The sequence below is a fragment of the Rhineura floridana genome, chromosome 6 (assembly GCF_030035675.1).
Source record: "Rhineura floridana isolate rRhiFlo1 chromosome 6, rRhiFlo1.hap2, whole genome shotgun sequence".
Lineage (NCBI taxonomy): Eukaryota > Metazoa > Chordata > Lepidosauria > Squamata > Rhineuridae > Rhineura > Rhineura floridana.
Genome location: NC_084485.1, coordinates 85,746,217 through 85,818,305, shown reverse-complemented (window position 1 = coordinate 85,818,305; position 72,089 = coordinate 85,746,217). Strand labels below are relative to the sequence as shown.

At 43.1% G+C, this 72,089-nt stretch overlaps 1 protein-coding gene across 1 annotated transcript; it reads left to right on the top strand.

Moving 5' to 3' along the window:
• Window positions 1–20,843: 20,843 nt before the first annotated feature.
• On the top strand, window positions 20,844–70,388 carry DMBX1 (diencephalon/mesencephalon homeobox 1). Its single transcript, XM_061630442.1, has 5 exons — window positions 20,844–21,011; window positions 58,947–59,113; window positions 60,712–60,890; window positions 67,549–67,903; window positions 69,933–70,388. The coding sequence occupies exons 2-5, from the start codon at window positions 58,960–58,962 to the stop codon at window positions 70,331–70,333; spliced, it is 1,089 nt and encodes a 362-aa protein (XP_061486426.1). The 5' UTR covers window positions 20,844–21,011; window positions 58,947–58,959; the 3' UTR covers window positions 70,334–70,388.
• Window positions 70,389–72,089: the final 1,701 nt, after the last annotated feature.

The window sequence follows — 72,089 nt, the reverse complement described above, 5'->3', positions numbered from 1 at the left end:
ATCATTTTAGTGTGAATATCTCATAACCTGTACATTTTTGTATGCAATTTTGCCTAATATACACATTTGTGCTAAGCAGTTTTTGTGTGTTATTTTCACAAATATATGAATTTATATGCATGCTTCCCCCTAAAATACATATTTTTGTAAAAAAACAAATTGGTTGGAGAATACACTGCAAAATTTGGAGAAATGTTTATTTCCAAGAATGGTTATGTTTTGGTTCACGTATTGTTTTGTAAAGTGCTAATTAAGTAGGTTTGGACTGAAATGTGAACTGCATCAAATTTCTCCCCCATCCTTACCTAGGAGTAACTCCCATTGAACTCAGGGGCTCACGTCTAAGAAGATGTGTATAGGATTGCACTTTAAACCAGTCAGCCTCCAAGGTATTACAGTACTTCTTTGTCTGCTGCTCATAAAGGTTGGGAGATGCATATGAAATGCAGGATCAAGGGGACCACATGGGGGAAAGGATCAAGGGGACCACGTGAGGGCCACCTTGCCACCACATCCACAGTTCAAGTTCACAGTGCAAAAGAGATAAGTGGCTTATACCCCTCACTTCAGGTGTACCCAGGCCTCCTCAAGAAGGTGCAGTATGAGATTTGCCTCCCTGGTGGATATTTCACCTGTAGTTTCAAAGCATAATAGAATTATGGCCCCCAAATTATGGAATGATCTCCCTGATGAGGTGCGCCTGGTGCCAACACTGTTATCTTTTTGGCACCAGGTCAAGACTTTCCTCTTCTCCCAGGCATTTTAGCATGTGTTTTTAAATTGCTTTTTAAAAATATGTTTTTAAATTTGTATATTTGTTTTTAATGTTTTTAATTGTTGTAAACTGCCCAGAGAGCTTCAGCTATGGGGCAGTATACAAATGCAATAAACAAACAAACAAATAAATAATCTGAGCATGCAGAGATGGGCAAAGCTCCATTCCTCCATTCCTGAAACCATAGCATTTATTTTATGGCAGGAATGGAGAACCTGTGGCCTTCCAGGTGTTGTTGGATTCCAACTCCCATTAGCCCTAATCAGCATGGCCAGCAGTCAGGGATTATGGGAAATGTAGTGCAACAACAACTGCAGGGCCACAGGTTCCTCATGTATATTTTATAGGCTCCTTGCCCTAAAAGGATGCCTCACAGTAGTTCACCCTTCAACAGCTGACCCATATTCTTTCTCCTCAACTACAGTTGCTTCTTGAAATATTGCCAAAAGCTCCATTAAGCTACAGGACTATTCAGGTTCTGAGGCAGTTTCTAATTCATTGCAGTGGCAGACCTCAGTCAAATGATCCAATGAGAACAACTCTTTTCCTTATTGATTCTTGCTGGGGATTTTTAGAAATAAAACCTTGGTAGTTTTAATCCTTCGTATGTCTGTTTAGAAGCAGGTTCCATTAGGTTCAATGGGGCTTGCTCCCAGGTCAGTGGTTATAGGACTGAAGTCCTAGAGACCATGGCATACATTGGATCTCCCTCTCTGTGTTTGGAGATAAGAGAAAGCTTGAATTCGAAGGATCCAATGTCTTCCCAGCTCTCCAATATGTCCTCAACCCAAGAGAAATATACACCAACTCAGGAGCTGGCATAAATCAATCCCTTTTATTTCCCTCCCCTTGTTCCCAAGCATTTTTTTAAATGTCTCTGTGTTCCTCCACACTCACTTCAGCCCTGCCATCAAGAATCGGGCAGATCTTTGGATGAGGCAGAGGAACCATATTTAGATTTTCACCATAGGAGCTTCAACCTGTTTCTTTCAGAACACATGATATGAAAAGTTACTGAATGTACCATTTTGGAAGGTGACACGTGGGTCTCTCTCTATATTATGGGAATCTGCAACTTAACACTTCTGTTTTTCTGTCTGAGTTGGTTTGGTTCTTTTTAATTCATCCTTTGCCTACTTCCTAAATGTAGAAAAACCTTTGGTCCACCTTCAGTGTATCTGCAATAATATGGCAAATACTTCTGAATCTTTACATTAAAAAAAGGGTGAAAGTCTGAAGAAGAAAAAATAGGTATGTGATGTCATAGAACATTCTCAAACATAGTAATCTCTCAAGTAAAGTCACCAATAGAATGTGTGCAGATAATGCAAGCATTATGTTACATCCTATAATATAGTCCCAGGGCATGTTATAAAGGCACATGATCTGGTCAGTGCCTGGATGGAAGTCTACCTGGGAACTCCATGTAGACTGCCTTGGGCTCCCATGATGGAATACAGGTGGGGCATAAATGTAACAAACACATTACAAGCTATGTGTGCTATTTATAGCTCATCATTGTTTCCATCTTAATGAAATATATAAGTTTAAGATAAACCTAGCCTGAAATTTCATTTTATTTCTTACCATCTAAATTAAATAAACTTGACAAGAGCAAGTTTAACTAGAATTTTCACCCTAATATCCCAACTTGAAGCTGATGTAGAGATTAACTTCTACGTGAGTGTATCGTGCTGGGGGGGACCTTACTGCATCCATTTTAACATTACAAAACACACATGTTTTCATATAAGGGCTTGAGTGAGCATGAACAAAAACATAACAGGAAGATATAAGGAAATGTCATATGAAGAAGTGGTCAATAGTACTTTAACTGAGATGTACCAGTTTCTGCATCAGTGTAATGTCACAGACTGCTTCAGACTGGCAAGATATGGAAGTTACACTGGTATAACATATATACCAGCAAAACAAGTTGTAGATCAGTAGCTTACAGACCCCTGCTAGGTTTGATTCAGGGGTTGTTAATGTTGGAATTCACACACATGTCTGTGTCATAAACCAGTCATATAGTCCTACATCGTGCTGCACTCCCTCTGCGGCAGCAAGTCTGTGGAACAAAGGGACAAGGTCAAATGTAACTCTCAGCTGTCTTAATGCGCACTATATAAAAAGACTAATCATTTTTTCCCAGAGAAGGGACCAGAGAGCCATGAAACAGAGGGAAAAAGGCAGAAGACTCCCCAGCCACATTCTTGTAAAATAAAACAGCACCTTGTTTTGAAGGAAAGGATTGATGTGTCAACTTGCCCAACATTTATGCATTGGTAAGTAAATGTACAGAAAATGTTGACAGTTCTGTGGCAAAGATCTCAGTTCTCCATGGCCATTGTTTTTGGCAGGGACTAAGTACAGGTTTTTGGTTCTGACTTTCTCAGCATTTCAGGCTTCTTTAAGATTCTTTCTTTGAGGCAGTCCCAAGAACCAATTTTTAAAAATCCAAAAGGTTGTTCTTTTCTCAGGTCTTAACTACACTTTATATGCAAATGCAGGCAATAGAATCCTAGGTCCTCCTTGTGTTTCCTTTTTGAGGGAAAGGTGCCTTAGAAGGGAGTTTCTGTGAAGCAAAAAAGTGATGGAGAAAAGGTGTTTCTTTCCCAGCCAGGTGCTTCTCCTCTCCGAATCACCCCCACCAAAAGCACAAACTTTTCACCCTGTGGGATGTGCATCTTCACAACTCCCTCAGGGTTATAGAGCTACAGTCTTCAGAATTCATGTGCCTCTCAACAGAAAATCTTGATGGCATCCTTCAGCATCCACTTAAATGTCATTCTCAGCAATAGCAAGCTTTAAGCTATAATGACATTTGCCCACAATTTTTCCCCTCTCCCTCTGTTTCTTGATTCCCCCCTGTCTTTTAGATAAGCCCGTATTTAGCAAGTCATGTGGTGGCCATAGGCTACCAGGAATTCCATGAGCGAGTGGGCTAGTGGAAGAGGGATGGGTTGCTACATCCTTCCTTGCCAAACATTTTGCTGGTCCATTTGGTAGAAGTCATTTCTTTTTACTAATATTGTAAGAAGTTAGTAGCCTGCTTTTCCATGCTGGCTGTACAGAAGTATGCTGCCCTTCTTCTGAAGCCAGAGTGGAAATGCAGGCTACTAATTTTCAGGGGGGGGTCTGGTGGGGTTTTTTTTAAGCTAGTAATGTTTGTGGGCTTATTTTCAAGGTTAAATTTAGATAGCAAGTTCTTTGGAAGCAACATAGATGGGTTTATGTTGCCTAAGATGTCATGTATAGTGATGGCTCAATGCATTTTACAGATGGGAAACACGAGGCTGAGCAGGTGTGAGGATACACAATGAATCCGTGGCAGAGGTGCACCATGATGCCTGACGCCCTATCCTCAAGCCCCCATGAAGGACCTGAATAAGTGCTAAGCTGAAACTGATTTAGCGTGTGGCTGTCCTGCTAATTCCATATCGTCTGATACAGTCAGTGCTTTATATCATTGCATCATTTCATATTACTGTTGAGAGCTAAACTGGCTCCTCCTATCTGCTAAGGATGGAAAGATCTGTCAGTGTCAGCTCTCTCCGTTTCTCATGTTTTCCAAACTTAAATTCAGTTCTCCACATTTCTGCAGCAATTTGCAATTTAAAAAAAAAATCCTCATGAAAATTCCCCAGCATTTTAGTGCAAATTTCTCCTAATAAACACATTTTTGTAGGCAGTTCTGACTAATTTATGTTTTTGCAAGCCATTTCTCATCATACAATGCATTCACTCATGTATTCATCTTTGTACACACTTTCCCCTAATATATATATATATTTGTAAACATTGTTTGATTAGCAAACTGCATCTCAAAATTCAAATAAGTGCAAATTTCAAAGGATGGCTGTATTTCTGTTCTCATATTGTTTCAGAAAGTGCAAATTTGATAAATTCAGCTTGAAATGTAAACTGAATCAAAATTCTCACCCATCCCTACTATCTGCATAGCTCTACTCTGTTTCCTATAGCGATGGGGGACAAATTTGGTTCAGTTAGCATTTTAATGCAGACATATATAATGCACATTTCCCAAAACAGTGCACAAACCAAAATGCAGCTATCCTGCAAAATTCACACTTCTTCAAATTTTGCAGTGCAGTTCTCCAATCCAAAAATGTGTAAGGGCATGCATACATTAGAGGAAATTAGGCATAAAAATACGCATATATAAACATACAAAAATTATTAGGGAAACCGTATATATTAGGAGAAATGTGCACTAAAATGCTGGCAGAGTTTTGTGAGGTTTTTTTTAAAAAAATACACTAACTGATGTGGAAATGTGGCAAACAGAACTTAAGGCTGGAAAAATGAGAAACAAACTTTTATTAACAGATTCATCCATCCCTAGTGTTCCATTTCTTGCTAAGGTTTAATTGAACCCTGGAAACTGGCTTATAGATATAAACTAAAGGAAATAAAGATCAAATCAAATACAGGAATTAAATTATCATTAGATATCAAAAACAAATTTGGACTTCAAAATTCTAAAAGAATTTTGTTGAGTAAATCTATGCAAACAGATTTTGGAAAAGCTTTAGATAGAAAAGTGATTTTTACAACACTGAGATAAGCAGAGGTGGTTCATCATCAGGGCCGGTTCTAAAGGGCGGCCAGGTTGGGCACTGGCCCGAGGGCCCTGGAGCTACAGGGGCCCCTCAGCCGCCCCTCCACTCGCCTTCCACGATCCGTGCCCCCCATGCCCCCCACTTACCTGTCAGCTGGCTTTTTAGCATTGCCCTTAATGAAGATGGCGGCCGCAGCTTCCCTAAGGTACTGAAGCCGCTGCCGCCATCTTAGTTGATGGCAGAGATGTGTGCGCATAGCACGCATGTGTGCCATCAACAAAGATGGCGGCAGAGGCTTTATTCCCCTTAGGGAAACCGCGGCCGCCATCTTCATTAAGGGCAATGGTAAAGACTAGACAGGTAGGGGGGCCAGGGGGGTGGGGGGGTGCATGTACATGCACGTGCGCACATCCACCCACCCACTGGGGGGGCAGGGCAAGCTGATGCTTGAGGGCCCCCACATGCCTGGAGCCAGCCCTGTTCATCATAAGTGAGCTCTGACAGCCCTCTGAAGACAGAGTCGATGGGAGCAATTTCTGGTGATATTTCTATTGGACCAGGACTGGACCTGGAGTAAGGGCTCAGCATCTGCATGAAAGACTGAGTTGTGCCCTCATTCTGCCACTAGTACTCTGCTGCCCAATTGTATAGTATTAATTCCTTAGACTGGAGACAGTTCAGAGCTGGGATGGCCAACATAGTGTCCTCCAGATGTTGCAAACTACAATTCCCATCACCCCTGACCATTGGCCATACTGGCTGGGGCTGATGGAAGGACACCACATTGGCAATCCCTGGTTCAGAGGCTTAAATATTATTTGAAAAAGAGATTATGGTTTGTGATGTGCCCACCATTTGGCTTTTGCCTTTAGTCAACAGGTTTAGCAGAACTTTGTATTGCTTCCACATACACACCGCAAATATCTGTTTGATCAGCAGGGCAAAAGAAATATATCTATGCACCGTGGGGAGCAGTGCCTCTTTCAACCATCTTTAAATCTATTGTCTGATTCCAGCCTAAGATACATGAGTTACTATATAAATAAAGGAATCACACATGCAACATTACCGTGGTACAGACCCTAAGCAGCCACTTGATTGATACTGATTCTGGGGGAATAGATGTTCGTGCTTAGTTCTTAAAGAACTGGCATTAAAAGTAGCAGAATTAAGTCCAGCAGCCTGGTGTCCTTTCTGCTAGCAATGAACATTGTCAAACAGCTGAAATGTTTTTAACTGACCTTTGCTTTTGCCTTCATCCACAAAATACTCCATAATACTTGTATTTTGTCTGCTTTAAGATTATCTCTGATTGATTAAGCTTTGTATCAACCACAGCTATAGCTGAAAGACTTATCAAATCCCAGAGAGCAGATTCATCCTGATTTCAAAAGGGAACAGTTCTTCTATCCTGTATAAGTCTTGGTGGCATTTTAGATTTTGCATAGAATGAAGTATGCAAACAGGAGATGTCAAGCTTTGTGTTTTTTTTTTTTTTAAAAAAAACCTCAATTTAAACAGGAGACAAAAGCAAAAAGTATACAACAGGAATATCCATAGGCAAGGGAAAGTACAAAAGGAAAAGAAGAAGTTGATGCAAAATAGAACTAAATTGCTATATGGTCACACCTGCTGTCAGAAAAATAAGTACAATGAAGCCAAGTCAAAGAAAAGCTGTTCAGATCCATTTTGATTCTAGTGATTGGTTTGACCACCACACAGGAGTACATTTAACCAGGTACACATCAGAGGTTCTTTAAGCCTCCAGTGCAGGGCTATGTGACACCTGTCAACAACAAATAAATGAACTATCAAACCTGCATATGTCGAGCTCCCAGAGCAAACCTGAACTCCAGTAATAATTCAGTACCACCTAATATCAGCCTCTCCACTACAATATGCTTACAAAGGCCACCAGATAATGGACAACCACACTTTACAGACAGGTTGTGCCACTGCGGAAAATATGTTTACAACAGGAATGTCCCCCTCCCCAAACATTATAAAAAACACAGAAAGGAAAACTACACCAGTAAATAATCATTTTTGACTTCATGAAGAATTCACGAAGAAGACTTCATGACCTCATGGAGCTTGTGTGTAGCTCCAGCTTTAAAAAGCAAGTGATTCTGAGCCTGCTGTACAGCACAATCTGATTTTAAAACTTATTCTTTTAAATCAACTAACAAAACACCAGAAAGCACATGCATGGTTGATGTACATGCTCAGTAGTACAGTATTGCAAATGAGACTTGTGATTAATAACTATGCTACCAGGGCAATGTGGGAGCCACAACAGAACTGTGCCTTCTACTGCACAATGATGTGAACAATCCTGGACCATGAGGGAGGAGCCCATTCTGCCGGTTGTTTGAGTTAACAACAGTGTGTGACCACACCTGCATGGATTTAGGTTTCTCTCAACATTTTGGCAGCATATAAGAAGCCATGCTTCTGTGGCTCCTGTACTGCTGCAGACAGACAGCTCAATCCAATTTACAGGTAGCCCGTGGGAGGGAGGCCAGCGGGGAAGGAGCTGGCGGGCAACTTCTCTGCATCCACTTGCCACTTGAGAGCCATCGGCCCGGCTGAACAGAGGCTCCATCACGAGCCATCTGTAGGAGCCGGACAAGAAGAGCTGGTTCCCATGAATAGGCTTACCTACCAGGGAGTAAGTGCTCCTTGTAGACAGCCACTGTAATTGTATCATTCAGCCAGCCTTTTTTGCCAGTAGAATTCTTGTGTGGAGAGGGATAGAGGGGAGCACTCTGAGCAGGACTTGGATCTCACATAAGTCCCACCCCAGTTAAGAACATAAGAACATAAGAAGATCCTGTTGGATCAGGCCAGTGGCCCATCTAGTCCAGCATCCTGTTCTCACAGTGGCCAACCAGGTGCCTGGGGGAAGCCCACAAGCAGGACCTGAGTGCAAGAACACTCTCCCCTCCTGAGGCTTCCGGCAACTGGTTTTCAGAAGCATGCTGCCTCTGACTAGGGTGGCAGAGCACAGCCATCATAGCTAGTAGCCATTGATAGCCCTGTCCTCCATGAATTTGTCTAATCTTCTTTTAAAGCCATCCAAGCTGGTGGCCATTACTGCGTCTTGTGAGAGCAAATTCCATAGTTTAACCATGCCCCCAGAATGCCCCATTATCGGGGCTACCTCTGGCTTTCACCGGCTCTCTGTCCACTGGGCTGGCTGTCCCTGGCAGACCCGTAGCAGTGCAGTGCCTCAGCCAGGACAGGGTCTTCTGCTGGTGGAGCCCAGCAACACCAGGAGCCTGCCAGCTCAGCCAGGGGTCTGCCTCATCCAACTCCCCCCAGCCCAGTGCAAAATCAAGTTGGATTGTGCCCTAAAAGGCTGAAGTCATAGAAGGTGCTTTATGTGAACCTGGCCTTGGAAAAGTGTTTGGAATCCATATCTGGTCTACAATGTTATCAGCCTGAACTGGCCACACCATTTAAGCACACTAGTGCTTAAATAACTTCAGGCTTAAATAACTTCTGTTGCCTTCTGAGTACAATTCTGATTGTTCACGTGGACCTTTAAACGCTAAACCAGGCATGAGGAATATGTAGCCCTTCAGATGTTGTTCAACTACAGCTCTCATCATCCATGGCCATTGGCTATGCTGGCTGATGCTGTTGGGAGTCAGAATCCAAAAGCATCCGAAGGGTCACAGGTTTCCTACCCCTGCCCTAAATCATTTGGACTAAGGAGCATACAACGCTGCCCACTCCCATATGACTCTGTCACTGTGTCTGGCGAGTAGCAAGCAGACAGGGCCTTTTTTTGGTGGCACCTAGACTCTGTAAATATCCTGCCAAAAGAAGTCTGCCTGTCCCCTTCCTCTGTTTCACACAGCAAGGGAAAACAAATGTGTTTGAGTGTGCCTTTTGAGCGGGGAAATAAATGGCTTTAGGAGGTTGCTCATTTTTACTCTGTAGCAACAGTAACTTTATTGTTTTTGTTCTTGTATGTGTGTCTGAGTTTGGATCTGATTTTATTAGTCTTGAATACTTGTTTTTAATGGAAAGACTGTCTGTCTGTCTATTTTAACAACACTCTCATATGCTTCTTCACAATACTTAATGGAATTCTGACACTTTTGTTTTTAACAGCAGACCTTTGAAACTATCTAAACAGCAGCTGATATCCTTTAAACAGTGTTTGCTCAAGATAATATATTTGACAGATTAAACATTTACTTAGGGTAAGTCCCATTGAAATAAGTGGGGATTACTTCTGAGTAGACATGTATAGGATTGCACTGAGTGGTATATGTGTTGTCTGGTCGTATTCAATCTAAGCAGTGGACAGGATTGGATACCAAATGTCAAATTCTGTCACAACATTTAGATCAGAATAAAACTTATTGTGAATTTTTGTCACTCAGTATTTATTTCTCTCTGCCACAATTTCTTGGATTTTCCTTGTTTCAATATTTCTTGATTATCTTTATTCTTCAGTATTGTGTTTCTTTATTGTATTTCTGTTCTTTGAATATCATAATCTTTTGGGAAGACCGCAGTAATAGATGCCCCCCCTTTAAGCTTTGATTCAAAGATACATGTGTCCTTCTGTTGTTGGGATCCTCATTCATTTAAGTTGAAGAAGCCCTTCCTTTATGTGTATATGGATCAGCTCCCAGCTTTGAAATTAATTTGGAGACCATTCTGAGATGGGAAAGCTCCATGTGTGTGACTGGAACCTCCATGTTTTCGCACCGACACCTCCTCACCTCCTCCTTGATTTAAATGGGACTTGGGGAGGATTGGGCCTGTGGCCTTTACAGTGAAAGGAATCAGCCCAAATGTGAGCCATAGACATAGCCATTTCTAGCATGTTGATCCTTCACTGCTTCACTGGCACATGTTAAAATAATTGTCTTCCCCCAAAATAATACAAAACCAGCTAAGTGATGCACTAGACTGTGTTTGAAAATCCACACATATTTAATTCCATAAATAGCTTGGAAGCAGGGAGGGAGACTAAGCCAGAGCACCATAATTCTTCATTGTAGCTTTGCAGGCTTAGCGGCAGCCCCACTGCTGAAAAATGCTTCAAAAAACAAAATAAATGATCTTTTGGTTACAGAAGTATTGATTTTGCCCATATCCAGTAATAAAGAGCAAGTCACCTGTAGGTAAAACTCTTGTAAAATATATTTTATACTCTATTAGTTCTAAAGATAGAGTTATATGCAGCTGAGAGAGGGGAAAGATGACAAATATTTTCTGATTAAGTGTTTTAGGCATGTGTTTCCTGGCACTTGTTAAGTTATCTAAAGTGGTATTTTCTTCTTTCACTGCTGGAAACTTTTATCTTCTTTATTTTGGGGGATCATTGTTCTAGAGCTTTACAGAGTATCAACTGGCTGTGAATATATATATCTACAGGGACCTGATCCATGGTGTACTGAAGCCAGGAACTCCAAAAATGCTGAAAGGTGAATCAGAAGCAGAGACTTTTAACCCACTACAGTAAATGTCAGGAACGCAGGATAACAAGATTCTTGCTGATATGCTACAGGATAAATAGCACATGGCTTCTACCTTGTAGATGTTTAGAATCCACAAACAGACCTTAACTAAGTAAATGCATCATTATGTGAATTCCTCGTGTCCACTTCGTCATTATGTCCTCTGCCTTTTACATGACCAAAGTCAAGGTCATGCCTGTATGCTATCAGGGCCAATTCAGTGTGTTGGTACTGGTGTAGAAAGCCCTAAACAAACTGAGGCCTAAGTACTTTAAAGCCAGTAGTGAATGGCATGGTGAGCTGGAAGTGCTCACCTGACTCCCCAACATGTGAATTACTGCTTCTTACTGGGAATGAGAGGGGTTTGGTTGGCATGGTGAAAACACCAGCAGGAGCAACAGATCGGCTCAGCTAGCGCATTTGCACCGCATCAACCTCACTGCCATCTTGCCCCTTACCTTCCCAGTAAGCAGCAGTGACTCACCTGCTGGGAGGTCAGGTAAGCTCCTCTGTCCCACTATACTGTCCACTACTATTTAAGGTTTACCTCTCCTTATTAAGTACTGGCCACCCCATGTTCTTAGAGCAGGACAGGAGACACTGCTATTAACAGGTACGGCCCATGAAGCAGTGATGTGAGACAAGGCCTTCTTTGTGATGGTGCTCCACTTGTAAAAAACCCTTCCTGGGAAAAGTTGGCTGTCCCCCCACATTGACAACTTTTAAGCATCAGTTGCAGACACATAAATTTATTCAGCTCTTTGGTTCAAAGCTGTGATGAGGAGTCCTTCAGCTCAAGTACTGCTATATTTGCTGCTGCTTTTTGAGTTTTGGTATAGGTTTTATTTACTGTTTTAACAATAATTTTATTATAACTGTAACTTGTGATTACTGTGTGCTGTCTTTGTCTCTTTATTATAATTATAATTATTATAATTATTATTATTATTATTATCAACAACAACAACAATAACAACCTGGTGCTGACTCTGCTGGGTTCTAGGTGCCAATTAAAAACATATCTATTCATTTAGGTGTTCATTTCCATTGATTGTGGATGGGGCTAGCCTGCCCTCATGGAATTTCTTGGTTTTTTGCATTTGCTGATGGCTCTTTACATTATATTGAGTTTTATATATAGGTTTTATTCTGTATTGTATTTGGTTTTTGTATTATGTTCTGTTTTTCATATTGTGTACCCCATTCTGGGATTACTTTTAATGAAGAACAGGCTAAAAATGCCCTAAAATCTTCTCCGACTGGCACAAACCACATGAGCACCCAGCCATGAGAACAGCTGTTGATATAAAGAGCTGCCGGAAAGATACAGGTCACAGTAACCCTGCCAAGGAAACACCCAAAAATGAAGGATGTCCCTGGCATGATCACTGTTGTCATGGTCCATGTTGGCAATTCTTCCTAGAGATGGACAACACACCAAGATAACAGCCCAAAAGGCTGATTTGTATCCCCCTCCATATATATTACAGCATATGGTACAGCCCTTCTGAATTATATCACTAGATAATGCAGTGATTGAACAGGACCTCTCACTTCCATCAAATTTTCCTACACATAGTAAATTAGGCTTGACATGCTACCTTTCCACAGGCAGGGAGGTTTTTATTTTTACAATTAAAAAACATTAGAATTTTGTTTTAACATAGCTCACTCAGTCAGTCAGTCAGTTTCCTGATATGCAGTTTGAAGTGGTACAACTCCAGAAGGACAGAGCCAGGTGCTTTCTTGAATACATATATCATATTTTAAGTAGTCCAAGAAATCAAGGTCAGATAAGTAAAATGGCAGGTTTTTCAGCCAAGCCTTTATCAGTACAATCCATTTGTGCAATGAATTTGATGGATTTAAGAAAGAAAGGCTTGTGTGTGTGTCTGTGTGTGTGTGTATGCACATGCATGGTTTTTTTGGGGGGGTATACACGATATGAGGGCTATAGAGATGCTTGTGGAAGCAGCCTATTGGCCAATGCATCAATAGTTTAAAACAGAAGATGTAGTCCCACAGGAACATCTCTCATCCTTTAGTGGCACTTTTAGTGACAAACTAACATGACTTGAAGAAATCATCTCATGAGGAAGGAACAAGGTGGCCTGAGAGAAACCTACACTGATTATATTGCTCCTTTGGTTATGTGGGCAATCTTGCCTATTCTGTCTAAGGCCACCTGCCATTGAACTTTGTCCGCATTTCGCATTTGACATAGGACCAGCCTGGGCTCAGTTCAGGATGTTTGTGGCACCAAATGAGCCCATCCAATGGCCACATCCCTTCCAGTGCCTAGAGGAGAGTTCCCTGTGCAGATGTGCCCAGGCAACAACCCTTTCCAGTTTAACATGGATATTCACAGTGCAACGTATTTCATGAGTTTTTCTTCATAAGTTCCAGCCTTTTAATTCCATATTAAGTACACCCCATTCTCAATTAACCAAAGACATTGTTTCAATGGTTGGCCAGAAGGTACATTCAACTTTCTATCCTACATTCATACATGGAGTGGTGCTTTCATTGTTCTGCTTATTGTTATATTTATATCCCACTTTTCCTTCAAGGAACTCAAGGTGGCATACATGGTTCCCCTCCTCACCACAATAACCCTGTGAGGCAGGTTAGGCTGAGAGACAGTGACTGGTCCAAGATCACCCAGGGAACTTTATGGCTGAGTAGGGCTTTGAACCCTGGTCTCCCAGGGCACTAGGACCTTTTCAAATGGGTATTCTTCCTTGGTTTACAGTGCAGTCCTAAGCATGTCTACTTTAGTAGTGTAGAAGCAAATTCAGAAGTGCAGGATCCCTTCATGATAGTCACGTTATGCCATGCCCACATGACAGCCACACCCCTTTTCCATTTTTCTGCATCTCCCTTGCTCTTCCTGTCATTTCACAAGTACACACTCCAATACAACAGATGCCCCTAGGAGCCAATCAGCATGAAAGGGGATGCTGTGTGTTAGCTATTGGGAAGAGTCTTCTCAGTGGCTGACTTACCTCCTTTCACTCTTAATAGCTCCCATCGCCAGGATAGGACAAGTACTCTTCTCAGTGGCTAACACACTCCCTTTTCATGCATAGGGACCTTGCTGGGACTCTGCTCCCCAAAAAGTAATGCATCTTTGACACCCCCATGACCCCAGAAGACCCCAGTTGACTACAGCACAATCCTAACCAAAATCTGCTCAGAAGTAAGTCCTATTGCATTCAGTGGGGCTTACTCCCAGGTAAGTAGGGCTAGGATTGCAGCCTGAATTTCAAAAAAGGGTTAGTGTTCTCTTATTCCTACAATGCAGCCAACATGTATAAAAGACAAGAAAGAGAGAAAACATGATTTTTCTCACACATGTGGCTTCAATAAACACCAATGAAATCTTCACTCAGAGATCTTTTGGTCCAGAAAGAGGAGGAGGGCAAAGCAACCCAGATGCCTTGGCAGAACCAACGCCTGCTTTGCCTTATGACGACTCTGGGATCACCTTGCATAGGAAACAGAAATCATAAAATGTGTGACATGACGGTCAAGGTGTCCACTTTATGTTCAAAAGAGGGTGATGGGTTGCTCATGTCATTTTTTTTTAAAAATGGGAAGTGAATGAATCAACCGAGGTGTAAAAACAAGCAAGTCAGAGAACAGGCTGGCCCCTTTAAAGCAGGTACCTTGAAAGAAAGAGTGGGGGGTGGGGGTGAGAGAGAGAACCTCTTTAAGATGAAGTCTGTGCTAATAACATGTCCAGAAGATGGCTTCTGGCAAATTGCTTTGTTATTCTTGTCAAAAAAAAGGGGGGGGGGAGAAAGTCCCTTGGAAGCAGTCAATTTTAAACCATATATCAAAATGATTAATTGCCCTTAAATGAGCAGATGCTGAAGTACCCTTGAATAGAGGCAAAGAGGCTAAAGCCTTTTTGGATTGCAAGCCTAATGTATTCATCGAGTTGGCAAAATATCATTAGGGCTATTAATTAGCTGAAAGAACCCAAGCTTTGGAGAGTCCAAGGTGTTCCTGTCTGGGTCCCTGCCCCCTTTTATTTCTTTCTGCCTTTTTTTTAAGGCCTGGGGGGAAATTGCCTTCCAGGGACAAGGCTAGCAGGTATTGTAGCCTGTGGAGAGGATGCTGGTTGCACAGGTTGCCTATTCTTCTCTCATCTACAGCAGGGCTGCAGCTTGGCCTCCCTGAGATTGGAAAGGATCCAGGAAAGCGATCCTAAAGACCCGCGGAAGGAAGGAAAGAAAAGACGCCAGGAAAGGAGCGGGACTCGCTTCCAAAGGGATGTTTTCAGGCAGAAGGGGGGCGGGACTGATCTCAAGGCAACCGTGGGGGCGGGGGTGGGGGGTCCTGCTATTATTTATCAGGCTTTTAATTAACTCCTCATTCGCACCACCCAACGTGTATAGTGGAAGCAGTTTCCGGCCCCTGCTAAAATGGCTGATTTTGTAAAATATATGCTGCTCTGTGGGCGTGTAAGAGGACTGTCTGTAGCGCCCTGATAAAAAGAAAGGGTTGATTGCAAGACTAACCCCTAGCGATAGATAGATAGGTAGGTAGATAGACAGATAGATAGATATTCCCTCTCCCACAGATCTGTGACCTTCCTCCTAACTTTCCAAAAGGAGGGGGGGAGCGGGAATCAAACCCTGAGCGAGATCAGCCAGACCCTCAGACTCTGGGTATGAGAAAATCCCTAAAACTCAGCCCGCTCAGCTTTCTTTTGAGCTACTGCATCATCTATGTTTTCAATGAATTCATGGAAAGGGGGTGGGGAGGCGAGAAACTTTTTAAATCTGTTTAAGTTTATAAACAAGATGAAAGAAACAATGTCAAGGGTCTTGTGGAAACGGTGATAGTGCCCCTTTAAATAACAGCAAGCGGAGATTTTCTATATCAGTGTGCAGTTTAAATCTGTCTTGATGGACTGGACATTAGTCCTCCTTAAATCCTTCAGAAAGCAGCTTTAAGGAAAAAGGCTGAGAGGAATTTCTTCTCGCTTTAATTGCTTAAGAAACGGTTCCCACAATGAGCGGTGGCCTAGATTCGCCTCTCATTTAAGGTCTGATTTTTAAAAGTTCACAAGTTAATCCCCTTTCAGTCTCACACGAATGCAGTTGGCACAGAGGACAAAGCAATGGACAAAGTGGGGGGACATTTCAAACCATTTTTAAGGGGGGAAATACAACCCCCCCCAAGCTTTAAAAAAAAAAACAGAGGGGAGGAATCCGGCATGGTGTTGATTTGGTTAAGCAGCTATTTTAAGACCTTGTTATCATTAGAATACGAGGTGACTTTATATATCATGGTGAACTATCTGATACAGGCAAAGAGATTGGGGGTCGCCCCCAACCCCATTCCCTTATACTGCGGACACTGTAAGGACGCGGAGAAGTTAAAAAGAAAAAAATGAAATCTACACAGAAATATACCAGCTGGGGGAAAAACACACGTTATTTACGCCACTGATTAGGATGCAAGAAACTTTTAAAAGGGTGTGTGTGTGTGTGTGTGTGTGTGTGTGTGTGTGTGTGTGTGTGTGTGTGTGTGTGTGTGTGTGTGTGTGTGTGTGTGTGTGTGTGTGTGTGTGTGTGTGTGTGTGTGTGTGTGTGTGTGTGTGTGTGTGTGTGAGAGAGAGAGAGAGAGAGAGAGAGAGAGAGAGAGAGAGAGGATTATTTTTTAAAAAAACTGTTTAAACTTAATAATAAGGTTCTCCTCCTTTTTTCTCCCCCCCCTTTTTTTAAAAAAATAGGAGCTTGAAGTTGTCAGTCACTCGAAAAATTACGGCGAGGTATGAAATAGTTGTTTTTACCGAGTATTGCACTGAAATAACTATTGGAGAAAATGAGAATAAAATGGGTCATAAATTAGTCTTGAATTTGACAAAGAAATATAAATTTGACTTGGAAATTGGGGAGACTGGTTTCATTCAAGTCTATACTCAAACCTGTGATGGTTCTCATTCACATACAGACAGACTCCTGGAAATCCGGAATCAGTCAGAAATAGGAAAGGTTTTGTTATATAAAAAGTCCACCTACAACTAGCCTGCTTTTTAAAAATCCAAACTCAAGTTGTTAATTCACGTATTACTATTAGAATAACGAAAACATTTTTTGTGGGGGGGGAGTGTATATGTTATTTGATAAAGATATATCCAGTGATATTCCATATAATTCATAATAAAATTAATAAAATAAAATTGGATTTTAAAACATTGTTGAATCAGAGGAAAAATGTTTCACGCATCTAAGAACGACAGAGCTGTTGACTTCCATTTTTCTGGAGAAACAAGTTTGGTCGAGCGAGTGTGCATTATTTCATCACACAGGTTTCGATCTAAAAAGAAGTGTAACAAAAACAATAATTTTAATAAACTTTATTGCGGGAGGAAAAGGACTTTTAACCAAATCAAGATTAAAGCCTCTGCTTTCTGTGGTATTCCGTCTAGCGTCTAGAATGTATTGACTAAATCGAAGCCTGCCTTTTTCCCTAATAGATTTGTGTGCGCCAGTCCACCGTATCTGCGTATTATACAATCAAATTATATTTGTTAGAGATCAGTTGGCCGGCTAAAATCACCACAGGATAATCTAACCAAGCGTTATATAAAATGTGTAAATAACACAGTTTGCCCCCCGCCCTCTGTTTTCTTTTTTAAACATAAGTGTCAACCCGAACTACAATTGCTAAGAAGACTGAAAGATGTGTTCCAGACCCCAAAGGTTTTCACCCTTGGCAAGTCCATCACACATACATCCCTCACACAGCGTACTCAGGCAGAGAAGGGACAAGACATACTGTCAACCAAAAGACGTGAAGAAGTTTTAAGGCAACTTTTGAAAGGCACTTCTTCGTCTTCTCCCCCCTCCCCTTCCCCGCTTCTGCCCAATCAAAAGGAGCGCCGGGTATTTGTTTTTGCAAGTGCCCTTCCTGCACAGATCCACCAATCACCGTCACAACAACTCCGAGTAGCTACAGGTTGGCGAGGGCAGAGCCGTGGCTAAAAGGAGAGCGTTGGAGAGGCTGCGTCGAGAAGGCGAGGGACGCGGGGATAGAGGCGATGGCGTCGCCAGACACCTGGGAAATAAATGCCCTTTCCGGGTACTTAGGAGGATAACCTGGGCTAAAAGTAGGAAAGGTCTCTTCTCTCTCCACGCTCCCCAGTTTTAAACGAGGGCTACGTTTACTGGCCGAGAGACCAAGAGCAAGGAAAGTTGCAGCAAAGCACTGAGCTCCTCCTGTCATGCTGTCTTGTTTAAACATCCTTGCTGCCATCGTGCCGCCTTGTCTTCCGATCAGTCTCGTTTTATTTTGAGCGATCCACTGTTCGGGTGAAAACTGTTGCCGTCCAAGTTAGCCAAAGAACGCGCCACGCATGTCCCTGCTTTTTGGTAAGCCTTCCAAAAAAAAAAAAGTTTGCACGAAACACGTGGGGCAGGGGACAGAAAGATGAAGCCGACAAGTTACTTTCTAGCCTTCTGACACGACCTTTCCTCATTTTCCTTTCACAGGCAAGCAGACGAGAAATATATGGCTCTGCGTGACAGCTGCAGGCCACGGAATCAAATTCTTTTGGATGAAGCAGAAGAGGAGATGGGGGGGGCGGCGAGGAAATAGCCCCAGAACCCCATCGCCCCCTCTGGAGAGTCCTTCAGCTGAATATTTTTTACTATTACTGTTATTTCCTCCCCATTTATTTTCACCCTTGCTCGTTTGAGAATACATTTACATAAATTTGCTCTTTCTGGGACAAGAGCGTAAAAAAAGAAATCATATTTCGAGTTTTCTTTTGTAAAGTAGTTGAGAGTTTATGATCTCCTTTTTTTGTCAGAACATATATAGGCTTAAATTAAAAGGTACTCCTGCTCTCCTCTCCCCCATCCCTTTCAGTCTTTCTTGTTCCCTTAATTCCTGCCTAAACGGTTTTGCTCTGGGAGAAGAAATCTTTTCTCGAAGGTGGGGGGGGGAGAGAGAGAGAGAAGCCCTCAAGAAGAGAAGGGTATTATTGTTTTAATCCTCTTATCCGCAGTCATTTTAAAACAGGGCGTTTTGGAACCCGAAATGGCGTCTTGTCCTCCCCAATCCCGTCCTAAATCCTTCTGGGACGGGAGAGACTCTAAAGGCAAAAGCCCTGGCATCTATTAGCGATCCCCGCCAAGGCTTTCAACAACTGCCCTTTTCGGCTGCAAAAGCATGACAAAGCCGAAAAGCAAATAAAACCAACGCCGTGCAGTTAGTCAACTCTGCCAAAAGGGAAGAAGAAGCGGGGGCGGGGAGCTATCCTTGGCTGCCTATGGCGGGAGAGAGGGGAAAAAAGGAGAGACCCGCAAGGGTGATACAGAAGAATGTGCCTGTGTCTCAGAGAGAGAGAAAGGTCTGAGGTTTGTGGGTCAGTGCGTGGATGAAAACATAGACATGAAAGGGGAAAACGAAACTGTTCTGTCCAACTCATTGTGTCACGTCTGCTTCCCCCTCCTCCGCATTTTAATCCCTTGGATTCAGAGCTTGGAAAAGTTACTTTTTTGAACTACAACTCCCATCAGGCCCAGCCAGCATGGCCACTGGATTGGGCTGGTGGGAGTTGTAGTTCAAAAAAGTTACTTTTCCAAGCTCTGCTTGGATTATGTAGGAATCCAATCTTAATCCCACCCGAAGCATACCCAGGGCTGTGGACGGGGAGGGGTGGTGGTGGGAGGTCACCTTCTGCCCACTGCATCGGAGTGGTCTGTCAAGTGCGCCAGTTACCCTTTCCGGCGCCTGGCCTCGGTTTGATTTTTGCCTCCAGATCCCTGTTCCCGGTTGGTTGGTTTGCTTTAAACTCTTGACATTCCTGCGCCAACCAGGTTAGCTTGGGAAAGGGGCTTAACTCCTATCAACAGGTATTTAAACTGGGGGAGTGCGTGGGATGGAGATCGTCATTAAAGAAGTCCGCATCTCCTACACCGCTTGGCACACGCTGGCGACGAATGGTTTGTATGTTGTAGTAATGGTGCTAAGGTCAATGGCAAGTTTCACCCAGCGCGAGCGGATCGGAAGGCACGCGAGACAACCTGAAAGCCTTTTTCTGGCTGATAAGATCGCCCTTCCCTTTAACGGAGGAAGAGGCGATCTTGACGGAAGCCTCTGCTTCCCGTCGCACTGCGGATCCAAGAGCGGGCGGGCTGCGCCCTTAGAAGTAGCAGAAAGAAGTTGGCCAAACAAAAGGGCGGGTTGGGCTAAAAAGAGGATAGGAAGCGAGCGCTCAGTGATTTGCCCTCTTGGAAAGCCGTCCAGACAGCAAGCGGAGCGGAGGCTTCGGTCTTGGCAGCTCCCGCGAAGTATCCCAAACTTTGAGATTTCCGGGGGAGACCCTGACCTGGGCTCTGACCTCATCCGCAAGGAAACGCGTCATAAACTGCGTACATCTGCTCCAAGTAGAGCGGCCGGATCAACCCCCTTCAGGGAGAAGCCAGGGGCTGCCATGCCGGCCCTGCGGTGGGGTGGGGCGGGGCGGGTGCGAAGGGGTGGTGGGTGGCGGCGCTTGGCGCTTAGGCCCGTTCACTCGAAAGAAGGCAAATCCTTTGAAATAAGATCTGGAAAGTCCGAGAGGCGTCTCCGCCTTGGCGACGCGTTTGGAAAGCTCCGGTCACCTTTGGCGCCCCTGCTCCGCCCCGCCTTGGCCCCATCACCCGGCCGCTAACGCTACGCCGCCCCTCCAATTCTGCCACGCCAGCCTGGCTTGCTATTATGATCTGCCAAGGATTCAGTTAGACTTTTACACCTGACTAGGCTTGGAGTAAATGACTGGAAGTCGAGGGGGCGGGGGGAACCAAAGCAACCCCCCTACGTTGTTCTTAGAAAGATAGGGAGGAGGAGGGAGATTTGGAGGGGGGGGAGATCAAGCAGCCTCTCTTTTGATTGACAGGTTGAAGGACCATTGACAATCTTGCAGGGGAGCTCCCGGGTCTGTGTGAAGCTCCTTTTAAAAATCCTTCCTGATTCCTCCTCCAGTAGATGGCAGCTTTGCAGGACCCAGAGAGAAGTGGGAAATCAGGAGCAAGAGGAGCCCGGAGTCAAGGGAGCGCTCCCCTGCCTCTCTCTCGAGTACCATTCTGGACGCCCCACGCTCCCGAGTGAAACCCCGAGAACCCCCCGGGCCGACTGCAGAGACGGAAGACCCTGCTCCCAAAGGTATGGCCCTCCTTCCCTCTGTTTGAGCTGACAACTACCCGGCGCTGGAAAGTTTGCCCAGAGGTTGGTTCTTCGGTAAGCGGGCGCGCGGCTCCTCATGCCAAGAGCCGTAGCCATCGAGCCGTAGGGAGGTAAGGCGCGTTTACACCGGGCAAGGGAACTCGGGGGAGGTTTGACGACCCTGGCTGGTTGCTGATCTTCTCGACAGGCGCGGGTGCTCGGCTGGGCTGTCGCGACTCAGTGCGTGGCCGCGCGCCGCAAAGTTTCTAAAGCCGAAGCTGTGCGCGTCCCGGGCCGGCCAAGCGCCAGCCCCGCCTGTAACTGACTAGCCGAGGCGTCCCATCTCCCACGGTTCCCTCCCATGTATCTATTTCTCGGCAGACGGCTGGACTGCTGTCCCTTCCACCCACTCTCCCCCCCCCGTCCTCCCCCTTCTCTTTCCTTTGAACAGGTCCGCTTTTCGTGTTTGTTCTGGCTTGGCTTCATTTGGAATATATTAGTTTGCCCGTAATTTTTTTTTTCCTTTCCCCTCGCTTTTCCTTTTACTCAATAGAGACAAATCTCTTGCCTCGCTTTTCAAATGTAATTTTTAGCAGATGGACAAAGAAGCAAAATTCAGGCGCACACATTCGTTTGGTTAAAAGCTTCGCCTGACAAGGCGGCGGGGGCGGCGGCGACTCTGCGCCACAAATGGTTTTAATCCTCCGCTTCGAATCTTCAGACTTGTCGAGTCTCTTTTGCGCTCCCCTTTGAATCAGCGAAGGAAGTCAAAGTTTTGTCCTGTTTGTGTGTGCGCTTTGAAAAGTGTCAATCTCCGACTCTCTCCCTGCATCCCATCCTTTTGCCTAAGGGCAATTAACGGCGCATCTCTTCATTTGTAGGCATCAAAGTGGTAGATTGCCAATTTCACCCCTATTTACATAATGATGTTTTAATAAGCTAAGCAGCCTAGTGAGATCCGAGGGAGAGAGAAATAGAAGCGAGGGGTGGGTATTCTGGAGCCGGAGAGATGAGATTCCAGGCAAAGCAAGTGCTGGCGGAGGAATATTTCGGTAGCAGGAGAACGCGAAGAGAACTGTCTGGATTTTGGGTTGCATGTGGCTGACAGCCCTGGGGGTAGAAAAAAGTTAAAATTGCTGGACATGGAGTGTCAGAGGAGGAGGCTGGATTAGATGGCCTTGAGATCCCCAACCGTTCTTCGTGCGAACCAACTTTAAGCTGAGGAGACCCAGTTCAGCCCCAAATTCAAGGCACTTGTGATTCATGGGTTATGCGCACGGAGTAGCCCGCATCTATGCAAATGTGTACTGAAGCAAGTCAAACGGAGTGCAACGCCTGTGCAAAGGATTTCAGATTCAGTGGGTCTTGAAGGCTGCAATCCTATACACCCTTTAAAAAGGTAAAGGTGTCCCCGCACTTATAGTGCGAGTCGTTTCCGACTCTTAGGGTAACGTCTTGCCACGTTTGCTAGGCAGACCGTATATGGGGTGGGAATGCCAGTTCCTTCCCGGCCTTTCCTTCCCCTACCTGGGCGTAGATCCCACCGAACTTAAAGGGGCTTCCTTCCGAGTAGACACGTATAGGACTGCACCGCAGGCGTGCAGAGTGGCGAGCTGAACTTCAAGTGGGGGCTCCGAAACTCTGCCTTCTCCGTAGTTACGGATCGCGCTGCCGTCTAGTTTTCTCTTGTGGCTTGCTGTTTCTCTGGTGAATCTAGCCAGTCCTCCTGACCCACGTCCCTCTTTCCCTCCGCCTCCCCAGTCCTTGCAAGGCCCCGGTCAAATATCTCTTTAAACCCACGCAATGAAAAGGACGAGGAGCTTTCCATTGGCGAGCCCTCTTGAGGAATTGGCGTCTGGGCAGTATAACCCATTTGTGCCTGAGAATTCAAACGGGAGATCAGCTTGCATGTTTTACACCCCGAGTCTTCCCTCGGATCGCGGGATAATGGATGGAGGCAGGGTGGAAGAAAAAAGGGAGGGACGTCGCGTCCATTCCCACGCCGCCACGAAAAGGGAATGCTTGCCCGAGGGCAACACCCCCCCCGGCGCGTTTAGGTCGACAGGCCACTCGCCTGAGAAGAAGCCCTCCAGTCCCCTTATCTGTGCGATCCTCTGCATATCTACTCAGAAGTGAAGCCCCCGAGAGTGCTGTGGTGGCTGAGGCTGGTGGAAATTGGGGTCTTGGGGGAGAGAGCGCCAGGTTGGGGAGGCTGGTGTAGAGCAGGGAGGGGGAACCAGCAGTTGCTGGACTCCCCATCAGCCCCAGGCAGCATAGCCAATAGTGAGAGATGATGGCAGTTGAAGTACAGAATGTCTGGAGGACGTCAGGTGCTGCTTCCCTTGGGCCGGCAGAATGCACCCTAACTCGGCCAAGTGTGCCTGTGTGTGTGGGTGTGGGTGTATTAGTCCCTGCTTAGATCCAGGCAGATGTCAATTTGCATATGGGGAAGGAGCAGCTCCAGGAAATCAGGAAATGGGTTTTCTTTCCTGGTGGACGAATCCAACATGCAGGTTTTATACCTTTAAGGCCCGTTGAACTTGGTCAGGCGTGCACGGGATCGGGCTGCACGCCTTTAAAAGTCAAATGCAATACTCCTGAGTCACCATCAAATACTGTACACCGAAGTCAGTCCCGATGTTTACAATACAACTCAACTTCCAAGTAAGCAAGCCTTAATCTTTCAGTAAATCCCCCCGAGGTCTCTTGGATTAACTCCTGAGTAACTTTGTTAGGGTCCGGCGTCGCCAGATCCTAAGAAGCCATTTAAGATCTGAAGAGAAACTGTGGGACTCCTTACAAAAGGAGTTTGAAAGACAAGAAAATAGTGTTAAACCACACTGACCGCATATTTTCTGATCCACACTGACTGATGGCACATTAAAAATTAGTTTTGGTTTTATGTTTGTTTCCCTCCTCCTGTGCAATGTTCTGGAGGGAGAGAGGGAGGGGAAGATGAGTGAAGCAAACTTTGAGAAATAGTTTTTAGAGGAAAATAGGGAGGGAAGCTGCAGACTTGGAAACCTGCTTTTTAAAAAATACACTTCGATATTAAAACACACTTGTCACCCTGGACGTTTCTGCCTTCGGATGGGTTTGTGTTGGGCTGCTTGTCTGTTAGAGAAGCTCAGCTGGTGTTTGCCATCGGGCGGTTAAACGAGAGAAGCCCACCGTTACTCAGGATTTCAGTTCGGATCCTCTGGCGGCAGCTCCGATTCTAAATCTGTTTAGCTGCGAGTAAACCCGATGGTTGCAATGGCACCGATATTGTTCGTAGTCCTCGAAATCCCAGGCCGCCATTTCAAGCAAAGGACTCCTAAAAACGAAACAAGTCCCGCGGACTTCACCGAAACTCTTTTAACTCCCAAATAAATCTGTCTTAGGGATCGCAGCCTTTTTTAAATGACGCGAATCGAGGCATAAAGGAAAGGGTCGTTGAAAGAACAGAATTAGCTGCTTGTTTTCTAGGGATCCACTCCTTACCAAGCAAGCAAGCAAGAATTGAACTCCAGATAGTTGACTTTTAAACTGATTGTGTAAAGTTTATACCCGCAAACGTGAAAGTCGGTCAACAGGATTGAATTTTCCAGTATACGTGCTGGGATATACATTATCTGGGTCCATAAGAAAGTTATCCCCGACTAGTTAAGCCGAAATATTTGGACGTAAACCGATTTGATTTCAGGAATGTACAAAAGCCCTGAAAGTTTTTCATGGAATTGTGGGTCCGGCCCCGTAAAGGAGACTGGTCCAGCCCTGTACAATTGACCTTTGTAGAGAGCAAAATTGATTCTGTATATTGCTAAGATTTAAAGACACCCGTTTCCAAAAAGGAATGGCGTTGTGTGGTGAAGCAGAACAGCACAATGAGGAAACTAATCAGAGATGAGAGGGACATTCATTTGCCCGTAAACTAATAGGAAAGCAATGGACTCGTTTGTAAAAATAAATAGCTTATAGTAAAATCTATATACCAAGGTATGTGCGCGCCTGTGAATATCTACGATCTCTCCATTTAACTTTTCGCATTGGCCTTTCCCGCAAACTATGGTTTGTTTAGATCTAGCTGACAGCGCAGATCCCCCACGCCATCTTCAGCTCAGCATTAAGGATCTTCGAGCCCAATAATTCCTTACAGACCTGTAGGCTACAGCTGGCCCGCTGGCCCTTAGCCCGGAGGTTTCGTTCTTGAAGGTTTCCAAGTGTCTGTTGCCTACCATTCTAGGGGTTTATTTATTTTTACCACTACTCTGCTCTAGGAAAAGCCCGGCGGTTGCAGTGGTTGTTTTGAAGAGGCAAGTGTACAACGTATCCGTTCGTTGCCTTCTGATCTTCAGAAGCTGCGTTTATGGCCGTAGGGAAGCCTTCAGAACACACTCTTGACATTTCTTACGATTCTGTTTCCAAACACGTTGACTCGGAAGTAATCCCATTCCTGCCCCATCGACTTTCTTCGTCCGATTGCGGCTGCAACCGTATAGTAGTTACTTACCTGAGAGAAAGCCGAACTGAGCTCAAGGGGATTGACTTCAGAGCAGACATGAATTCTAGGATTTCGCTGTAAATGACTTGGGATTGCTGTAAATGACTAAAGGAAGCCTTTGGAGCAAAGTAATAGATATAGATACCCACATACACACAGTGTGTTGAAGTGGGATTACAAAGATCGCTCGCTACACACACCCGAACACACACAGTGGTTATGGTTTCCTTGAGTGGGATTCGAAACGTTGCGACCTTTTGCTCCATAACACTTCTCGATCCTGACTGCTCACGCCGCGCTTTCAAGGTCTGCGTCGGTTTTCTCTCTCTCCTCCTTGTGTTCCGATTGAAATCTCCGCCACCGATTGCGTTCGGGGGAACTTCCCGCTGATCCGGCCTGTCACCTCACCCCAGCTTCTAAGATAACAACACCGGGACGTCTTCCTCGGGGTCGCGCTGGCGTCTATTGTACTCCCCCCTCCTCCCCCCTTTCGGTTCCACTTGGTTGACTCTTCAAATTTTCCATTTAAATGACAGTAATAAATATCTAATCATGTCCCGCAGCTATATAAACGGCTTTCTGAGCAGGGCCTCATTAATGAAACATCAAGCAAAAGGGGGAGGAAGTCCCCACCTTTCCTTTTCCAGGCGTCGTAGAGCAAACTGTTTGCGAAGTCCCACAGTCCACAGATCAACCACCACCTCGACACAGATGTCTTGAGAACACTCTGTCCTCGTGGGTAGTTTTATATCTTATGTAGCCATGACTGGGGGGGGCACCGCGATTTAAACAGACCGGGGGCTATAGCCACAATCCCCGGGGACCTTTCCTTGCGCAAGCTCCTGTGGAATCCATGCCAGCGGCCAGAGAATAGCTCTTGCGCACCCTCCATTCATTTCCTTGGAGCTTGCGCAGGAGAATATTCTGGCCGTTTCTGCCCCTTCAAGATCGCTAGTTAGAATCTCCCGATGAATTGCTTCAAAACGATCGCGTGCGTAGCATCAAACGAGAGCTTCCAAAATCAAACGGCTGCTGTTTGTTTTCTGCACTTTCTTTCCATCCCCCCCCCAAAAAAGAAAACCTAATTTGAGTTCTGTCTGTTAAATGGTCAGCTCGAGAAAGGAAGGAACTATATTCTATACCATTAGTATATCTGTTATTGGGTCAACCCTTTCTTGAGGGCAAGAGAATGTAAACTTTGGAGTTCCTCAGAACTCTTCGTCAAGCTTGCCATAATCCCTCCCCAACAGAAAAGTTCAAAACCACAATGGCATCATTTCCCGACAGAAGGAAGGTGCAAGAAGTTAGAGGTGCGGAAAGCAGACTGCCCCAATTAACAGAGGAAAGCAAAAGATGAAAAGTGAAATGGACAAAACAGAGGAGGAAGCAAAACTGAAAACAGCTGCAGGGCAGAATAAAGCAATGAAAGGGGCATTAAGGCTGCAGCCCTAACCCCACTTACCTGAGAGGAAGCCCCGTTGAATTCAATAGGACATATTTCTGAGTAGACATTATTAGAAACTGCTCTGTAATTTTTTTTGAACTGACCCCCCCATGTTTTTCATGTCCCCTGCAGAAACACAGTGAACTAGACACCTGAGACAGAAGTATTTGAAATCAAGCTATGTCTTCAGTGCATGTTGCTTTTAGATCACGATGGGAAATCTGTCTCCCATGGGGTTGTTTATTCCTTCGCTGGAAAACTGACATATGCCCATCAGTGGTGTGACTCCCAAACAATACATTGGACCCATCAAGTGCTCTTAATGCAGGCGGGGCAGGGGGGAAGAGTTGAGATAAATCTGAAATTAAAGCATACGAGATATTGTTCTCCTAACGCTAAACAAATAGAGTGATTACATTCTCTCCAAACGCATCAGTCACACCACATTAAGCAGCAGAGAGCTAATTATCCCAATTAGGAGGCTGATTTATAATTAATGGCTTGGACCAAGTGATAATTGGATGTTAATGGATAACAGTTTTGTCTGGAAGTAGCCCCAAGCTTCCCTAAAGGCCAGCTTGCCTTTTCTTCCCTTCCCTTGCCTCCTCCTTTGCTCAAAGCAAATGAAGGGAAAAATAATCTGCTATTAGTTGAATCAGTAAGAATGATAAAGGCTGGAAAGAAAGGTGATTTTGGTCGGTTTGGGCCCTGTTAAGGGGAATTAGTTGGAAATGAATGGTTTCACTTATATAAAATCCTAGGGCTGGAAGGGACTAGACATTATATACATTGACAGGTTTAATAAAAGTTTTGTCATTGTAAGCTTCTAGGTCTCAGCTAAAAAACAGGGAAAAGGCTGGAAAGGAAGATTATTTTTATAATAATTATTTTAGTCACTCTGGGTAGAGTTAAGTGGAATCAGTAGGAGCATAAGATTGGAAATAAATGGCTTAGATTATATAAAATTATAGGATTGGAAGGGACTATACATTATTTGATTTAATACGCCTTCCAAATTGTACTCATTCCCATACACAGACACACAGAGAGACAGACACTTGCAGAGACGCACACACCACTATTATGCATTCTTTAAATTGGATTCCTGCATTGAGCAGGGGGTTTGGACTCGATGGCCTTCCAACTCTGCTATTCTGTGATTCTATCACTTTTACCGAATTAATGTTTAATGCAGAGCCTTGCCTATCTGGCCACTCCTTACTGGTGTAGAATTGCATTCTGTAGCTTTGCTAATGTGTGCCAGATGCTTAGAAGCTAGAATATTTTAGTATTTTTTGGGGTGGGGGAGAGAGAATAAGGTGTGGCATTACAATAAAACCAGGTGTACACATAGATCACCATAAGGAAGGCAACAAAAGATAGACACATTCTGGCAACGGCAGAAATGAAGTGAATTTCCCGAAAATTCTTTGATCCCTGCCTTTTGGGCTTGCCTGCTTTGGTACTATATTATGTTCAGGGCTGGCCCTGCCATACAGTAGGATGCAGCGACCTGTCTTCCCTGGCACCAGGGCATGGAATAGATGAGGGCAGGAATTAGTGTTTGAATGGTGCAGTGACACTTCTTTAAAGTATCATCATTTGGGCTCCACTGCAGGTAGGCAGCACTGACTTTGTTTATTTAACATTAAAAAAAAATGATTCTGCCTATTTTCTTCTGCCGAATGTCAGAGTATGCAATAACTCTACACTGAGGTATTTTTTTCCCCATGGCCAGAAATGCACTTGTATGTTCAAAGTGAACAATTAGGAGAAGAAAGCACCAAATCAGCTGAGAACAGATGAAAAAATGAATAGTTCTCCCCTACTCACATTTATTTGTGATCATTTATTTATATCAGAGAGATTCACTTGTACAATGCAAATCATGATAATTACCATTAGCACATGCCTCTAGATATGTTTTTGGTGACACGTCCTTGGATGGCAAAATAATATCTCTACAAAGCCCTGTCTTGATACAGAATACCCCATTCTGGACTCAGGTGGTTCAGAGTTGATTCCAACATTACATTTTGTTCCAAAGCAACTCCACAACTGTGTGCTGGAGTAGCCACAGCAATGCACTTCATCACATCTATTTCCCAAGATATACAACTGTCTTCTTGAATACATTCAGGTGCTATCATATATCATAGTTTATATCTGTGCCACCTTTTGACCACAAAAGCCTCAAGGAAGCTGGTAAAGGTTAAAAAATATACAAAATTATACAAATAAAATACAACTTACAAAAGTTTAAGATGGCACTATCATAACAACATCTTTCAAAACACACACACCCATAAATCTCAAACACTTTCCCCTGCCTGAAAGAAAAAAGTCTTTCAAAAAATATCAGCGCCCCCCCCCATGCAGTTACTGCCCCTTCCAGCAGCAGCTCCTTATAAGGTTTGTCCCAGGCACGGGGGCCCAGAGCAGGTGGGAAAGCTCCCCGCCAATTGTTCCCAATATAGGCTCACCCCTGCTGAAATGCCTCCTCTCATGGTTCCAAATTACAGATGTGCACTTTCAGGTTACATGTATGAGTGCAGATCTGTACATACAAAAATGTTTCGTGCAAATTGATCCTGGACCTCATCTGCGTGGGTGTTGATGGAACCTCATCTGCATGGGTGCTGATGGTCTCATAACATTGGGCTGTATCACTTAGCAATGTGCATCGATAGTAGTTATAGTTAAGGTGATGACACTGCTTGACAGACCATGCTCCAGTGAGCAGAGTTCTGCTCGCTTTGCAGACTGTGGTACCTGTCATAGCATAAGGCCTATTAGCTGTGCCCTGAAGGGACAATATTAAAGACTACTAGCAAAGGCTCCTTCCGGGTCAGGCGAAGTGGACACTGTCAGGAGAGGCCAGGAACATTTTTTTTCCACAGCGTTGGTCTCTGTAGCCTGTGGATAGCTGTAATGGGTTTTGTCCCCAGAGTCATCAATCTTTCCTAAACACCAAACACATGATAACAAAAGCCAGAGAAACAAATTCAGCAAACCAAAATGAAGACTTCTGGCTATAGCAGCTAGGCATGCTGTGTGAGGGTCAAGATCAAATTGATCAAAGCCAAACAAGCAAACACATCTGCATTAACATGACTGCTGGAAGAAACCTCCAGATGAGTTGCCTGAAGTTAGGTTCCTAAATGCTAAGATACCTAAACACAAGTGGCAAAGCTTTTGTGTTGGAAGTGGGGCAAGAGCAACTCCTGTTTTGTTATTTTGTTTAAGGTCCAGAAGGAAGATAGAGCTAGGGTCCTCCAGATGGATAGGCTTTGTTTACCTTTTACCTGTGATGCTCTGACTGTCGTCATTCTGTCGCTAGATTGTGACACCTTTAGGGAAGCTTACCTGCCCCTCCTCCTTCTGCCCTTTCCATTCCTTTGTCCTCCAGCTGTCCAGGAGAGAGGAGACTCCCTTTGTCTCTGCTCTCTCCAAGCCATGAGGCTAACTCCCGCACCTGGGCATTATGTCTCCAACTTAGCTAGTTAGTTAGAACTAGGTATGCCTTTTCTATCTACTATGTATTTCTATAAATAAAGTAGCTTTTCTTATTTTACTAAGTCTCAAGTCTCAGTGATGCTGATGCAGGGTAAAAGCCAGCTTTCTTAGGCAAAACGCATGCACATGCTGGCACACTCACATTTCAACATCTGCTGTTACTCTCTGCTGCTGTGGTGCTTCTTAATTAAACGAAATTAAGCAACACAACTACACACAGCGCAACAAGGGTTACAGGCCCAGCAAACTAAGTTGAATGCAAGTTGTAGCTGAAGCTAAAGGTGCTTGCCTGTAATTTACAGGGAGACTTAAAGTTAGAAAGAAAAGCAGAACAGAGATAGAAAAGATGACTGAAGTAACTTTGCTGGAGAGACGTGTTCCAAGGCTTGAAAAGGATAACTTCGATCTGTGGGATTTAAGATTCAGAGCCCTGCTTTGCAGAGAGGGTCTGGAAGGAATCCTGACTGAGAGAGAGCCCTTGGCTGAGGATGAAGATGCAACAGCTTCATGGATACGTAAGCATGCTAAAGTAAAAGCTCTGCTTATATCTGCTGTATCAGACCAAGCACTGAATCTGTGCACAGGCTGCAACAGTGTTAGACAGATGTATGAAAAGTTGCAAGAAGTCTATAATGAGAAAACAAAGAGCCATGTCTTATTTCTGTACAAAACGTTGTTTTCTCTGAAAGAAACTAATGAAAGGGGCAGTCTACGTAAACACTTAGAGAATTTTACAAGCCTTCTTGCTAGACTGGAAAGATGTGGAAAATGTTTAGAAGAAGATATGAAAAAGGCTTTGCTTTTAAACTCTCTTAATGAGGATCATAAATTAATTTGCTGTGTACTGGAAAATTCTGAACAAAGTTTAAGTCAGCTTATATCGTACTTGAAAGATCAAGATTTTAAAGAAAGGTGGGAACTGGAGGCTGTGTCAGAACAACAGGAAGCAAACCTTGCTAGAGGCAGACAAGAGAAGGACAAAAGAATGAGTCACCTCAATCCACAAAGGAGAGGAGACAGGCGGGATCTGTGTTTCAAATGTGGCTCTCAAAACCATTTTCAAAGAAATTGTGATAGTAGGCAGATGAGAGAAAGGCCTGACTTCAAACAGAGGCCGGCTGAGGTGAGAGAGGCCCCCAGGCAAACTGACTTTAAGTTTAAACAAAGACAAAGGATGTCTTCACCAGAGGATTTTAGCTATGTGTCTTATCCAAGCAAGAGTGACTGTAAAAGCAGATTTTTAATTGACTCAGGATCCACATCACATGTGATAAATGATAGGAACCTGTTTAAATTTTTTGAAAATCACAGGCAAAAGATACTGACAGCGTCTCTGAAGGAAAAGGGACAGTGGAATTATTGTGTAAAGTGGGACATGAGAAAAGAAAGATAGAACTGAAGGACTCTCTTTATGTTCCAGACTTTAAGGACAATCTAATCAGTTTCACCAGAATATTAAAATTTGGAGGCGAATTTCATATTAGTGGAGAATTTTGTCATGTTCACAGTAAAGGAGTAATAAGTTGCACTGCAAAAGTGAAAGATGGACTTTTAATTCTTGATTGCTTGGAAACTATGCAAGCCAATGTGGTCAAGGAAACCAATGATTCTCAATGCCTTCATACCTGCCATAGAAGGATGGGTCATGCCAGCTTAACAAGAGTTGCTGCTCTTGAAAAAGAGAATTTAGCAAGAGGCTTCAAAGTGAGACAGTGCAATTGTACACAGACTAGCGAGTGCTGTATTAAAACTAAAAGTGTGAGACCAAAATTTCCTAAGAAAAGTGAGAGGAAAACCAAAAAGCCTCTAGAGTTAATTCACACAGATCCTATGTGGGCCAATGAGAATGCTCTCCCAAGGTGGAAATTTATGCATGCCGACTTTTACAGATGACTACTCCAGGTATACTATAATGTATCTGATAAGGGAGAAAAGTAAAGTTCTTCAAAAACTGAAGGACTATGTTAGAATTGTGTCCAACAAATTTGGCAGAAAGCCACAGATCATAAGATCTGACAATGGAGGGGAGTATGTGCCTAGAGCTATGCAAGACTTTCTCCGTGAGGAAGGCGTAGAGCACCATACTACAGTCGCATACAACCCAGAGCAGAATGGGGTCTCGGAGAGAATGAGCAGGACCCTTGAACAAATGATTCGTTCCCTGTTGGATGATGCGCAGTTACCAAAGAAGTATTGGGGAGAAGCTGCAGTTGCTGCTACTTACCTGCAGAACCAGCTTCCTGTATCTGCAACCAACAAAACACCATTTCAACTGTGGCATGACAGGATACCAAGTATGTCACACCTTTGTGTATTTGGGTGCAAGGTCTTTGTGCACATCCCAAAGGAAAAGAGATCCAAACTTGACAACACTGTCAGGGAAGTGATTTTTATAATAATAATAATAATAATAATAAATTTAATTTTTGTGTCGCCTATCTGGCCGAAGCCACTCTAGGCGACGTACATATTAAAATTCAGTAAAATACAATATAATTACAGAATAAAATACAATGCAGTCAACAATAATGCAGACATAAGACTATGTAGGGCAATCAGTAAACAATTTTCACAGAAACAATAAACAATCACAGAAAAATTAGCCCACCCCGGAGATCCCAAAGGCCTGTCCAAAGAGCCAAGTTTTTAAGGCTCGGCAAAATGTATCCAGGGAAGGGGCATGGCGAAGATCAAACGGGAGGGAGTTCCAGAGAGTGGGGGCCGCCACTGAAAATGCCCTCTCTCTAGTCCCCACCAACCTTGCTGTTTTCGTTGGTGGGACTGAGAGAAGGCCCTGCGTGGCTGATTTAGTCGGGCGGCTTAATTTGTGGTACTGGAGGTGCTCCTTCAGGTAAACTTTTTGGATATTCTCCAATGAAAAAGGGATACAGAGTAATAGATCCCCAAACTGGCAAAGTTGAAGTATGCAGAGCTGTCCATTTTGATGAAAGAAAGTGCACACACCGACCAGAAGGGGCGCCACACCAAACGGATGACAGCGAAAAGGAAGAAGAAGCTGAGTTATTTTTCCACCACAGAAGGTATAACAATATACTTGCAGAGGAAGGTGAGGAGTGTGAATCAGAAGAGGCAACTGAGCCACAACAGGCAACAGAGCCAGAACAGGCATCAGAGCCAGAAGGGGCAGCCACAGCGCCAGCACCCAGACGCTCTGAGCGTACCAACAGAGGTGTACCACCTGAGAGACTCGCTTACCTTGTGAGAGATGAACTTCCAGAACCAGAGACTTGGAAAGAGATTGAAGCCTTACCCAAAGCCGAAGCTGAGAGGTGGAGGCAGCCAGCAAAGGAAGAGCTGGAATCTCTACACCAAAGTAAAACTTGGACACCAACCAAGCTTCCTCAAGGAAGGAAAGCTGCAGGCTACAAGAGGAAATTCAAGAAGAAGCCAAATGCTAAAGAAAAGCCTGCATATGAGTGCTGTTACCAAGCCAGATGTGGTGGTAGCACTGGGATACCTGTGCTGAAGAACCAGCTCGCCAACCAAAAGGGACTGGGAAGCAAGCAAGGATGCAACAGACTCTTGGAGTCAGAAGGGGTGAGTTCACGCACCAAGTACATAGACGTGAAGCACTCACCAGACATGAGTGCAGACGCTCTCACGAAGGCATTGGGCAAAGTCAAGACATTGCAAGCTGCAAGACAAGACGAATCTCGTGGACTGAACCAAACACACGTTGAGAAGGGGTGTTGGAAGTGGGGCAAGAACAACTCCTGTTTTGTTATTTTGTTTAAGCTCCAGAAGGAAGATAGAGCTAGGGTCCTCCAGATGGATAGGCTTTGTTTACCTTTTACCTGTGATGCTCTGACTGACGTCATTCTGTCACTAGACTGTGACGCCTTTAGGGAAGCTTACCTGCCCCTCCTCCTTCTGCTCTTTCCATTCCTTTGTCCTCTGGCTGACCAGGAGAGAGGAGACTCCCTTTGTCTCTGCTCTCTCTCCAAGCATGGGGCTGACTCCTACACCTGGGAGTTATGCCTCCAACTTAGCTAGTTAGAACTAGGTATGCCTTTTCTATCTACTATGTATTTCTCTAAATAAAGTAGCTTTTCTTATTTTACTAAGTCTCCAGTCTCAGTGATGCTGATGCAGGGTAAAAGCCTGCTTTCTTAGGCAAAGAGCACACACATGCTGGCACACTCACATTTCAACATCTGCTTTTACTCTCTGCTGCTGTGGTGCTGCTTTTAAACAAAATTAAGCAACACAACTACACACAGCGCAACATTTTGCTCTTTGGCATTTGTGTAGTTCTTTCAGTTGCTTACCTTATAACGTGCAAGAGCTTTTAAAAAACTGCATGGAGTATATGTAGACAAAAATCCATGAGGGAAGCCAAAATATTATTGATGATGGATTGTATTCAACTAAGTCCTACTCAGACACATTGAAATTAATGAACCTAAGCTAGTTATGTCTATTAACTTCAGTGGGTTTACTCTGAGTAGGACTAGCACCGAATACCACCCAATATACCTTCTGATAAAGGACTCTTGTTTTCAAAAGGGTCTGCTGAATTTCATGTGCTAGCATACCAAATCTGTCTGGATCTTGTTTTTATCAAGGATCTCAAAGTTTTGTAATTTTACGTTTCTAGATCTCATTGCTATGGTGTTAATAAAAAGCAACAATGATGAGAAAATAAATGTTTAATCGGTAGCAGTGGAAATAACATTGGGTTGTATGAAGTGTTTAAAAGTACAACCTTTTAGGCTTGTCTGGTTATTTCAGAACAATTAAAATATGTTTCCCTGTAGCTAACAGTCTGATACAGAAATATGTTACATTTATTTCAACTGAAGTCAATGAGGCTACCATCCCATTCCTAAAATCATGCAGAGATGTGTGTGTAATAAATCATATTACTATTTCTTCCTCTTTAATGTGCTTTTCACCATCAAGAGAGGAAGATACACAAAGTGTGCACCATCTTGTTATAGTGATATATTTCAGCATCTCACACTACTGAAAGGCTTTTCACCTGTTAGTATATGGTGTAAGGAAGAATGGATAGTATTATGATGACATACATTGCACATGCTTCTCTTTGGTAGAGGACCATTATGCAAAGAGAAAAATAGTGTCTAAATACACATGTGAAACCACATCCCACTGATATTAATGCATTTTCTTCTAAATTAAGGGTGCTTAAGATTGTTCTATTATATATATATCAATTTATGTCCAAGAAACTTGATTGACTTGGAATTGTGGACTAGGGTATAAAAAGCAGAACCTGTCTTCAGGACAGATCCAAATGAAAAGCAGTACCATCAACTCTATCCATGTGGTTCATCTGCCTAACATCCTCGGACAGCATGCTTATTAGCAACATATCTCTGGAAGCATGTGGTCACTGTTTGTGTGGACAAAAGCCACAACCATTCATAATGATAAAATTCAGTGGGTTGTATCCAAAATGGCAGAGCACTTGATTTTCATCCATTCTCTCCTATTCAAGCTTCTCTTGAGGACTGGAGACCTCTGGAATTGTATAGGATACGGCAGGCTGCACTTGGTAAGGGAGATTGATGAAAAATAGGAGGAGGTATCCAGGGCTGCAGCTCCACTGGTGCAACAGACTTCTATGCACCCAACAGAGCTTTGTCTTCCTCTCCTGTTCCCTCTAGCCCCTTGCAAGCCCTCTGAATCAGCTTCAGGGATCCCTCTTGAGCAGATTTGGAGGGGGGGTAGAGGAGGAGAGGGAATGGAAGTCCCATTACACCAGAAGAACTACATTCTGTATTGGATGCAAAGCAGAGTGACTCACTTTGCACTAGCAGAAGCAGTTTTGCTAGTGCAAAGCTGCTGCAAAGCACAATGTTTCATAACTACAAAGAAATCACTTTAAAACTGAACTGTGTGAAATTGTCAGGCAGTATGAAGCAAACTGTTGTACTGTGTGTGTTTGTGTGCTTAATTGCGTTTAAAGCAACACCACAGCAGCAGAGTAACAGCAGATGTTGAAATGCGAGTGTGCCAGCGTGTGTCGTGCGTTTACCTAAGAAAGCAGGCTTTTACCCTGCATCAGCATCACTGAGACTGGAGACTTAGTAAAATAAGAAAAGCTACTTTATTTATAGAAATACATAGTAGATAGAAAAGCAAACCTAGTTCTAACTAACTAAGTTGGAGGCATAACGCCCAGGTGTAGGGGTTAGCCTCATGGCTTGGAGAGAGCAGAGACAAAGGGATGTCTCCTCTTTCCTGGACAGTCGGAGGAAGTGGAAAGGGCAGAAGGAGGAGCGGCAGGTAAGCTTCCCTAAAGTTGTAACAGTCTAGGGACAGAAGGAAGTCAGTCAGAGCATCACAGGTAAAGGTGAACAAGCCTATCCATCTGGAGGACCCAAACTCTATCTCCCTTCTGGAGCATAAACAGAAGAACAAAACAGGAGTTGCTCTTGCCCCACTTCCAACACAAACAAGCCTATACTGGCAGTATAGATTATATCTTTCATCTCAAGTTCCTGTGTATTGATGAGTACATTGTATAGAAGTGTAAGGACACACTCTTTGCTTCTGTGTAATACTCAACACAAGCCATACAGCAGTTGCACCTAGGAGCAACCAAATGATTTTATGGCTTTCAGTTCCTTGCTGATGGGTGTTACTTTTCTACCAAACCAAGTGTTTTGTTTTTATTGCGAAAAATGTCGTTTGGGGACCAACTTACATAATGATCCTAAACAGTTTAGGGAGAAGCATATCAACTTACTCTCAATTAATGTACTTAGGCTCTGTGAAATTTTTGTTTTTCTGTCACTGTTCTGCACATTTCCCATCAAAGTATCGGCCTTGTTAAAAGGAAATTTTAAAAAGGCATAAAAGCGCAAGACCAGCTCTCAGCTGTTTGTGCATTCAGCATACTTGCATGAAGCATTTGCAAGGGAAGACCCTCATATTAATGAAAACCAAGGAAAAAAACAAGCAAAGTTTAAGAACAAAATGTTTTATTTTTTTCTCGCTTCATTAAACTGTTCTGATTCAGCGTCTCAATTTTTCCTTTGAGCCACATAACATTTGTGTTGTGGGGTCTCACAGGGTTCCATTTTCTTTCCCACCCTGTTTTTACACAAACCATTATCATCTACAGGCCAACTAGAGAAAGAAGAATAAAAAAGAGCAACACTGGGCTCTGTACCCTGTACATTTTAGTTTTCATATGCTCTTTGTTTGTTTTAAAAAACCAAACTGTCTATGTTTTGCTCATACCAGCCAGTTTGAACTTGCATATGTAGGTCCACATGGGCACTGATTAATGACTAGATTATATGAAGAAAATATATCCAGGAAAAGATTCTGTATGGTGGGCCTCCTAGTACAGCAATCTCCTATCATATACTCTTTGGAGAGATAGGCATGTAGAACAGCTGTTCCTATAGGAGGCTGGGCCCAATAACCTATAGGACGTTGGGCCCAATGTCCTGTAGGACCCTGCAGAGAGTTGTGCAGCAGAACGGAGAGTATTAAGCGAGCTTATGTGTGTGTGTTTGAATCTTTGCTAAGATTCTACCTTCCCTGTAAATTAGTCAGACAGAGACTTTAGGCTTTAAAATAAGAAAGAACTACTTTATTCTGGAAGTACATGCTTGATAGGAAAGTGTCCTATATCTAGCTAACTAGCTAAGTTGGAGCAACAAGAACTGCACCCAGTACTCACCCTCATGCTGGATGAGAGGGAGAGACAAAGGAATATGTCTGCTCCCCTCTCGAGAGAAAGAAAAAGACGACTGGAAGGAGGGAAGGAACTGTGATCAACATCCTTTACATATCAGTCTAGCAGGAAGGAAGAAACAGCAGGAGATCAAAGGACAGGTATAGCCTAGCAACCAAGAGGTCTCCTCTCTAGCTACGCCTTTAGCCCCATGCAGTCTCAACCCACAAGTTGGAGTTGAACCCCATATATTCCAACAGTTCCCTTATGAAAGTGGAATTCCTGTTTCTCTCAAGGAACCCTTTTCACACTGATCATTTTGCTGCAGAAATAGCTGTGCACTGTAGACCTTTCCAGGCACAATCTACACACATTTTCACTTTGTGTTGTGCATGGGTGAGTCTTCTTGGGCTCTCACTATTGCCCCATGTTGCTCAGGAATGGCTCTGGGAGCATGTGCAATGCTGTCTTGGCTTCTGATCACACATTGCTGGAGAAGACTGGCAATAGCAGGCTCAAACTGTCTAACTGAGCAGCTAGTTTGCCATTGTAGATCTCATTAATGAACCTGGACACTTCTGTAGAAGTCTGTTTGAAATCCACTGTCCAATTGAATTCCCATTGCCCACTAGGGATGGGGAAGAAATTCAATTCAGTTTGCGTTTAAAAGCAAAACATAACTAATCCACATTTAACCAGGTGCGAACCGAAACACAGCCATCACACTTCTCTGAAGTTTGCAGTGCAGTTCTCCAGTCAAGTAATGTGTAAAAAATATGCCCATGCTCACGTAAAATGTGCATAAAATGCATATATTAGTGAAGATAGCATACAAAATGCATTATATTAGGGAACATTGCTTTGCAAAAATGTTTATATTAGGCAAAATTGCCCACAATCATGTGTTTGTTAGGAGAAATTCACACTAGAATTCTGATGAATTTTCATGAGAGGCTTTTTTTAAAAAATCACAAGCTGATATGAAGAACTCAATTGAAGACTGGAAAAATTAGAACCAAAGAGAAACTGAAATCAGTATATTCACCCATTCTTATTGCCCACAAGCAGAAAGAGCAGATTCACTTTCAAAAAGCAGAACATTTCAGAATGGTATGGCTCATGGGTAACAAAGGAATCATGCGTAGAGATACATAGGCCTGCTTTCACATGTTCAAGATGTTGTACATGTACAGATGTGCTCAGTGGTGACATAGAACAGGCAAACAGTCTGCCTTCATATATATATATAGCCTGCTTTGTATATGTGGCTCTTCTGTAATCCAGGACTGGACCACATGAATGCCCTATGTGAAAGCTGTCAAGTATGAGGTGCAGGAGCGGCTGGTGTGGGAAGGCAATGCTGCAGAGCTGCCCTCTGGATCATGGCATCACTGCTGCTTACTTGGACAGTGTGAGATCGGGGCAGGTGGCAGTGACGTTGGGGCTGCATGGGTGCATTGGCAGAGCCAATTCTGTGCTCCCACCAATGCACCCACGCAGCCCCACCTTTGCTGCTGCCCTGCCCCTGCCCTGCCCAAGTAAATGGCAACATCACCATTGCCATTATTGCTTTCCCATATCAGACACTCCACTCCTGGTGAGGTGGCTGTAAACACAGGCACAAAAATTTTACTTGCCTCACGTGACCACCTGGTACTGCAATGAGACCAGTGTCAAAATATCTTAAAAATAACTTTTCTTGCTAAAATTTTAAGAATGCCATAGGGGTGTCCTTAATCCTTCACTAATCCACTTGTTGACATGATCTATAGCAGTTTCCTGAATGTGCTGTCTTCCAGCTGTATTGGACTACACATAGCATAATCCCTGACCATTAGTGAGGATGACTGGGACTAATGGGATGTTGCATCATGGGAGTTCTGGAGGGCATCAGGTTGTGAAAGGATTGTCTACAAGGATGAAACGAAGAAGTCAGGCACTGAGGCTAAATATACAACGAGGTGAAATGAATAGACAACATGGAAAGGTAGTGGGAGAAGTACAGAAGCAGAAAGAATGCCTGATTTGATCCATCTGTCCAGCAACCAATACACTGAAGAGGTGATCCACAAATTAGTTAATCCAGAATACTTGGCTTTTTACCTCTTTGCTTCAGTTTTCCAGCTGGAATGAAAAAATTAAGAAAACTCTTCGCTTGGCACCTAAAAGACATCAGAGTGCCAAGCCTTCCTGGGGAGAGAGTCCCATAAGCAAGTAGCCCTAACCAAGAAGTCCCCCCCCCATTGCCACCCACCTCATATAGGACATTGGGCCCAATGTTCTGTAGGACCCTGCAGAGTTGCGTAGCAGAACGGAGAGTATTGAGCAAGCTTATATGTGTGTGTTTGAATCTTTGCTAAGATTCTACCTTCCCTGTAAATTAGTCAGACTTTAAGCTTTAAAATAAGAAAGAACTACTTTATTCTGGAAGTACATGCTTGATAGGAAAGAGTCCTATATCTAGCTAACTAGCTAAGTTGGAGCAACGAGCACTGCGCCTAGTACTCGCCCTCATGCTGGTGGAGAGGGAGAGACAAAGGAAAGATGTCTGCTCTCCTCTTGAGAGAAAGAAGAAGACTGGGAAGGAGGGAAGGAACTGTGATCAACATCCTTTGCATATCAGTCTAGCAGGAAGGAAGAGACAGCAGGAGATCAAAGGACAGGTATAGCCTAGCAACCAAGAGGTCTCCTCTCTAGCTACCCTTTTCAGCCCCATGCAGCCTCAACCCACAAGTTGGAGTTGAACCTCATACATTCCAACACCTCACTTCAAATGGCAGAGACACCTACAAGAGGGTATCTGGAAATAAGCACAGTGCACTCATACATAGGTTGAGGTAAGAGCACACATTCACTTCAGGTAATACGGTCCTGAAACAGCATCCTCTGCATCTTTTTTTCTTTCATCCCCGCATACGTGCACACACAGACACACAGAGAGATTGTTGTGCAGACTGAGCCAAAGCATGTACAAGCATGCCTGTCTCAGGATGCAGGGGAAAATTGAATAGCTGATCAGGTTTTTGTTATTTTAAAGAATATACAAAATAAATGGCCGGGATAGACTTATTAAAGTGATCATTCATGCACACTGATTTGAGTTCCCAGTACTTCAGTATCAAGTGAAGTAAGAACTGCAAACTGGTTTCAGGTCACTTCCAGCTTGCTTGCTTGCTTGCTTGCTTGCTTGCTTGCTTGCTTGCTTGCTTGCTTGCTTGCTTGCTTGCTTGCTTTCTTTCTTTTCCTTCCTTCCTTCCTTCCTTCCTTCCTACCACCAGTCAGGATCGTCGTTTTTATTTTTTCTCACTCCGCTCTAGCACAGATCTCACAAGATCCCACTGCTAGGAAGCACCACCAGTCACGCCCTGTAAACAATACTGCTAGAGACTTTGCCTCAGTCTCTCTGTAGCTTGTTACTTTGTGTCTGGGTGCCCTTACTGTCCACAACCCCCTTGTATCTTTGTCTATAAAGCATACAATCCTGGGTTGCTCTGGATACTTGACGTTGTTACAATATCTCCCTTCACCGCTGCCACCATATGATACAGTTTGCCTTCAGCCTTGGTAATTACCCTGCCCTCCCTTCTGGTCTGTGTATTCCCAGCCAAGGATCAGGCTTTTGGTAAACCAATAAAAGTATTTATTTGATAACACTAGGAAATAACAAGATTACTTCAGGAATGTTTAACAAGTGTATGGTTCCATATAGTGTCATTCTTTATGTTTCTGGTCATATATATACTGTCTAAATATCAGCCAAATAAAATCCGACCCTCCCTCAGAACTCTGCCAACCAAACCATCCTAATAACTCTCCACTAACGACTCTCCAACAACTCTCACCAACCGACCAACCTCTCAACTGTCATCCTCCCATTTATACCTTCAGCCATTCAAACACTCAGCCAATCATCATGCAACATTCTCCAGCATTCCAGTCCATGTACTCCCCCCCTTACTCAATTCACTTACCAAATATCCCTATATAAACCCGCACTTACCATATTTACAGTTTTTAACATATAAGGACATCACAGCCTCCAACTTAGCTAGTTAGTTAGAACTAGGTTTGCCTTTCTATCTACTATGTATTTCTATAAATAAAGTAGCTTTTCTTATTTTACTAAGTCTCAAGTCTCAGTGATGCTGATGCAGGATAAAAGCCTGCTTTCTTAGGTAAATGCACACACACGCTGGCACACTCGCATTTCAACATCCCCTATTACTCTACTGCTGTACTGTGCTTTTAACTAATTTAGCACACAAACACACAGCAACAGTTTTCAGGATCAGAGGCAGAATGCTTCTGAATACCACTTGCTTGGAAACCCATAAGGAAAGCATCAGGACAATGACCCTCTCCTCCCTCAGCAGGAGAGTGTGATTGTCCTGATGCCTTGCTTTTGGGCTTCCTATAGGCAGCTGGCTGGTGGCCACTGTGAGAAACATGATGCTAGACTAGGTAAGCTATTGGTCTGATAGAAAATCTGTTGCAACTGATTCAGAAATATGTATCATTTGGATAGGAAGTTATGGGGACGTGGGGTGGGTGGGAACCTGGTGCGCCCAAACTGTGTGTGTGTAAAAGTGTCCACACTTCACTTTCTTTCTTTTAATAGCATCCCTAAATTCTCAAAATGCAGGACAGAGTAGAGACAGCAATCTGTCAGGGACAGTACAAAGAAACAGAAACTGTCCTTGAGAAACAGGGAAAGCAAGAGTGTATTTATTTATATACTACTCAAGAACAAAGTCCTCCAGTGGCTTCCAATAACAATAAAATACTATAAATTTACACCTGTAAATGACAAAATATAAAACAAATAATAAAATCAGTTTTAAAATTAAGAGCTTAAAAGGCCTGGGAAAATGAAAAGAGTGCCCAAAAGACCATAAAGTAGGTGTCAGGTGAGCCTCACTGGGGAGAACACTTCACAGCTCAGGCTACCACCAGGAAGGCTCACTCTCCAATCGAGATGAACCACACCTTATGTGGTGGGGGCACCTAGAGAAGGATGAGCTCATGGGCTAGATAGGTACATATGGGAGGGGGCAGGTAACCTGGCCCCAAACCATTTTGGTCTTTAAAAGTCAAAAATGGACCTTTTACTTGGGGCAGGACTGGAAGCCAGCTCAGATAACAAAGCACTAGGATAGAGTGATTGAAATGTCCAAACCCAGTTGATAATTTCACAGCCCTGTTCAGGGCTAACTGAGGTTTCTGGACTATTTTCAAATGCAGTGTCTTTCATTTGATGATCAAATGCACACAGCCTCCACAAACTAGTTTTACAGAGAACCACCTCTAGAGTAGAGGGCATCACTAGGAAATATGTTTGAGCTCTTCCCCTTCTCTTTTAAGAAATTAGAAATGACTGGCAACTACCAGCCTTTATGATGTGCAGGTGTAACCAGTGAATGCCAATTCACTACTTTTAACAGAAGCTTTTTGTAAGCATTCATGCTGGTCCAAGCAGAAATGTTCTTAATGCAGACTATACATTAAATCTGAAAAATGATACTTCAGCAAAGGAACAGTAGTAATAAATCCTTGTTGCCTTAGAAGTTGTCAAACTGTAATGACAGTTTTATGAAAAAATGAAAAAATCTTTTCCTGAAACATTTCAACATTAAGACCACATAACCAAAGCCGTTAAAATACAATATCAACAAAATATTAGGATACAATATTTCTTGTTTCCTGGGGTTAAGCCCCATTGATCTCAACAGGACTTCCTTTTGAGTAGATGTGGATTGTGGTGAAAGCCTCATTTAGAGCTCACTTTTGTTGGAAATAATTTAGAATTAAAATCTTCTGAAACACACACACACACTTTCTAAGCTTTAAAACCATTGCAGGTTAACTGTCCTAGTGCCTTTGTTTTTCACAGCAACTTTTTTTAGATATTTTAAAGGAAATCTTTTGAACCCTGATTTATTGTGCATATAGAGTCAACAGCTTTCTGGATGAATCTGAGAGAAAGTTGTAGTATTTCTTTATATCCCCATCAATTATAAAAAAGGGAATGTTTCTATAGACTTCAAGTGTCCTCCCAGGAACAACAACATTGATTTAGGGCTCAGAATTCATTTATTTTTATGGGAATTTTGGTGCCTTTGGACCTGAAAGTTTCAAGAATTACAGGGAGGAAATGAGAGGAAACATCTTGCCGAAATCATTTATTTAGAGCCCTCCTAGATATGTAAGGAACTGTCACTACATTCATGTGAACAACAGCCATCCCTGAATGGAATGTTTTTCACTTATAGATGATCAAAACAATACATTAAGAGAGAGCCATTGTTTATGCAGTGAGAAAGTCGGAGATTAGGAAGAAGCCTGAAGATCATCTGCTTCTATGCTTTGTAGTGAAGTAGAATTCATAGACATCTATCTTCCTGACAAATCAGACCATTTAAGTTAAGATGAAATGTAAAGAAAAGAAAAGAGTGCTGCCAGAGGTACCTACACAATGGCTAGCAACCTGAAGTTCATGGGCTAAAATCTGCCTAACCCAAAGATGAGTGGACTTTGACTAGAACAGACAACGTTATAGCATGCGGTTTTTGAGTCAACCTATCAATACAACAGTACTAGTCAAAGGAGAAAAGGAATTTTGAGCTCCCTGAAACCCCCCCCCCCATGGTTACATTTGCAGCATCTGCTCTTATATATCCATCTCCAGATCTTCTGTGGTTCTAATTCACAAGGGCAATAGGAGCTTATTTTTTGTAGCCCTATGGCAAAGTGGGGGGACATGTGGACTTCCAGAAGAAGGCCTGGAAATGTGTTGGTGGAGGCTGAGAGGGGCTTGGAAGGAGCAAGTTATCAGGGTGAAGAACCAGATGAACAGGCATGATCATAGTGGTAGTAGTAGTGGGGTAGTACATGGTGGGGGCCATGTATTATAAGCGTGCCAGGATACATAAAAAGTTCTCTGTCTGAAGAGCTGTCAGAGGATAGTTCTCTATTTGAAGAAATCCTGTCTCTGAAGGGCTGTTTTTCATAATTCATAATTATTGGTTTGATATAGGTATTGTGAGGAATAATCATACTGTCTCAAACATGGGAAGGAGGGAAACAGTTGGTCACAGTGCCCTTCCTAAATGGCGGTTAATCCAGCAATGCAGCTTCCTAGCTGAACACAAAGCAATCGCAAAGGAATTTATCAGAATCAGTGATATAGAACAAGGAGCTAGTGAAGCTGGAGGTTGCCATGGCATGCAGGAGTTTGTGGAAAGGTTAGATTCGAAGTACTGTGTACCTGGACTACAAGAAAGTTTGATGTGTGGTTCCTGTGTGCCCCACTGGGCTTTGGGTTCATGTGCCAAAAGATGTGGTATTTCAACATTCTGAAAATCAAACTGGAGATTTATAGAAAAGAAAATTTGGAAGGGCTATTTCTGGGGAACATGAAAGAATGACATGAACATATAGGCCTGGGTCCGAAGGTGCTCTTCTGCCAGAGGAAAGTCTGTTCCACTCCTATAATGGCTGTTTTCTGAGGTAGCGCAAGAGCACTGCTTGATAAACACAACCCTAAATTCAGATGAGGTCTTCCATTTGCACAAGACTTTGAACAAGCAGGCTTTCACTGACTGGAGTCAGTGCCAGCTCCAGACTGAGGGGCCCTTGCCAGGATGCTATCTGATGTGAAAAGCAGCAGCATCCACCATCATAGTTTTCCCAAAATTCAGTGCTCCAGAAGCTCCGTCATTCTGTAGCATTGTGTGGAAAAAGTAATTGTGGCTGCTGTAGTTCCTCATGCCACAACATTGACGGAACTTCTGGGGCACTGCATTTTGAGAAAATTAAGATGGTTTCTGCAACTTACTGCCCTGGGCTCCTTTGGGAGGAAGGGTGGGAGATCAATTTAATAAATAATAATAATATATAATAATTACTATGGTTACTGGGGGCCTGATGCAGAGGCTGTAGGAGGTACCACTAATGACAGTGGGCCACAGCAGCACTGACCAAAGCCTGAGTAGAATTTATATATCTTATAGCCTGTATCTTCTTTATTTACCATGTTTCTGTAACACCACCCTGATACATTTTGATGCTGCACTGTGAGACTTCTTCTGCCAGTGCTTGCGCAAGATCCCGAGCCATATTCAGGAAATCAAGTACACTGTACACATCTTTAATTACTCCAGTACTAGCACAGGATGTTGTGAACAACTGAAAGGATGCTGCACATACTCTAGAACTCAAGGAAATATAAAGAAACATGAGGCTTAGGGGTTTAGCACATACACCAGAGTTCTAAAGGAAGATTCAAAGGCCCAAATGAGTCATAATGATAACACTAGTTGATTATGTGCACAAGCCCTGAGTTCATGGGCTTCCCCTCTCTCCTCCAGTGTGGCCACAAGGAGAAGCTTGGAAGCTTTTTCCTTTCAGATTCGCTTAACCACAGTTTAGCATTACTTTCAAACCCTAAAGTGTGGTTAATCTTAGCTCTGGCAAACTGAAACAATCCAGCTTCATAAACTATGTCTCAAAGTGAAAGCTTTCAAACTCCTCTGCCTGGCTATCCTGGAAGAAGAGGAGCACACAAACCCGAGGCTCATTCCTGTTTGATGATAAGCTATGGTTTATCATTACATCCAAGTGAGACCAAATGCAGGGTTGTTTAGGCCATAGTTATGTCACACCCCCTCTCTAACCACACTTCCTCCACCCAAGCCATGTCCCTCACTGACCATTGTGAAATGTGTTCTTGAAATCTGATAATGCCTCTTGCTTGCCTGGATGGAGGGGGGGAGTGAGTGTGTGTAGAAACTTGCCTACTGTACAAAGGTAACATTTAGATCCATTGCTTCCTCTGCTTTCATCTCTGGTCCCACCCACCACTAGTAAGAGGCCCCCAGAAAGTTGTCCAGAAGGGAATGTGGTCCTCAGAATGAAAAATGTCCCCTACCCCAATCTAGATGAAAGAGAGGTGGTGGGCATTTCACTATTTCTTTTAAACACCTTAAAGGTTGTTCTTAAGGTAACTGGTCACATAGTTAAGGAGGATATAGTAAAGGATGCAAGGCAACTTATCTTAAGGAAGTCAAGTGAACAAAAAGGAACATTCTTCTCCCTCCTACAGTGACCTGCACACCCTGAAATGCTTCTCTGGAGAGTCAGCCTTCCCCAAGCAATATGGGATGGGGCACGGGGTGGGGAAGCTGCTGCAGGAAGAGAAAATCACCCAAAGCTAGTCATTGTTCAGGAGGGCACTCTGATCCTCCAGAGCAGTGATTCTCAAATGGTGCGCCGGGGCACACTGGTGTGCCACAAGAGGTGGCTAGGTGTGCCGTGAAGATTATGAAAGTATATTATTATTAAGTTATTTTTATTCATAGTTTAAAATATATTAATATATTTTTAATTTTGTACATGAAATGCGCCAGAAAATTTTTATATATTTTACAGTGCACCGCGAACCAAAAAAGTTTGAGAACCACTGCTCCAGAGGGTCTTTCAAATGGGTACAGGTGGCTGCAGAGGGGTGGAGGGGGCTGGAAACTTTCCTTCCATGAACTTCTTAAGTGAACTTTTTTTAGGATGCAAGCCAATGACTTGAACAAGGCTTCAGATTTTGGATATAGCTGTGTTTCATAACCAGAGTAAAGCAAGCTGGATGCGAAGACTGTCAGAAGGCTAACAAGACAAATTTAAGGACTAATTGACTGATCAATGCCAATAACTGAAGGATCTCATAGGGGTCAGTTCTGTGCCCAGTCCTTTTCAATATTATTCAAGAGTAATTTCTTAAGTAACAGCTCAGTTCTGTTCTGCATTGACTTGAGGTCAAAGCAGGATGCTTTCTCAGTTTATACTGTGAAGTATACTAAGTGGAAACTATTCAGAGGAATGCTGCAGAAATTATGATGGTGTAGAAAATGTTTATGCGAGAGATTAAGCAAAATAGGTATGTTTAATCTGATGAGAGTATTGCTAACACTCTCCAGCTGTTTAAAATAATGCAGACAACAGCAGCAGATGGGTAACAACCATTTTCTATAGTATAGAGCAGTGGTTCCCAACCTTTATGAGCACGGGACCCCCTTTATAAGCTGAAATAAAATTGTGACCCCCCCCCTCCCCCCAGGGAGGCAGGATGGCTGCCAGGAAGGAAGGGGGAAAGCAGCCTTTCTTTGCAGCCTTGCTTCTTTTTGCTTCACAAAAAGCCCTCTCCTCTCATTCTAAGCAAGGGCGTTGCCAGTAGCAGCAGTGCAAGGAGATGGGAATCAGTGATAGTAATCACCTCTTCTTCCTGGCAGCTCCACCCTCAGCCTCCTTTGGCATCTGCCATGTATTTTATAGGCAGATGCCTGCCCTTAGTGCGCCTGAAAGACACTCTGGAGCTTCAGCAAAAGGCCTCCCCTTTCGTTTGGAGCAAGGGGGAGGTGTCATCTGCAGCGGCAGGGGAAAGCAGACAGTGTTGAGGGAGTGAAGACTTTTTTTAAAATAATAATAAATAATTCATTTCTTTACTGTTCACGGCCCCCTCTGGATTACTTCGCGGCCTCCCTGGGGTTCCCGGCCCCCAGGTTGGGAACCACTGGCATAGACTAAGAAGAGGCAATGGCTGTAAAACTGAAGAAGGTGTCTTGATGTTAGATTTTTGAGAAAGGGTTGCAAAGGAAAGGGTACTTGGCCAGTGGAACTAATTCCTTAGGAGATCTGTAAATGTATTTATTTATTAAAATTGTATCTTGCCCTTCCTCTCATGAATTACTTCCATTGGCAATTTTAAGGAAAACAATAAGCACCTGATAGAAAATCTACATGTTTAAAGGTCCAGCAACACCTCTCTCTCTATTTATATGAATGCATGAAATGCCTTTTTACATTTGCAATATAGGCAATTAAATGAAATCTGTGGATGACATCACTGTGGATCATGGAGGCTCTGGCCAAAATGTTTCAGTTTCCTTGAGTTTTCCACATTAGGGCAAGTGTTTCCTTTCGGGTGTTTGAAGTCTTGTTTGAAATGTTTAGCCTGTTTGGCTAAACCTTTTTCCAAAGGTGGAGAGAGAACAAAGAAGACGATATGTCAGGAAAACTTAATGGACAAAACCATGATTTTGAGTTGGTGCCTTCCTGATGCATACTTCTTCAAAATCAACACCACTACAACCACAACCAATAGGCTAGTTCATTGCTGAAAATTCATAAAAGATTAAAGTAATTTCTTCTCCAGGTTCTATAAGAAAAGTGTTTTCTAGAAGTGAAATAGAACCAAAAAAATCACTTCCCCATTTATATTTGCATCAAACTCTTTGGTGACTTCAAGTTCATGCTTTATACTCTTGAGAACCCTTCCATTTGGTGCTATGCTTTGACTAGTTTCCTGCCAAATCTAGGAGAATGTGATTGGAGCAATTCTGTCATTTCAGTTGCTTGATTTTCATCATTTTACTTGGTCAATGTCAGTAAATGTCCCTGAGAACCAGCCTTAGGAAATCAGGCCTTCACTATACTATATATTTAAAACAGTATTATACCACTATATACTCATGGCTTCCTCCAAAGAATCCTCAGCATGGTTGAACAACCAATACCTCTTCCCATGGAAGTCTGGGAAATGTAGTTCTGTGAGGGAAATAGGAGTCTTCTAACAACTCTCAATATCATTCACAAATTACAGTTCACTGGATTCTTTTGGGGAAGTCATGACTGTTTAAATTAGTATGATACTGCTTTTAATGTGTAGTGCAGATGGGGCCTCAGAGGCCTTTGCACCTGGACTATCATTCAAATTTAGCCAATGGCATATGATAATGGACCTAATTGTCTACACTAAAAAAGCAGCAATGACCAGAAAAGCCATTGTTTTTATTGCCAAAAATGGTTTCCTTTTCAGAATCTGATGTTCTGAAATTGATATTGATCTGTGATCAAAGAGATGGAAGGGAAATGAGGAGGTGGTATACCTGTGTCATTGGTATGCAGTCATTTGAAGACAATGGGAATCATGGGGATAGAAACAAAACTTTACAGAGTGAACAAGTCCTACTTACATTATTTCTAACCTAGACATTTTAGGGCTTCTCAGCTCCCATACACTTTCCTTTCGGAGAGGAAGAGGAGTCCCATATCTCTAAACTGAATTCATTTACTGCATTGCTATCTTTTTTGTGAATCATGGTAAGACAAGCCAGTTTTGAGATCCAATGGATATGAACTTTACTGCCAGTATCTGATGCCATTCTGTTATTGCTAATGATGGCGTCAGTTTTCATATTCTAAGCATACCACATTGTTTAAACAATGAGAAACAGCCAAACCTTTGCAGGACAGTAAGGGTACCAAGCAGCAGGAAGTAGCTTTTCGTCAATGACAATCCAATGCAAAGTCCTAGTGCGGACTACAGATCTTAGCAGAAAATAACTGTAGGGCAGCTTTGTTCTTGATTTTTAGAATTTGGCTCCTGGAGTTCTCATTTAACATCAAAATATGGAGCCTAATCTCACTTGCATTAATTGCAACACCTCAGTTTCTTGTTAACTTTGCTTTCAGAAACTTTCCTCTAATTCTAAAACTCTAAATCTACAGCCAAGTGCATTACAAAAGCTGCAACCATTATTAATAGGAGAGGTGAAAGTTCAATCCCCCATTGTATCAAGGACAACTTAAGATATGCTCTTTTCACTGCACAATGTTAATTTATATAATATACCACCTAATCAAACTCTGCTGTTTATTCTCCAATTGGCTGCAGCATTACCAATGCCCTGCAGCCACTGAACGACATAAAAGATGCATTTGCAGATTTTGAAAATTAAAGCCATCTATACAGCCAGTGGGGAAGATCAGCTTATTTGGTTGCTTAATGAAATATAAAGATTATTTTAACCAATGTAAGCACAATTCGACAGCTTGCAAAACACTGCTGCAGCTTGACAAATGGCCTCCACCATGTACAAAAGAAAATTGCTGCATACTGTCTTTTAAATATTTAATTTATTCTATTTGGAACATACAGGGAGGTAAATGGAAAGTTAACTGTGGTTTGGCGAGCCTGCAATGAATGGACCTAAGAAGTTTCCCATTAAATTCAGATGGAGATAACAAGAAGATTTCTAACCAACGAAGTAGTAAAATTTTGGTGTTCTTCTCCACAGAGGTGCTATCAAAAGCAGGGACTTCACTAGTTATGTATTGGGTAAATATATGGAGAGATTTTATTATTTACAGTATGATGTTTCTATCACAGCCTATTTATCAGGAACAGATTTAGAGGGGGGGTTGTGCAATCCTAGAACCAGAAATTCTCAAGGATTTTCTAGTTTGTCCTTCAACAGTCAAGTTTCTCATGCTTAAATCATCCTGGAGATATACGCATTCACTCAGTCTCCCCCTTAAGAACTCAAAATACAGAAATGTATTTCCTTAGGCAACCTGTTCCACTTCAACCTATTTCCTGATATCTAACCAATTTTTCCTACACAGAATTTGCTTACTTTTCTCCCGCTTGCTTATGAGAACATCCTCCTATTCCAAGTCTTATTCTATCAGCTGCAATATCCCTGTTCCAACAGCACTTACCCTATTATGCCAAAGAAAAGAAAACAGTTTTGGTTTGGCAAGATCTGTTTAATAAATCCACATGGTCTTCTAATAATCCATGTTTTCCTTTTAACTTTCTAGTGACAGGTTAAGCCCACAGCTCTATCCATCTATAATTTTTCAGGTCCTCCTTTTCCTGGGTAGGAACATCCAACAAGTGTGTGTACGTCCGCAATAATAACTGGTGTGGATTTAGTTTGCATTGTTTTCAGTGTATTTACTTTGTGCTGTACCTTTTCCTGTACTCTTGAGATCTTCCTTTTTTTACAATCTGCTGGGGCCTCACACTATATTTCCCTATCATTTCCAAAAGATGGTCACTCTAAGATTTTTTGAATTCTGGTCAACTTATATATGAATTTGTTCCACACTCTCATGAAGTATTTTGTGGATTTAGTTAGTACATTTCTTTCATCATGGAACTCAGGGTGTCATGCATAAGATTCCCATCTCCTGTTCAGGCACTGGGCAGACCAAGACCTGCTTACCTTCATCTAAGCTCTCTACATGTCATAAAAAGAACCAACATGGTGATTTGGGTAGTGTTGGATTTGGGCTACAGAGATCTGGGTTTAAATAGCTCCTCAAACAATGAAAATTACTGGTTAGCGTTGGGCTAGTAATTACAGAGTTATGAGAGTTAAAATAGATAATCTTGTAGCATCCTGGAAGAAAACTGGGATACAAATATGATCATAAAAATAAAGGTTTGTTTTTCTCCCTCCTTTGCATTCCTGTCAATGGGATGAAAACACAAGAGACTTAATTCAAGGGATAATTCAGCAGTAACGCAGCCAAAGCTCTGCTCACGGTCGGAGTTCGATTCCAACGGAAGGAGGAAGTCGAATCTCTGGTAAAAGGGGTCGAGGTCCACTCAGGCTTCCATCCATCCGTGGTAGGTAAAATGCGTACCCGGCATATGCTGGGGGGTAAAGAAAGGCCGGAGGAGGAACTGGCAATCCCACCCCATATGTACGGTCTGCCTAGTAAACATCACAAGACGTCACCCTAAGAATCGGAAACGACTCGCACTACAAGTGCAGGGACACCTTTACCTTCACCTTTACCCTGGCCCTGTTAGCCATAGAGCTAAGGATGCAACCTTATCAGCTAAGGAGGCAAAGGCCTTCGCAAGGACACAGCAGGGTTCGAAGAATAGCATCATCCCCTAGAACAGGCACTATAACCTTGCAATAGCTGCCATAGATCAAGTGTGGTTTCAGCATTCAAGGGCTGAGTATTCTACGTCTATCTCTGTTTGCGTCTTAAACAAGATAATGAAGGGAAGCAGGGAAATCAAATAGCAAAAGCTTATGTTCACTAAAGACTAGCAGCCTACATTTTCTCAGAAAGCCTTGTATCTATAACATGCCCTACATAGGGATGCCTTTGAATTGGGCTCAGAAGCTACAGTTGGGCCCAACTGTGGCAACAGTATTACTAATTGGTCCAGCACATTCAGAGCATAGAACACAGACTTTGAATCAAGTTCACTGGCTTCCAGCTGATTTTCAAGCAGTGGCAGTCAGTGAGGTACTGCTGCTGCATGGCAATTGGAAGGAGGGTACTGTGGCGGTGGCAGAGGTGGCACAGCCAGCACTAGGCAAGCACACCATTTCTGTGTGTCTGAGTCACCCTGACTCAGAAATATAGGCAGGTATTCCACATCCCACTCAATAGGTAGAAAGGGTTCATTTTGGGCATGCCTCGAGCCACAGGGGAGGCCAGATACGACACCAAAATGTGAGCTACTGCCCCCCCCCGCACAATTTCTGTAAAATGACCTCTCCTGCTGCTTCAGGTCCTGCTCTTTCAGGTTTTTAGCCAGTGCGTGATGTCAGAGCTGTGACTGAATCACTGGGAATGAAAAGCTGCTGCTGTTTTCTTCTTTCTGGCTAGCGCCTATCTCCTTGCAATCTTCATTTGAGATCAGACACTCCTTATGAGGATGTGTGGGTGTTAAAGAATTCCCCCACAAAAAATGGCGAATGCAAAACTGACTACTTCACAAAGAGGCTTAGGACCTAAATTCCAGGCACTTGTTAAGAATTTACTGTATAATTAACTTACAGTACAATGGTATACATGCCAGTTTAGAAATAAGTCTCTTTGCGGTTAATGAGGCTTACTCCCAGGTAAGTGGGTACAGGATGGCAGCCTAGGCTTTCTTGTGAGGAAGGGCCAGAGAGGGCCCCTTGTGCACACCAACCTGGAAGAAAGCACACTTGAATACATTTAGGAGCATTTAAACACCCAATATTCATCCCAGATGGGTTGAAGCCCGAAGGTGTAATGAAGGGAGAGGGGAGATGAAGAACAAAACATGTTCCTTTATGAAGATGCATCCCTTTGTTTAAAGGAAGCAACATTTGATGCCTGTAATACAAGCATTAAGTCCCCTTTTGCAGCCATGTTTTATCTCCTTCTGTATCTTCACAATAGCCATGTGAGGTAGGTTTGGCAGAGTTGATGACTGGCCCAAGACAGGAAGTGAGCAAAACAATGATGAGTTAAGTGAGTTTTAAAATGTAAAGCTGTACATATTCAGAGTACTTTTTTTCAAGACTGGCAAACTGGCTTTTGTTTGTTGTAAAAAAAAATCAGGAGTCTAATGAGGCAATCAAAGCATGGAGGATGGGGGGGATGCCTGCTTTCTTGGCTTTGTGTGTGTTTTTATTTTTAGTGTCTCATCACGTCTTTTTTGCCTGTGCTGTATTGCAGATTATGTAGTTACAGATGCTAATTTTTAAAATATATCAAGTTGTCCAAACATTTTGTTGCTGTTGTTTTTACAGCACAGAGCAGTGGAATGGTGGAGAGAAATGTTCCCATGATATGGGGAGATATGGAGGTTCTTGGGGGTGGGTTGGTGTTGCTGGTATAAATACGTAAATGTTTGTTATTGTTGTTCAACAAACTTCAGAAAAGGGCACCCCAAAAGATCAAGGGGTTGGAGCAACTCCCCTATGAGAAAAGCATTTGGGGCTTTTTACGTTGGAGAAGAGGTGAGTAACAGGGGACATGATAGAAGTGTATAAAATTATGCATGGCAGGGAAAAAGCAGATAGAGAAAATATTTTCTCCCTCTCGCGTGACACTAGAACTCATGGACATTCAATGAAGCTGCATATTGGAAGATTCAGGACAGACAAAAGTACTTCATCACACTGCTCATAGTTAAACTTTTGAATTTCTCTCACAGGAGGCAGTGATGGCCACCAACTTGGATGGATTTCAAAGAGAATTAGAGAAATTAATGGAGGTTAAGGCTATCAGTGGCTCCTAGCCATAATGGTTATACTGTGTGTCCATGGTTGGAGGCAGTATGCTTCTGAATACTAGTTGATGTAAACTACAGGCAGGGGTGAGTGCTCTTGGCTCAGGTCCTTCTTGTGGGCATCCCATAGGCATCTGGTTGGCCACTGTGAGATGCTGGACTAGATGGGCCATTGGCCAGATCCAACAGGCTCTGCTTGTTTTCTTAAAGAGATCAAGGCGGTGTACATGGTTCTCCCCCTTTCCTCCCCCATTTTATCTTCACAGCAAGCCTATGAGGTAGGTTAGGCTAAGAGATAGTGATTAGCCCAAGGGCACCAAGTGAGTTTCATGGCTGAGTGGGGATTTCAAAACTTTTTTGTTTAAAAATGAAAAAGAAAAAATTTGCTGTAGTTATTATGAAGTATTAATAACCACAATAAATGAATACACTGTTTGCTTTTTTATTTTAATCCTTGAATGTATCCAAGCATGAACATATGAATAGAATTGCTGTAAATCTTGAATCACTTTTGACCCCCTCCATCTGAAATGCTACACCTGATTTTGTCTTCTTCTGTGACAGCAGCAGGGGACCCAATACACATACAGTGTATTGGGCCAAGAAAATCCTTTTGGCACCCATGCCACTCAATGACTAGTTAGTGGCAGCAGCCAGTGAGGTGGCCTGCTAGGCAAAACAAGCAGTCAAGCGCTGTTTCTAGAAAGTGTTTGTTCTGGCCTTTAATGCCATAAGTGGGCTTGGATGGGAATATCTCAAGGACCATCTTCTTCCACATGAGCCAATGCAGTCATTTAGACAATCATCGAAGGTCCTGCTCTATATTCCACCACCATCTACAGTGGCTATAGAAAAGGATGACACCACCCCAGAGGGAGGTCAACCTGTCTCTTTATGGTCTGTGTTTAAGAAACAAGTGAGAATGTTTTGCTTAGGGCATTCAGGTGTAAACTGATTATTAGTTGTTAACCTGTTGAAATGCTGCTTATTGGGTTGCTGCTATTTTGTTGTTTGTCTGCTATTATTTTTTAAATTTAATTATTTAAATATCTATAAACTGCACTTTCATGGCAAATATAACAAGGCACTTTCATAGGAAATATAACAATGCATTTATAAATATTATAAATATAAATATTATAAATATAGTATAATAAAACACAATACAACAAAAACATCAGTAAAAACATTAATAAACTGGTTGATAAAAAAGTAAATTTCCAAAGGCCTATCTAAACAGTATAGTTTTTAAAAGGCATGTTAAAGGATGCAGGATGACTCCCACCAGACTTCTGATGGCAAGGAATTCCATCAGGCAGGGCCTGACACACAATAGGCCTGCTCTGTGGTGAAGGCTGCCCAAACCTCAGGGGCCTGGGGGACCACCAAAAGTGGCCCATCAAAATATCTCAGGGATCAAGGTAGAACATAAGAGATCAGACAGGCCTTAAGGTACTTTGGGCCCAAGTTGTTGCTAACCATCTCATAGGTCCATGTGGTTGAAAAGGCTGGATACAAATATTTTCATCAATAACTGGCTAATCTGGATTTGTACCCGACTGTATTCTCATGATTTTTGGTTTGGCTAAAACAGCTTTTGCTGGAAGTAGGAGGGGCTAGGAACCTATTAGACAGCTCACATTACCTTGAAGAAACCTTTTATTATTCACAGTTGGAGGTGTTTGTTTGTGAGCAGCCTTCATCTTGTCAGGGCCAGAACATTTTGCTGCCTGATACGAAGGGCAAAATTGTACCTCCCCCCAATTCCATGTATCAAAGCTGACCATACTGGCAATTGAATCTTACCTCAGCACTGGTGATGGGACAGCGTCCTCCACTGCACCCGAGGGAAGCACACAAAGCTCTGTCCACTCCCTGCCCCACAGTATCTGTTGCTCTACCTAATGGCAGGGCTGACCCTACATCTTGTCTCCTGAGCCGAGACATGACTGAGAGCTCGACTCACTTGTAGTTTGTCATTCTTCCATCCACTGTTTGGATACACAACACACAAAGCTAAGATCAAGCATAAGTCTAATCTTTTTAGGACTGTTGGGATATACCTAGATAGCTATATGTTTTGTTTCATCAGTAATTTGTGATTGTAGTTATGCTGTGTAGAGATATTCAGTATTCCTTGGAGCAGGACATATATTTTATTTAGGATGTCCTTTCTTTTTTGCCCTGCAGTGCGTGTGTAAGCAGCTTTATTATAAATGTTTTATCAAAAAGTGTCTTGCGGAGACACACACGCACACTTCATGAAACAGAAAGTACAAGCTTGTCAACAGGCACTCAGTGTTACAAAATACCATATTGGGAACACAATTATGGTACTTAGCATTTGCAGGAAAAACAAAAATAAAAGGGAAGCCACAGCACAGGTCACCAGAAGGTTCTTAATTTGTGCAAATGGAAGACCCACCGTTATCCCTGAAAAAGGCCTTGAAGGAATATCCTGGTTAGGGAGTCCCCTGAATGACAGAAAGCTACCCTCTTTTTCCCCAGTGTGGAAAGGCCCAAAATGTTGGGGAGAAAATTATGAGAGTCAGGATTCAAAGAATAATGAGATATCTAAGGCTAGAGACAACCCACTTGCCTATGTTTGAAAGATGAAATATTAGAAATGAAACATGCCACTCTCCCTTCTGGTGAAAGCATGGAGTGAAAGTCAGCTTTCTCTCCTAGCAGACTGATGTACTTTAACAAATGACACCAGTTTTACATTAGTTCAGTCCAGTTCCATTTATTCATTTGTCAAAACCGCATGTCATAACAATGAGGGGGTAGGGGGAATACCAATGTATAAATTAAACTTTGGAAGATCAGTTGTTTTTTATGATAATCAGCCATATACCTAGATAAAACAATGTGATGGTCAGGTGTCTCCTCCCACAGACAGAGAAAGCAACTAATTTAGTTGCATCTCTCTCTTCTCTTCATTCTCTGACAAGAACAGTTTTACAAGGGCTTGATCACATGGTTGCAATCAAGCAAACCAATCCTGTTGCTGCCATGTGGTCCGGTGGCTTAACTGTCAAAGACTTTTTAAAAATATTGTCTCCATAATATACATTGCTCAGAATGCGCCCTGCACATTTACAGATTCCAGCTTTGGAGATTGTTGTTGCCACAATGTGCAACTGCCAACTTTGATATTTTCTGAAATTTCAATCTGTTCCTTATTATCTGTTTTCTGTTTTCTAGATAAGCAAATGCAAGAAGAGACTGACAGGCAGACTCAGGTATCTAGTACAAAATAATAAGTCCCAACCAACCAGCACACAGAGTTGACAAACAAGTAGTGTAACTACTAAATACCCTATATTGTCTAAGAGCCAGTCCTAGTGTAGCCAAATGGCACCACCCACATACAAGAGGGAAGGGTCAGCAAACTTGGGAAAATACAAAAGTGTAAAGTACAGAGGTATAAAAACAAACCTTCAGAAAATTTTAATTAATTAGTTAATTTCATCGTTGCCCCATCCTTCCTCCAAACAGCCAGAATGGTATGCATGGTGTATCCTTGCTTCTTCTCTTTCAATCAGAGCCAACTCCCAACACCAGCACTGCTGCTGCTTACCTGGGCTGGGGGGATGGCATGGGCAGGACCATCTGGGTGTACCTGTACAGCTCTGCCCTCTCTGCCATCCCACCTCAGTCTCGTCCAGGTAACAGCATCAATGCCAGAGTCAAGAGGGTGACTCTGAAGCATCACCCCACTACATGCACTGCTGCTTCTCATCATAACCCTGTGAATTAGGTTAGGCTAAGAGATGGCAACAGGTCCAAGGTCTCTAAATGCAGTTGAGCAGGGATCAAAGCTGAAGTGTGCATCCTTTGCACCTAGGAAAAGTGAACCTGACTGATTTCCACATGCAATGAAATTAAATTTCCTTTTACATTATTGATAGTTCCACATAAAAGATTTACTTCAAATTAGTAACTCCTTCTCCTCTCTGTTGCTACAGGTCTTATGTCACCATGCAGCACTATGGAGTGAATGGCTATTCTCTTCATGCCATGAATTCTTTGAGCGCCATGTACAATCTTCACCAACAGGCAGCACAGCAAGCTCAGCATGCCCCAGACTATAGGCCATCTGTGCATGCCCTCACGCTGGCAGAGAGACTGGCTGGTAAGAACAACTTATGGATTTTGTCTTTGCATTGGGAGAGTGTCCAGAATTGTAACTGGAATGTTGCTGAAACGGCAATTGAATTGTTGGCAGACCAAAGGGTTGGTAACTTAAACGTCCCTGTAGATGAGGGCAAATCAAAGCTGCAATACACAAATCAAAGCAAACGAAACAGCAGCAGGAGTCCGGTGTGCTCAATTGTACAAAATGTACTGGACAGTCCTGCGTGTTTTATGTGAAGCCTCCAAAATAGTGAGTAAAAGTTAAGACATAACCAAACTGGAATTCAGCAGTTTAATATTTTACTCTCCACACTTACTTTCCATACAGATACATATAGGTTCCAATAAATACATACAAATACTGTGCCAAATACAGAAATGATCTCAAGCTGCTCTGATTAAAACATGTGCCTGTGCAATATCCTATCCTTTCAAATTCCAGTACACTGAGTTGGAATGATTGGCATTTGGACTGTTCCTGCCTGCAGTAGCATCCCCTGAGCAGAGGGAAAAGAGGACTTTTGCCACTTACCCTTCCCTCTGCACCCCCCAGTGTCAACTCCTACACCCTCTGGAACAATGTGGAATAATGAGGAAGGAGGGTAGTGGCAAATGTCTCCTCTCCCCCATCTCCACCAGTGGGATCCCATCACTGGATCAGAAGCCTTCCATGGGTGGAAGGAGCCTTTCCACCCACAGAAGATGAAACTTGGGCTGTGAACACTCTAGTCACCAGATAAAAGTGTTTCCATTAGCCATACCTGGAGGGGAAACAGGTTGATCTGCCGATCAGTTGTAAACTCTCATTGAAGCTGAATTTTTTAAAAAAACACTCAAGCAGCTCCCACCAGGTTTTACAGGAAAAAGGGGTGGGGTTTGCCTAGCATCATGTGCCCCCATTTTCAGAAGAGAGGTGCAGACGGACTGGAACCAGCAGAACAGTGAGTGTATTTCTATCCTTAAATCCAGCCCAATATAAACAGACTCCACTTCTGAACAAACCTCTTACTTTTGATATTTTGCTCAATTTTGTCATTGAACTTGCATTTTAGAGAACTGAAAAGGGGCTATGCTTTGCACATTTGGAGGCAGTATTTATGTTTCTGGGCTTGTTCTCAGAGCTTTGGTTTTTGTGCATTGTCCCTCAGACAAAGGCTCAAATAAATAGCAGGAGGAACTGCAAGATAAGAAGAGCCTCAGCTTGTCTTAGAACTTTTTCCCCTTCTTCCTTCCTTCCTTCCTTTTTTTTCTTTTACAAGTCCATTTAAAAGGGCATTGTGGTCACAGAGAGAGAATGGGATTCCATTGATTATTTTAGTTAATAACAGAACGAGTTTAAAACAAACAAAAAACACCAACATTCATCTACCTCAGGGATGAGACATCTGTGGCCCTCTAGAACCACAGAACAGAGTCTTCTTGAATCCAGCCATGTGGGAGGCCTGCCTAGACATACCTCAGACCCCACATTAGAAGCCTTCCCATTCATTTATATGACTTTGTAACTGCCCAGTTGCTTTTCTTTATATGATGCACACTAATTACACTAATTAAATTGGCCACTTCTCTTGTCCTCCAACGGCTGTACATTTCAAGACATCATTTTGGAGGCCCGTTATGGCTCCCAGCACCGCAAACAGAGGAGAAGTCGCACAGCTTTCACAGCCCAGCAGTTGGAAGCCCTAGAGAAAACCTTCCAGAAGACTCACTATCCAGATGTGGTGATGAGGGAGAGATTGGCAATGTGTACCAATTTGCCAGAAGCCAGAGTTCAGGTACCCATAATGCAATGCCTTTTCATTTTAACTGTCTGGTGGGGAAAATGGATGCGATATTTTAAAGGTAGTGGAAAAGGTCTGAGCCAGTGGAGGTTGATTCATTAGGGTGAATGAGGTACTGCCTCACCAAACTCAGTCTGCCCTCACCTACCTGCCTTCATACATACAATCAGGCCAGGGGGTGGCACTATCTGTCAGCTTCCTCTTCCTTTGTGCAACTCAGCAAGGAGGAGGATGGGGACAAAACTAGAATTAGAGAGCTCTGCCTGTCACTGACTCTGGCTCTGCCTACTGTTGGGCTCCCTGCCTTCTACCCTACCAGTCCCAATGGAAGCCAGCCACCACTGGTCTGTGTAAAATTCTTTGCCTGAAAACTAGTGCTCTGCCAAAGGCTTTCTTCCAGTTTCTTGAAAGTTTTCTGCTTCTGCAAAAGAGGCTTCCATTTTCTTTCCTCAGCGTACTGGAGAATTTCATTCAGTGTCAGGTTTTGAGGTTACCTTCTTGTTTCAAGGTAGCCAAGACTGGTGGATGTTTTTCTTTTCCCAGTATGAACTACCAGAAAGGAGAGGGTTCCACAAAACAAGCACAAAAATGGAGGTACTACCCAGTATGATGGAAAGCAAAGAAGGGGGAACAACAAGTGCTGGGTCATACCACTCTAATGCAATGTAAATAAGTATACAAATAGCCAAAATGCAATGGAAATCACCGTAAACAGTAAATAATATTACAGATACCAAAGACAATGAAGTGCAACATTGTAATATATTATAAATGGCCTAAATGCAATACAATACACAAGAAACAGTACAATATGCCGCAATAGTCAAAAGCAGTGAAATGAGACACAGCGATGGTATTACAATGATCACAAGCAGTAAGGAATGAAGCTGCGATGACAGATACTCTGGATTGTAAAAACTGTTTCAATACTTCTTCGGGTACCCCCGCTTCTAAAATCACAGATTCTGGAATCAGCAGCTGGCCTTGATTCTCCTGCAAGGATTATCAACGTGCTTCACTGGAAAAAAAAAAGGCAAGATATTCCCAGGAGAAACTAATCTTCAAGAGGCTCAAATACCATCTTCTTGTGCAGGGTAATCCTCCCCTTATCATATCTCAAAAAGGATAAGCAAACAAACTCTTATCGGGAGAAAGGCTAACGCTGTTTAATGTTCCAGTGAACATTTCTCCACTTCTCTGCAGCCTCCCTCACTGCCTGCTCCTGAGCTGAAAAAGCCCTGTGGGAGGAATTACCTCATTATGTCTTCCTCTGAGCTTTAATTGAAATGCGGGAAGCTGGGGAGGCTGAAGAGTGCGGATCACTGCAGGGATGATTTCTAGAATGAAAGCAAAGAGTATGGGCACGATAGAAGTTTAAATAAATAAATAAATAAAAGATACAAACACACCTCAGCCACCTCACAAGTAAGGTGGTGCACTCCACCCATGAAAATGTCACTGACATTTTCTCTCCCCTTTGATAATTTTTGAATGCAATTTCTTTTCGCATTAATTGATGGGAGGATGGTTTGAAAAAACACAGGAGAAATTTTGGGCACAACACTACTGAAAACAGTGCTTCATAATTGTGTGCCTGTGTGTCAAAACTATTTCATTCCTCTTCACCCTTAGTCTTAGCCCAGATGTAAGTACTTTGACACCTGAAAATGGTATGTCATTTTTGGATACAATGTATAGTTCATGCATATTTTCTCCCTCATGTACTTTTGTGATATGCAAATCTTTTCCTTTGGAGTATCATAAACATTATAAAATACAGGTGGTTTTAAAATTACTACAGCATGCTTTCAGAGCTCTCTACATTGAGTTGTGCATTCTGGCTGTGTAGATAGTGCCATCCATTGCGCTTTACTTCCCAATCTTAACATCACCTTTGTGGCTGTTCCTTTACATTCTTGCATAAAATAGTGTACCCTGAATGTTCATTGTAATCTAAGCCCTCTTCACATGTTATTCATGTATAGAGATCAAGCATGGCGAAAGGGGCTGTGGGGCCATGTATTATACCCCATCCCTCTGCTCTTCCTGTCACCTCAGACATTAAGCATAATGTCTATGTGTAGAGCTTCCCTGTGCAGTTAACAACCCTGATCACCCATGTGGGGGCAGGGAGCCTCTAAAAGTGGGGAAGGCTCCCCTCTGCAGATGTTATACTCAACACAGCAACATGACCTGAAGAAAGAGTAAAGGAAAGGACCATAGCTCTGGCAGAGCATCTGCCTTGCATTCAGAAGATCCCAGGTTTAGTTCCTGGCATCTCCAGATAGGGCAAGAAATGTCCCCTTCCTGAAACCCCGGAGAGCCAATGCCGGTCAGTGAGGACAATACTGTGCTAGGTGGACCAGTGGGCTGACTTAGCTTCCTATGTTCCTATGAGACAGCATTGGTGAGGATAGAAAACCAGCACAAAACTGAGGACAAGCTAAATCCCTTTCACCATGCTTGCCCTCTATATGCAAGTTACATGTGAAATGCTCACATGACACCCTCACCATACATTTAAAGCACATCCGATGCACATTTAAAGTACATGGCTTCTCCCAAAAGAATCCTGGGAACTGTGATTTACCCCTCACAGAGCTACAGGTTCTTAGCACCCTTTAAACTACAGTTCCCATGATTCTTTGGGGGAAGTCATGTGCTTTATATGTGTGTTGGATGTGTGTTAAATGTAGGGTGTGGACCGGACCTTCCCTTGGATGCAGTGGAGTTGAATGAGATTTGTACACACCCCAATCTTTATCATAACATTTTTATCAATGACTTAGATGATGGGGTGGAGGGAAGCCTTATGAAGTTTGCGGATGATACGAAACTGGGAGGGATAGCTAACACAATGGAAGACAGGAATAAAATCCAAAGGGACCTGGATAGACTAGAAAATTGGGCCGAAATTAATAAAATGACATTCAATAAAGACAAATGCAGGATTCTGCATTTAGGCCACAAAATCAAAATGCACGGGTACAAGATGGGAAATACCCGGCTTAGCAGTAGTGCGTGTGAGAAGGACCTTGGAATTGTAGTGGATCGTAAGTTGAACATGACCCAGCAGTGTGATGCTGCGGCAAAAAAGGCAAACGCGGTTTTGGGATGCATAAACAGAGCTATAGTTTCCAGGTCGAGGGAAGTAATAGTCCCACTATATTCTGCATTGGTCAGGCCTCATCTGGAATACTGCGTTCAGTTCTGGGCACCTCATTTTAAGAAAGATATAGACAAGTTAGAGCAGGTTCAGAAGAGGGCGACGAGGATGATAGCTGGTATGGAGAACAAGTCTTATGAGGAAAGGTTGAAGGAACTTGGCATGTTCAGTCTGGTGAAGAGAAGGCTGAGGGGCGACATGTTTACACTCTTTAAGTACCTGAAGGGCTGTCACATAGAGGAGGGTACAGATTTGTTCGCTGCTGCCCCAGAGGGTAGGACTAGGTCTAATGGTTTTAAGTTGCACGAGCGTAGATTCAGATTGGACATTAGAAGGAACTTCTTGACAGTAAGGGCAGTTTGGCAATGGAACCGACTGCCTAGGGAGGTGGTGGGATCCCCTTCGCTGGATGTCTTCAAGCAGAGGCTGGACAGCTATCTGCGGGAGATGCTCTAGCTGTGGATTGCCTGCTGTGAGCAGGGGGTTGGACTCGATGGCCTACAAGGCCCCTTTCAACTCTATGATTCTATGATTCTATAACCTTGAAAGTTGCTACTCCTCTTAATAGCACTGCTCCCCAAGTAACTGTTTGAATTCCTAAGACTAAACTATAAAAGAGTGATATTAGCACCATCCATTGGCCTTAATATATATTCACTAACAGGCAAAAAAACCCTTGCGGTTTAAGAACGAACCTACAGCCAACAGATATTTCTATCGAACTTTAAAAAGCAGGGAAATTGGGCAGCTATAGTGAATGCACCAGGGGAGCAAGAGACCTGACCTCCTCTCTGAGATATTGTACTGCCCTACAAAGTTGTCAAAATGCAAACACAATTTGGGTTGGTCTTTCACAGTCTAATCCACGTCCTGTGTAGCCTGGAAGAATTTGGAAACTGTTTTCAAGATTTGCAGTGGGTTATAGCTCTTGCCTGGAGGTCAGCAAATCTCTTGTCAATCACAACCCTGACTTCACTTATTAGCTAAAAGCCTGAAAGGGTGGGGATTAGACCAGCCAGCTTCTAACAAAAGTTGTAGAGGGGGCGGCTGACAGTTTGGTGTATATCTCTTGAACCAGACCACCTAGAAACTTGTATTTTTTGTAATGAAAGCTAAGAGTCCGGAGATTAAGGTGGCTCATCCAGAGTCCCGGAGAGGACCCCCCAAAAAAGTCTCTGGACAAAAACCGGAGACTGGCCAGCCCTAGCTAGTCTCCCACCCAAATTTAATCCAAGACGTCACTGCCCACATTCACATCAGACCTTTATTTCACAGTCATGGGTTCCCCCAAAGAATCCTGGGAAGTGTAGTTTGTGAAGGGTGCTAAGAGTTGCTGGGAGAGGCCCTATTTCCCTCACAGAGCTACAATCCTCAGAAGTGGGCTAACTGTTAAACCACTCTGGCCACTGGAGCTCTGTCAGGGGAATAGAGTCTCTTAACAACTCTCAACCCCCTTCACAAACTACACTTCCCAGGATTCTTTGGGGGAAGCCATGACTATATAAAGTGAAATAAAGGTCTGGCATGGGTGTGGCCACCTGATTAGCCAAGGCAAACAGCTGTGAGTCTGGCTTTTAGAACACTGATGGTTCTTAGTGAGCATGACCAGCGCTATAATAGACTTCAATGTTAAATTTCTTAAATTAATTAAAAATCAGCCATGCATATATTTTTTTACTTTTAAACTGCAGAAGATGAAAGTCAGAGTATGGGGCAAGGTCAATAATAGGATTACAGGTATTTTGTGAACATGGCTGATTTTTAATTAATTTCAACAAATTATGAGACCACTGACAGAAAAAAGTCCAACAGGGGTCTGGATTTTTTTCTCTTTGTTTTACACTTTGAAAATCTGACTGTTTTGTGCATCTGCATGGAAACTTTGAGGGTTGTTAAGCAAGAGTTTCTGATTTCAGGACTATACGTTTTGTAAGGTTTTGTTTTGAATGAGCTGATGGGAAGCAGCAGAATGCTGTTGGGGATATTTTTAATTTAACATTGCGGAGTGTGAAAAATGCATGCTGGCTAGAGTATACAGCCACTCTTGTGGCTGTATAATTTTATTAAAACATCATCTGCCCTGGTTTTTCCTCAGGATTCTTTCCTCAAACAGTATGTAAACATTATATCCCAGTCTGAAGCTGTGCACAAATATATAGCCAGCACAGTGAACTAGCTACACATGGCAGACTAAGGTTAATTCAACAAAAAGTACTGCACCAACTCTATTGGACACCAGCACATTTCAAGCAGCTGCAGGCAGACTTGATGCACCACCTTTGGAGGTGCCTAGTTATAGGGCCCTTTTGGAGGGACGTAGAAACCAGAATCAACTTGGTTCAGGACAAATCCTTGGAGATATGAGACCAATAATTGGCCACATACTGTCTAGGGGCAGAAAAGGTGGTTCCAGAGTGCCAAACTAGCAGCACTGGAAGTCCCAGGTCACACGAAGGGTGAGTTGCTGACCTCCTGTAACTGGCAGCTCATGAAAAATGACCTGTCCAGCAAACTACATAAACAAACAAGACTCCATGAAATTTGGGGCCTGTTTCTGGAACAAGGGGTGGGAAGACATGGATCATGGAATGGACCTTTCTTAATCTACTCTCATCTGACCTCATATTCTGCATTGTTGGCTATTATTCATCCACTAGCAGCTTCATACCTGGCATTCCTCAGGAATTCTAAGAAACCCCCAAAACAGTGTCCCAAAATTTGAAATTAGTGGTTAAAATCAGTGCAGGTTTGAAAGGTACAGTCCACCATCTTGATTCAAAATGGCATCTAATTGTATAGAAACATAGATGTAAACCTGTTCCTTGATCTCAGGAACTATCATGCAATATTCGGTTACAATACAAGAGGTGTCCAAATGTATAGTGAGCAAACAACTTTCCAAATTATATAGTAGACATGTCCAGAGCTTGGAAAAGTTACTTTTTTGAACTACAACTCCCATCAGCCCAATCCAGTGGTCATGTTGGCTGGGGCTGATGGGAGTTGTAGTTTTAAAAAAGTAACTTTTCCAAGCTCTGGACATGTCCTATTCCAACTATTAGGGGAAGGTAGATTGGGGGGGGCATTCAGTTAACAGGGGGAATGGCTTGGAACCTATTATACTTCATGAAACAATAATTGTGAAAAGCTTAACTATAAAATAAAAAGATCAGAGCAGTTCAATTGTTCACTGTAGGCCGTTTCTGAACCAGGAAAAGATGGTGGTGCTTTATGTAGCATTCTTTTGAATTATAGCTTCCGTTTTCTAAGGCAGCCTTCACCAATCTGATGTCCTCCAGAGACAGCTATGCTGGCTAGAGCTGATGACAGTTATAGTGCAAAACATCTGGAGGACACCAGATGGGCAAAGACTGTTCTAAGGCACCTAAAAAAACACCAACCAAACAACCAACCTCTAACATCATTATATGACACTAGATTCATTTCAAACTATTTCCCCGCCCCCTCCTTCTCTGCCAAACAAAGGTTTGGTTTAAAAACAGGAGAGCAAAGTTCCGAAAGAAGCAGCGTAGTCTACAAAAAGAGCAGCTGCAGAAGCAGAAGGACTCCGAAGCCAACCACAGCGAGGGCAAAGCAGACACTCCGGTACTGGAAACGCAGACCCCAACTCCTGAGGCCGACAAATCCATGAGCCTGCAAAGTGAAGTCACTGCAGAGCTCAACCTGACTCTCTCAGAGCAGTCGGCGAGTGAGTCGGCAGCTGAGGACCAGACAGACAGAGAGGAAGAATTCAAGATCTCACTGGAGGAGAACAAAGCAGATAAGAGTCCCGGAGCTGAAAACAAGGTTCTGAACAGCAAGAGGGCAAGCCCAAAAGCAGGTGAGGAAGGAAACGGACATGCTCCTTTGCGGTCTTTGGGTCAGATGACAAGAGTTTTGATGTAAACAGAACTTGCATATGAGTTCAGAGTAAAATGAGCTCCCCGCTCCCCATAATCTCATTAAAGCAGGGATAGCCAAAATGTAGTCCACAGCAGCTGGAGGGCACCATCTCCCATCAGCCCCAGCTAGCATGGCCAATGGTCAAGGATAACAGAAGCTGTAGTCTACATCTGGAGGTCTCTGCATTGGCTACCTCTGCCTTAAAGGATCACACAAGCAGTTTCTCTCTAGTCACTTTATGTGCAAAGAAAACACACACGAAACACAAAAGGCAGGTTGTGCATATGGGAAAGTGAGGCAACGGGTGTGCACATGTGTGTTTGTGTGCCTTTTGTGAATGGTGGAGAGAGGAAGTAATATATTAAACTCACACTGAGTACTTGTCTAGTCTGGGGAGAAACAAAACAAAGATGATTGTTACCATTGCACATTACAACACTTATGTATAAATACATATCTACAAAGTTGGGACATCTTTACAACATATGATGTGCCTGTGGTAACTATACCATCCTCAGCTACTGACTTAAAGCAGAAGTCTCATATCCCCAGTGGTGAAATGTGCCTTTTCAAAATATAATTCATTAGAGATCCAGGGCCAGCTTCTAGTTGTAGTGAATAGCTAGGGTAAATTTTCATATAAGCTGTTTATCCTCAGGTACGTTCAATCCAGGCAGACCTGATAATTGCTACTTAAAAGCTTACTGCATAATGCCTGCACTGTGCAAGGTGATGAGGTTGTCTGTATGATTAACCTAGTATTACTTTCAGTAGTGAAGTGACAAATTCAGAAGTGCAGGGTCCCTTCATAATAGTCACACCAGGCCCCCCTCACAGCCACACCCTCTTTGCCACTTCCCCTTGTCTTCCTTGCTCTCTGTGTTGTCACTGAGTCTACACTCCTTTACAACAGATGTCCCCAGCAGCCAATCCATGTGAAAGGGGAGGGTGTGTTAGCTACTGAGAAGAGCCTTCTCAATGGCTGACTTACCTCCTTTCACTCTGTTTGGTTCCAATCAGAACAAAGGACAAGGACTCTCTTCAGTGGCTAACAAGCTCCTTTCTCATGATTGATTGATTGATTGATTGATTGATTGATTGATTGATTGATTGATTATTTAATTTGTATCCCGCCCTTCCTCCCAGCAGGAGCCCAGGGTGGCAAACAAAGCGCTAAAAACACTTTAAAACATCATAAAAACAGATCTTAAAATACACTAAAACAAAACAACTTTTAAAAAGGGTTAAAACCATTATTAAATGATGATTGGGTTGTACATAGGCACCTGTCTGGACCCTTCTCCCAAAAAAGTAAGAGTCTACAACCTCCTGGTTACCATCTTTCTACTGCCATGCAATAATCTGGAGAAGGGAAGGGGTGGCAGCAGTGAGTATAGCTGCACACTGGGAGGCTATCCATAGGTGACACATGATAAGCTTATACGCAAATATTCAGAGATTTCTGGTCATGTGAATCTAGCCAAAGCATGACCAGTAATCAAGGATGATGGGAGTTGTAGCCCAGAAACATCTGGAGAGCCTCAAATTCCTCATTCTTGGTCCAGGACCAAGATCATATAATACTTTTCCTGCCTACGATCTGTGACACCTTCTCATTCCACCCTCCAAGCTTGCCAGTCCCCAGACATCTATGTATGGGTATAACATTGAATAGGGTATACATGTGTATATGTACAAAATGGGAAAAGGAGTCCTATCCCAACTCCTGGCAGGAATGGCAAGGCAAGTGATTGGTGCTTACCCCTCAACACACTCCCACTTCTTGTGCTCTTCCACTGCTACCACCCATTCCCCATTCTGTGGCATCCAAAGTTGCCCTTGGTTGGGGCAACCTGGACATTAGTGTTTTTGAACTTCAAATGAAAAATCATTCTTTTTGGGTTTGAACTTACTTTCTGCTACAAGTCATTTTGATTGACGTTCTTTTGCTGTGCTTAACAATGCAGATTCTCCCATCAATGCTACAGCCACACCATCTTCCAGTAGCAGCATGTCTCAGACACACTCCTATTCTTCCTCACCCCTCAGCCTCTTCCGCCTGCAGGAGCAATTCCGCCAGCACATGGCAGCCACAAACAACTTGGTCCATTACTCATCCTTCGAAATGGGGACCCCTTCTGCAATGCCTTATTTGGGCATGAATGTCAACATGGCACCCCTAAGCTCCCTGCACTGCCAGTCTTACTACCAGTCACTTTCCCATGCCCAGCAGGTGTGGTCCTCTCCAATCCTCCAGGCTTCATCCTCTCTTCCAAGCCTGAACAGTAAAACGACGAGTATTGAGAACCTTCGGCTACGAGCAAAGCAACACGCTGCCTCTCTGGGCCTGGATACTTTACCAAACTGAGAGCCAGGCAGAAAAAAAAATGATAAGAGCGCAACCAACAAATGACCCTAAGGAAATGCACCATGTCTTTGTTGCTACTGGAAGGGTTGGCCTTTGACGTGCAGCACAGTGCTCAATTTTGTCCTGCATCATGTTGCTCTCACTCACAGCGAAACGTTGACTAAAGTCTTCTCTTGTAGTTCTGGTTTCCACATCAGACATTGCTACTGCCTGTTTCCACTGGCCCCATTCAAAATAGCCTACAGAAAGGAAAGATGCATTAAAAATGTGAAATTGTCTTCAGAACTGTGAGTCAAAATCTGTAATATTCAGAAAGATGCGTTAGATGATGCTGTGATAAATGTGATTGTTTTGTTGCTCTGTGGGAGGCATGGGGAAGAGAAGGTCATGCTTCATACTGTATATAGTTTATATGATGTTGAAAATGTTCCTTCACTTGTGTGTTAACGTCAGTGTTGCCTTATGCAGAATTGTGAAGCACCTCCCTTCCCTTTTCTTTTACATTTATACTTAGATAGTACTTAGAATCAACTCTGTAACAATAATACAAAAAGCCAAACTCAGTGACAGCTGATCCATGTGTGGTTGAATAGAAAGCTGTTCTGAGCCCCCAAACGCCAGGTTCTCCTCTAGTTCTTTAAAATCACCCCATTTTTTTATGAATGTCAGATGACAGTTCCAATTTAGTTATTGTTTAAGCACATCGACAATATCCTTCTTCTGGAGCACTTCTTCAAATGAAATGAGTGAAAGAAATGAAAACACTAGAATTTCTTCACAAATTCCAAAGATTATTATCTGAAAGCTTTTTCTGTCTGCTGAAGAGTACACACAGACTCTGCCATTATAAGGTTTTAGTGTGTCATTGTCCACTGCTTTTCTTCACCAGTTGTGTCTTGCAATTCTTTGATGAACATAGTGAAGAATTAAAGATAGATTTAGCAAAATAATGCAACAGTCCTGATGCCAAATTATTTCTGGCTTCAAGGTGAAACAACTGAGGTCTACTCAAGCAGAAAATGAATGAACTGAAATGCATTGCTAAAATCTGAAAAAAATGCAAAATGCACAATCTGGTTTACCTGCAGAAAATGACCACAGGGACAATTCACATACCTCACGGCTTAACACCATAAAAGGATTTGATTGGAAACTCAGACCCGAAGTGAAGGAACTGAGGACTTGCTTCCAGGCAATGTCATGGCTCAGGGAAACCAGCACAGTCCCTCAAGCTCGTCCTGCTTCAACCGCAAGTAGGCTGTCATACAAATGCTCCTAGGGAACATGAGACCCAGTCTTATGAGTCAATGCCCTGCATCTGACACACATATTAACTGGACGGATTTATTTCCAAATCCACAATAGGGCAATCCCTTTATTAGACCAACCAAAATGTCACTAAATTGCATGCAAGCTTTTCATAAAGCTAGATGGTAAACAAAAAGGGGGCAATGCAAAAAATGGGCTGATGTTGGAGCCATGGAGTCTGCCCATAGGTACAATTTTAATGTGGAAAGAGCAGACAGTTAAACAGTCAAAGAGCAGACACGCACACTATAGGGTGTGGTGAAGGTTTGGGAGGAAGAAACATATAATGGTTGACCCACCATTTTTAAAAATATAAAATCTAGCTGGTTAGATATGCAGAATAAGGTCAGTATCTACCTATCGATCAGGGTGGCTGCAGTAACTTATCAGGAAAAGACTACAGCTCAGTAGTACAGCATCTGCTTTGCAAGCAAACGGTCCCAGGTTC

What these genes read in the sequence shown, in the direction of transcription:
- DMBX1 (XM_061630442.1), top strand. Translation starts at nt 58,960, where the DNA reads ATGCAGCACTATGGAGTGAATGGCTATTCTCTTCATGCCATGAATTCT. An exon ending in TGCCAGAAGCCAGAGTTCAG is followed by an intron (nt 60,891 to 67,548) that starts GTACCCATAATG and finishes TGCCAAACAAAG; the next exon opens with GTTTGGTTTAAAAACAGGAG. An exon ending in GAGGGCAAGCCCAAAAGCAG is followed by an intron (nt 67,904 to 69,932) that starts GTGAGGAAGGAA and finishes TTAACAATGCAG; the next exon opens with ATTCTCCCATCAATGCTACA.